The 70,127-nt window shown below is 43.0% G+C and overlaps 6 protein-coding genes across 8 annotated transcripts in view; 4 read left to right on the top strand and 2 right to left on the bottom strand.

Annotated features, from left to right (window-relative positions):
• Positions 1-17,736, top strand: part of ppl (periplakin) — a gene marked incomplete at both ends in the record, with an annotated part of 20,381 nt that extends 2,645 nt beyond the window's left edge. The window contains 21 exons of the mRNA XM_080524850.1: positions 4,164-4,263; positions 4,701-4,855; positions 5,099-5,219; positions 5,654-5,779; positions 5,961-6,002; positions 6,250-6,411; positions 6,548-6,655; positions 6,906-7,001; positions 7,231-7,356; positions 7,719-7,865; positions 11,332-11,483; positions 11,771-11,874; positions 12,305-12,462; positions 12,604-12,782; positions 12,891-13,029; positions 13,175-13,368; positions 13,552-13,702; positions 14,052-14,135; positions 14,247-14,363; positions 14,837-14,929; positions 15,064-17,736. Of these exons, the coding sequence (XP_080380976.1) occupies positions 4,164-4,263; positions 4,701-4,855; positions 5,099-5,219; positions 5,654-5,779; positions 5,961-6,002; positions 6,250-6,411; positions 6,548-6,655; positions 6,906-7,001; positions 7,231-7,356; positions 7,719-7,865; positions 11,332-11,483; positions 11,771-11,874; positions 12,305-12,462; positions 12,604-12,782; positions 12,891-13,029; positions 13,175-13,368; positions 13,552-13,702; positions 14,052-14,135; positions 14,247-14,363; positions 14,837-14,929; positions 15,064-17,736 (5,227 nt within the window). The remainder of the gene's footprint in view (positions 1-4,163; positions 4,264-4,700; positions 4,856-5,098; positions 5,220-5,653; positions 5,780-5,960; positions 6,003-6,249; positions 6,412-6,547; positions 6,656-6,905; positions 7,002-7,230; positions 7,357-7,718; positions 7,866-11,331; positions 11,484-11,770; positions 11,875-12,304; positions 12,463-12,603; positions 12,783-12,890; positions 13,030-13,174; positions 13,369-13,551; positions 13,703-14,051; positions 14,136-14,246; positions 14,364-14,836; positions 14,930-15,063) is intronic.
• Positions 17,737-21,469: 3,733 nt separating this feature from the next.
• glyr1 (glyoxylate reductase 1 homolog (Arabidopsis)) lies at positions 21,470-35,595 on the top strand. 3 transcript variants are annotated; one of them, XM_080524923.1, is made up of 16 exons: positions 21,470-21,529; positions 22,111-22,147; positions 22,297-22,376; positions 22,474-22,612; positions 23,385-23,495; positions 24,523-24,606; positions 25,278-25,331; positions 26,324-26,368; positions 26,653-26,726; positions 26,979-27,078; positions 28,902-29,012; positions 30,194-30,295; positions 32,368-32,530; positions 32,759-32,938; positions 33,163-33,287; positions 33,672-35,595. In XM_080524923.1, the coding sequence occupies exons 1-16, from the start codon at positions 21,492-21,494 to the stop codon at positions 33,744-33,746; spliced, it is 1,518 nt and encodes a 505-aa protein (XP_080381049.1). In that variant the 5' UTR covers positions 21,470-21,491; the 3' UTR covers positions 33,747-35,595. The 3 variants fall into 3 exon arrangements, with proteins under 3 accessions (XP_080381049.1, XP_080381047.1, XP_080381048.1); XM_080524921.1 differs by lacking the exon at positions 25,278-25,331 and having other exon boundaries at positions 21,485-21,529; XM_080524922.1 differs by lacking the exons at positions 24,523-24,606; positions 25,278-25,331 and having other exon boundaries at positions 21,485-21,529.
• A 357-nt stretch (positions 35,596-35,952) lies between these two features.
• On the top strand, positions 35,953-41,890 carry rogdi (rogdi atypical leucine zipper). Its single transcript, XM_080523916.1, has 11 exons — positions 35,953-36,068; positions 36,813-36,884; positions 37,276-37,358; positions 37,762-37,816; positions 37,959-38,039; positions 38,477-38,572; positions 38,918-39,016; positions 39,216-39,329; positions 39,877-39,926; positions 40,208-40,334; positions 41,061-41,890. The coding sequence occupies exons 1-11, from the start codon at positions 35,994-35,996 to the stop codon at positions 41,100-41,102; spliced, it is 894 nt and encodes a 297-aa protein (XP_080380042.1). The 5' UTR covers positions 35,953-35,993; the 3' UTR covers positions 41,103-41,890.
• A 527-nt stretch (positions 41,891-42,417) lies between these two features.
• smim22 (small integral membrane protein 22) lies at positions 42,418-45,191 on the bottom strand. The gene is made up of 4 exons (XM_080524955.1): positions 45,146-45,191; positions 44,545-44,685; positions 43,505-43,578; positions 42,418-43,103 (listed from the first exon to the last, which is right to left on the bottom strand). The coding sequence occupies exons 2-4, from the start codon at positions 44,663-44,665 to the stop codon at positions 43,056-43,058; spliced, it is 243 nt and encodes an 80-aa protein (XP_080381081.1). The 5' UTR covers positions 44,666-44,685; positions 45,146-45,191; the 3' UTR covers positions 42,418-43,055.
• A 534-nt stretch (positions 45,192-45,725) lies between these two features.
• Positions 45,726-55,803, top strand: cog1 (component of oligomeric golgi complex 1; the record flags this gene model as incomplete). The annotated part of the gene is made up of 15 exons (XM_080522540.1): positions 45,726-46,034; positions 47,689-47,933; positions 48,653-48,834; positions 49,150-49,326; positions 49,592-49,748; positions 50,134-50,344; positions 51,750-52,106; positions 52,239-52,724; positions 52,892-53,038; positions 53,129-53,290; positions 53,493-53,617; positions 54,047-54,155; positions 54,319-54,428; positions 54,687-54,768; positions 55,657-55,803. 15 exons carry the CDS (start codon positions 45,726-45,728, stop codon positions 55,792-55,794), a joined length of 2,997 nt encoding a protein of 998 aa, XP_080378666.1. The 3' UTR covers positions 55,795-55,803.
• Positions 55,804-57,122: 1,319 nt separating this feature from the next.
• On the bottom strand, positions 57,123-68,383 carry rgs9a (regulator of G protein signaling 9a; the record flags this gene model as incomplete). Its single annotated transcript, XM_080522422.1, has 17 exons — positions 57,123-57,279; positions 57,578-57,660; positions 57,875-58,013; positions 58,108-58,195; positions 58,627-58,742; positions 59,222-59,335; positions 59,547-59,608; positions 60,235-60,264; positions 62,077-62,139; positions 62,304-62,385; positions 62,631-62,707; positions 62,957-63,015; positions 64,727-64,778; positions 65,049-65,155; positions 65,360-65,410; positions 66,963-67,059; positions 68,318-68,383. The coding sequence occupies 17 exons, from the start codon at positions 68,381-68,383 to the stop codon at positions 57,123-57,125; spliced, it is 1,443 nt and encodes a 480-aa protein (XP_080378548.1).
• Between the last annotated feature and the right edge of the window lie 1,744 nt (positions 68,384-70,127).

Raw genomic sequence — 70,127 nt, 5'->3', positions numbered from 1 at the left:
TGATATAAATGAGTCATCAGGGTATTTCAGGACACACACACACACAAACACAAACACAAACACACCCAAACACACCCAAACACACACACACACACACACACACACACACACAAAAACCTCCCCAAAGGCTGTCGATGTCCTGACTTTTACCTTAATTTTTTTCCAATGCCAGTTTCACAATAATCAAACGGCTGGGCTCACATTCTCTGTTCCCAAGATTCAGACAAAACTTTGCAACCACAGTATGCAACCACATTGACTTTTTGCACAGATTTAGCAACAGCCATGATTCCTCTTATTTCCTATTTACTTTAGATGTGATACAGGGGCATGGAAAGCTGACGATATGGGGCGATGCAGCTGTTCAACTGCTTTGAAGGCGATCATATGAAAAATAGTTTACATGACTGAAGTTATAACAACCCCGTCGGCTATACTATCTCTTGGTTTTACTCAGAGTATGTGGCGCTGTCGCTATCTGTGTGCCTGAAGCTTCACATGACATTCTCGTCAATGTGCTGCAACTGTGAGACGCCATAAGAAGTTAATCATATATATGGTACTGCAGGTAATGAAATGTGAAGGAAACCAGTCAGACCAGTTTGAAAGGGAGTAGAAATACCCTCCTCAAGATGAGGAATATATAATAAGACTCAACTAGTTCCGTCACAGTATCGCCCAAGCATTGTGCAATGACTGATGACCAATAAAGATTGAGTCTGTTCACTTAATCAGAATGTAAACACTTGTTGTACTATATTTGTTTTATAGTCCGCTATTTACATTACATGTTAAAATGGTAATTACTATGATGACCTGGTAATTAAACTGTTTAGGATTAATTAAAGAGAGAGATTGTGCGCTTGTGTGTGTGCGTGTTTGTGTGCATGTGTGAACTAAGAATAGCAGTGAGTTTGCATGTACAATATTTATGATCAGATGGGTCTGTTCTTGTCGAGTGGAGTTTTTTAAAACTGAGCCGAAGGGAGCTATTAAAGAATGGCTTGTGCAGGTCTTTTCACAAAGCAAAAGGGTTAGTGTGATGGCCTGGAAGCTTAGCAGCTGTTCCATTCAAATACAGTAGATGTTTTATGACTTCTGACACATGTTATTTCTAAATGCAAGACAAAATCAACATCATCCAGGGCATACAGTAGATGCCTGTACTGGTCTGTTTCTTCTTTAGCCAAATGAATATTTCTTGGCAAGGCAAAAAAATACAATTTACCCAAGCTGATATTGATATCTCATTTGTTTCTGTTTTGCTGTTTTTATGAAAGTCCTATGAAAGTTTGCCTGTCAATATATTTATTTCACAAATGTACCATATAAACAAAACATAACTAAAATAACTACTTTATTAACACTGCACTAAGCAAGTGTGCTCTATACAGATGGTAGGTGAGACAATGGCGCTACTGTACTGTCTGTACAGTAAAGGCGATGGGCTTGATAAGAACGCCTCCGTTGATACTATCAGCAGTGTCTCTGTTGCCAGTGTTATCTGAACCATGGGGAACCTGCAGGGAACAGGTTGTTTCTTGGTTCGTCGTCGGTTCTGAACCACATAGTGAACTGCACCAACTCAGTCACCGTGGACAAACGGGTCCGGGTCTACCCCAACACGAAGCCATGGATGACTGGGAAGGTCCAAAAACTGATCAACGAGAGGGACAACGCCTTCTTCGCAGGGAAGAGCACACCGCTGTACAGCTCCACCCGGGCCAACCTAAAGCGCGGAATCAAAGCGGCCAAGGCAGACCACAGAGAGAAGATTGAGGAATGCCTCCTGAGCAACGACTCCAGGCGGATGTGGCAGGGGGTTCAGCAGATGACAAACTTCAGAGCCAACAGGCTCACAGCAGCAGAGGACGACCCCCTGCTGGCGGGAAAGCTGAACACCTTCTACGCCCGGTTCGACGAGGGGCGAACGGAGGTAACCGCAACACAAACACCACTCTCTCCAGCTCTCAGCAGCCTCACCCTCACAGAGCATGAAGTGAGACGCGTACTGAAGGCGGTGGACCCCAGGAAAGCCTCGGGGCCGGTTGGCGTCCTGGGACGGGTGCTGAGAGACTGCGCCGACCAGCTGGCCAGGGTTTTCACCAACATCTTTAACCAGTCCCTGTCCCAGGCCACCATCCCACCCTGCCTGAAAACCTCAACTATCATCCCAGTCCCGAAGAAAAGCACGGTGAGCTGCCTAAACGACTACCGCCCGGTGGCACTCACACCAATCATCATGAAGTGCTTCGAGAAACTAGTCCGGGCCCACATACTCACACGCCTCCCGCCCAACCTGGATCCATACCAGTTCGCCTACAGAGCCCACAGGTCCACAGAGGACGCCATCGCGACGACTCTCCACGCCACTCTATCCCACCTGGAGAGGGGAAACAGCTACGCGAGACTGCTCTTCGTGGACTTCAGCTCCGCCTTCAACACCATCCTTCCAGACAGGCTAGTGACCAAACTACTAGACCTGGGTCTATCACACTCTATATGTGCGTGGATCAAGGACTTCCTGACCGACCGCCCCCAGAGGGTGCGGGTGGGCCCCCACACCTCCACAGCCCTAAGCCCCATCCTCTACAACCTCTACACCTATGACTTCACCCCCGTCCACCCCAGCAACTCCATCGTAAAGTTTGCAGACGACACCACCGTGGTGGGATGCATCTCGGGGGGGGACGAGGCGGCGTACAGGGATGAGGTAGAGCAACTGAGCAAGCTGTGCAAGGTTAACAACCTGCTGCTGAACAAGTCAAAGACCCAGGAAATCATCGTAGACTTCAGGAGGAAAAAGTCCGAGATCCAGCCCCTGCTCATCGACGGAGAGAGCGTGGAGAGAGTCTCAAGCCTCCGATTCCTGGGGATGCACATGCGGGATGACCTGACCTGGAAGGACAACACAAAAGGCACCATCAAGAGGGCACAACAGCGGCTATACACCCTGAGAGTCCTCAGGAAGGAACACAGCAAGCAGGAGATACTGGTGACCTTCTACCGCGGCGCAGTGGAGAGCATCCTCACCTACGGCATCTGCAACTGGTTCTCCAGCTGCACAACAGCGGAGAGAAATGCGCTACAGAGAGTCGTGAGAACAGCACAGAAGATCACCGGCGCCCCCCTCCCCTCTCTGGAAGAGCTGTACAACACACGCTGTCTCAGGAAGGCCTCCAAGATCTCCAGGGACCCGACCCACCCTGGGTACGAACACTTTACCAGGCTGCCCTCGAAAAGGCGGTTCAGGACCCTGGCCGCTAAGACAAACAGACTGAAGAACAGCTTCTACCACAGGGCCGTCCAGGCCCTGAACACAGCAAAGACCTAAGTTCTGGGCCCTGGACAGTCTGGACGGATTGTATGGCAGCTGCTGGACTGAAAAAATCAGGTGTAGTGCTGAGGCACAAACATGTACATTTCAAGCCTGCAAACTGTGACACTTTAAATAACGTGAAACAATACTATTGTGCAATATGACAACCCTAGTCGTCTATCTGTACAGTATAGTACAGTGGATAGTGTACATAGCCTTTATTTATGTAAACCAGCTCCTTCCCTTCTTGTGATTTTTTTTTTAAAAAGTTTTTTTTTTTCCCCTTTCCTAACACCAGGGGAGCCACCCCTCCTACATTTCGTTGTTTGGTACCTGTACTGTAGCAATGACAATAAAGTCCATTCATTCATTCATTCAACAGGCAGATGCCCGGAGTGAAGCAGGTGCACTGTAGTCATTCCTCAGATGTTCTCCAATTGATTTATACAGTACCTTCTTGAAGGTGGCTATTTCTTATGTGTTCCCTAGAGAGCTAAGATTGATTGAGCATGTCACTAAGATATCTGGAGCTTTGTTATCTATTTACAGTTAATGTATACTCTGCACTGTTTATCCATCCTTTATTGATGCTAGTCATTTGACTTTTCAAATAGTTTATTTATCCAAAATAGGTTGTGTAGGCCAAAGCCCAAAGGGAGCAAAGGCGACCAGTATTTCTTGTCTTATTTCTCTTATTCTTGCGGCCATATTTAAGTGTACCCAACACAGAAACACAGATGGTCTTTAACATTTCATGGAGAAATGAAACCATAGCCTTTTCACCGACACACATGATCCCTAAAGTTTCTCAGAGAAACTTACCTGTAGTTTTTTTCTCCTCCAGGGATTCCACTTCCGAGTTGTCTGATCTGATTGAGAAGCTGCAGAAGAATGCTGACAAGGTGGAGAAGAACATCTATGAAACGGAGCTGAACCTCAACAAGGTTAGTACAGCACCATAACAACCTGTAGGTAAGTGGAGGCTGATGGAGGTAGAACTGATCAGAGGACGGACTCATTGTAATGCATGGAACGGAATGAGGAATTTGTGTGTGATACCATTCATCATTCCATTTCATGCATTATAATGAGCCCATCCTCTGATTTCTACCTCCACCAACCTCCCCTGCTGTAGAGGCACCACCATGTACCATTATGTACAGTAACTCATGCAAACTATGATTTCATATCACACCAACCATACAATACCACACTAACGTTGTCTAAAGCCATAGAAATCTGCTCCAAATAGAGTTCCCAATAATAATAATTATGTACATATATTAAGGTATTTTGAGGTACAATAAATCTTATTTTATCGATTTTTCTCTAAGGGGGTGAACTATCCCTTTATGTGTTGTCTCTATGCTGTGTTTGGCAGGATGTAGGTAAGATAAATGAAGGGAAGCAGTCCCTGTACCAGGACGAAACCAATAAACGCATCCTCAACTCCCTGGAGCTGCTTACCGGCCTGGACGATGACGCGGTCAACGCCAAGCGCCTGCAGCACCCCCAGGCCGAGATGATCGAGCAGGAGTGAGTGATATACAGTACTACACACTGTAACCACAACACCCTCAGGCTGAGATGTTAAGAACAGAGTGAATCTTAATTCAGTCTCTCAACAGAAGACAGACGTTAATCTTAATGTCTCACAACTGAACACCAAGCTGTGCCCAGAAATATTGGTTTTTGTTTATTGGGTTTTTCACAAAAATCATTGAGAGGCTTTTTTGAGAGACACTTTTGTGATGTGAGTTGTGTTCTGTGTTGTACCAGTATGAGGCAGCTGCGTGAGAGAGTGATGAAGCTCAAAGAGGACCACGATCACATCTACCACCTGACCCGCTCGGAGGGAATGCCCAGTGTCAACTGGGGCAAGATTGTTGATGATAAAGTGGTGAGAGGCGACCCACACACACACACACACACACACACACACACACACATACACACACACACACATACACACACACATTAAAAGGTAAATTATTTAATTTTTTAAATAAGTTTTAATTTTCATGGTGTAATTGCCTCTGCTGCCACCTATGAGTGGAATACTCTAGTCAACATGTCAACAAGTAAAACTGAGTACTGGAATACTTGGAATACACTCTTGTGATGAGGTATAGTAGCACTGCCTGAGATATATAAACTCATGTGTCACTGCTCGGAGCTTGAGGATGTCCTCTTGACTTAATGGTAGATGTTTTCCCACCACGTGGTAGGAGACCCCGGGGTTTGAACAGTATGTACAGTACATACCGATGTACAGTACATACAGTACAGAAGGCCAGATTCCATTCCTTTTCTATGTTTTTTTAAATCTCCCAGGCCAACCTGAACAACAAGGGCTTTGGTCAGGACCTGCCCACCATAGAGAACGAGGTGGAGGAACACAACATCTTCCACAGCGAGGTGGAGGCCCTGGCCCCACACATCTCAGATGGGGAGGACAAGGTGAAACAGATGATTGTGTTACTGTACATGCCAATGGTTGCATTTCACAACAAGCTGTTTGAATGCTTGGCTTCAAATGGAAGCCTAAGTAACATAATTAGAACATAATGGTGCCAAGGAGGGAGTTGCTGTCAATTTAAACTTTATTGGCCTAATCTCTAATCTCTCTCTCTCTCTCTAGGACTATATCAGTGGCCTCCAAGTGAAGTACAACAAGCTCCTGGTAAGAATGACTTCATCCCTCATGTCAAACACATGTCACATTTGTGTCACAAACACCCCTCATGTCACAAACACATTTGTATTTGCGTATGTAAACTGATGATTTGAGGCAGGCTGCAAGCGTGTACAGTGCATGGGAATTGTCAATTATCTTCCTCATCCCTAAACTAAACACTTCAGTGGCTCCAAGTGCCGCAGGACTATATGCATTGTGTGTCTAACAAACCGACTCCTTGTCACCACCCCAGGTTAGCTCCACTGCTCGCCAGCGCCACCTGCTGAGCCTGAGGGACTACATGCAGCATTGCACCAACGAGCTGTACTGGATGGACCAGCAGGCTGAAGAGAGGGTCAACTACGACTGGAGTGACACTAACCTGGACTATCCCGCCCGCCAGAGGCAGTACGAGGTAAGCAAAGACACACACAAACACACACATACACACACACACACACATACACACACACACACACACACACACACACACGCACACACACAAAAAAACACCACACGTCTTAACATTCATTAATTTAATCTTCCAACAGAATTTCATCAGTAAGTGTCTGGAGTCCAAGGAGGCCACCATTACTAAGCTGAATGACGATGGTGAGAAGCTGATAGCTACTAACCACCCTGGGAAGAACGTCATTGAGGTATGTTGACAGCCATGTTTTCAGTTTTCTGTCGTGTTTTGTGCAACCACAAAATAAATCTAAAGCTGACCACTTTTTTTTTTTACCAAGTATCCCTTTAGCAAGTTTATGGGAAGTTATAGACTAGAATAGAATAAACATAGTGTTGAATATATAATAATAATTAATAATAAATATATAATAATAAACATCATAAATATGTTTATAGTCATATTTCGTAGTCAAATCAACATGTTTTACTCTACCGTAGGCCCACATGGAGGCGGTGCATGCTGACTGGAAGGAGTATCTTAACCTGCTCATCTGTGAAGAGAACCACCTCAAACACATGGATGAGTACCACAAGGTGAGTGGCATGCACACACACCACACCACACCACACACACCATTTTTTATGTCAATACTTTTCTTGATGCCTCCACTGCTGTTGTAGTCTTAACTGTCTGTAATTTAATTAATTCTCTCAAAATTCTCTCAAGAAAAAGAAAAGTAAAAAATTCCCCCAAGTATTATGATTTCACCTCAATTTTACAATTTCTTTGCTATTAATTTCCTGACATTTTGTTTTTCTGCAGTACCACAAGGAGGCCAGGGACACCCAGGATCTGCTGAAGAGGCTGGACACAGAGGTCAACCAGAAGTACAACCGTGTTGAGTTCAAAGACATGTACCAGATGGAGGGCCTCATCAGGGACCTGGATGTGAGTAGGGATTTCACTGACATCAACAGTATTCTTTTTTACCCTCTACACTGCTGCCTCTTCGTTTGGCCCCCCTTTACTTCCCTACAGTCTAAATGTGAAAAAATGCTGACGTAGAGTGTAAGACAGTTGACAGAAAAGATAATTTGAACAATGAAGAAGTACACATTTTGAATCCCCTTGTCCTTATTCACTTACTTAGTTTTTTTTGGTTGTACATTGCCTCAAGATGATATGTTTTGCTGTGTTTTGCTGATCTTCACTTTATTGTTATTAAAATGCCAGTCAACGCAGTTCAATAATTGTGTTTGTGTGTGTGTGTGTGTGTGTGTGTGTGTGTGTGTGTGTGTGTGTGTATACAGGACCAGGCTAAGGCCATGGACCACTTTGACGAGCGTGTGAACGCCCTACAGAAGCGTGGCCTGCAGGTTCTTCCTCTCAAGTTCCGCAGAGAAACACCCCAGAAGCTCCTTCCAGTCGAGGCTCTTTGTGAGTTTGACACTGACGAGGTAATACATTTTTTATTTATTTATTTAACCTTTATTTATACAGGTAAAAAACACATTGAGCCCCAAGGGCTAATTTTCAAGTGTGACCTGTTCACAGGCATACAACAACAACATCCACCACAAACAAATACAATACAGAACCTGGCCTATGTAGTCTAAAACTAAACTAAAACTACATAGTCTAAAACTAAAACTAGTCTAAAATAGTCTAAGATAGTCTAAAACTAAACTAAAACTACAAAACCTAAAACTAGACAGCTAAAGAGCTAGGGACAGGGAGGGGTCAGCAATGGGCAAAAGGGAGGGTCAACTCAATTACAAAATAACAGCAAATGCCTTCTCATACAGTATGTTAAGGAACTATTGGTCTGAATGGTCTGAATGGTCTTTATTTATTGTCATTGATATAGTACAGGTACCAAACAACGAAATTTGGGAGGGGGGGCTCCCCTGGTGCTAGGAAAGAAAAAAACACAAAAAAAAACAAGAAGGGAAAGGAGCTGGTTTACATAAATAAAGGCTATGTACACTATCCACTATACTATACTGTACAAATAAAACACTGTGCTGTACTCTATGCTATGCTATACCTAATCTAACATTTCCTATTCTCTGCAACCTTATGTACCCTAGGGTTGTCATATTGCACATAGTGTTATTGCACATTCATTTAAAGCAGTGGTTCTCAACCTTTTTTGGGCCAGCGCCCCCCTGTCCATTATCCAGGTCTCTTACCGCCCCCCATCAAAAAAAATTGCTTTTTTTCTTCCCTGAATATTAATGTTGACTAATATTCTGTGTTATATCATTTAAAAAGCATGTCACTGAATGCCAAATAATGGATTTGATTTAACTGGGCAGTTGGAATATCATTATCATTAGTTTACCAGAGAGCAGAAAAGCCATGTGAATGTGAATAAAAATGCTGTTTATGAGTGTTAAACAAACTCAGACAACATCAGAGAATACAAACAGACTGTTTTATGATGCTAATATTTATAAAAAATTTATTAGACTTTGTTAACACAGTTCCAATGTTCAGAGCACTGCGCTCTGGGAGCGCTCAGAGATGGGTGCTCTGACTGAAAAGACGGTTTTGCCCGAGCGAACTGACCGTTCGTGCATTTACGAACGTACCTACAATAACACTGCTGACAGCTGATCAATCGCAAGCAGACAGAGTAGTGGTTTCCTATAGCAACAAAAGACGCTGACAGCTGTTCGGAGTGCTTATGTGTTAGTTTCCAGGACATCACATGAGGAGCAACATATCACTAAAAAGCGATCGTATATTTTAGTTTGTAAACGTTAAGACGAACACATCGCAATGCTAACCTCAGAATGGCACTAGGGATAACATCCACAACAACACTTAACAGTAATACATTTATGTAATATACTGTGATGAACCTGCGAGGGGAGGGGACATTCGTAGCTGATTTCTCTAGGTTAGATTATTGGTAAGCGACAGAGAACTTTCCGGACTGGTTTATTACAATACGATCGCTTTTTTGAGATAGGTTGTTCCTGCTGTGATGTTCTGGTATGGTGGTATGGTATTAGCACTCATTTTAACTAAATTAAATAAGCTGTATTGAAAGGAAGCGAACGCATAAGCGCAGAGGGTAGTGTGTATACGCGGGGAGGGAGTATTTGGCACGACAGGCTTACGTCACCGGCGGGGACATGGACTGAGTATCAAAACTAACATAAGAAATATTCTCTCTCGCTTATAGCCAACAATTACAATGAGCCTACAAACTGAAACACATGTCACTCAAGCATAGCCTACAAGAAAAACACTCGTAGAAATTAAACAAGACCGTAAATTAAACAACACCTTATCGCTGTTAGATGAGCAACACAAATTAAATAGCCTATTCCTCATAAATCTTCGCCAACTGGCTAAATCCAAAGACAATCAACTATTTACAGTTATATAGCCTATTCCACTCCTATCCGTGTTCATTTGCGGGTGCTATGCAAGAAAAGGATGGCAAGGGTTGAAACATGACATTACAGATGGGATGAACCGGGGTTCTTTCTATCGTAGACTAGCATAGTATTGCAATTTCTGCACACATGAACTGTCAAGATTCTTCTACAATGCAGCTTACCCAGACACATGGGAAACTATCAAAAGCTCTGCCTTTGCTAGCTGAGTTTTTAGCTTCATCTTCTTGTTGACACTCTCACTTTAAAAATAATGTGGGCGCTGCGCTACGTGTGTCTGCATCACAGAGCCCGGCCAAGTTCAGAACACTGCGCTCTGGGAGCGCTCAGAGATGGGTGCTCTGACTGAAAAGACGGTTTGTCCGAGCGAAATGACCGTTCGTGCATTCACGAACGTACCCGTAATAACACTGCTGACAGCTGTTTTTCATGAGAAAAATACTTAATGCCAAAAATGTAAAATGTAAATGTAATGCGCGAACGCCCCCCAAGAACACCTCAACGCCCCCCTTTTAAAAATATCTGTTCCAGCGCCCCCCGATGTTGTCTGAACGCCCCCGTTGAGAAACGATGATTTAAAGTGTCGCAGTTTGCAGGCTTGAAATGTACAGCCAGACTATTCTAGTCTGTCAGATCTGGAAAACGGTGGGGCACGGAGGGTGCTAGGGGCTGATATTTGGGCAGGCCCGCACTGATCTCACAGATCTCTGCCCTTAAACCTCCTGTCAACACTCCGGCTCTTGTCAAACATATCAAACTTCCAACCCCATTCTCCTGCCTCCTCCTGCCTCCATCTTCACCCATGTAATCCTCCACACCTTCCCCTTTCCCTCTCATTTTTCTTTCCTCTCTCATCGCCATCTCCCCTCTCTCTCTCTCTCTCTCTCTCTCGCGCTCTCGCTCTCGCTTCCTCTTCCTCTCTCTCTCTTTTTTCAGTCTCTAACTCTTCTAATCCCTGAGTGTTTACTGCCATCATGACTAAGCACTCCGCAATGCTATGTCGTTTTTTCTCTCCTACTCTCACTCTTTTAATTCCAGTCCTCTAACTTTGGTTTTGTGTCCTAATTTATTTAAATCCCATAAGAAAGCCTGGGCTTGTGCTTAGTATCTTATTTAAGCCTCTAGGGGATCAGAACATACTGTAGGCTGGAAAGTGGATTTTGCTTAAGAGTGAGGGGTGCTTGTAAGTTTAAGGTGACAGATCAGTGGGTTAAAGTCAGTAATGTTATGGTTGCCCCATCACTAATATGGGGGAGTAGGTTGATGCTATTCGTAACCCACTGACAGGGTCAGATTTTTGGTTCATGTCAGAACTGTGGGTAGGGTAATGAAAGTGATTCTAGATCTCAGTTCAATTCAATTCAAAATACATTATTGATCCCAAGGGTCAATTATTTAGGCAGGGGTGCAGGTACATAACATAACAATTAACAAAGGACATCTCATTAACAAGTTTTACCTCAATCAGATCAGTATGTGAAACTCTGTGTTGTGTTTTGGTTGTCCCATGCAGGGTCAGATCTTGCGTGGGGAGAGGTACACCCTGTTGAGGAACAACGGGACCAAGTGGGATGTGAAAGACTCAGCCGGGCGTCAACTCACCGCCCCGGCGGTCTGCTTTCTGATCCCCCCCACTGACCCTGAGGCTGTCTCTGTTGCTGAAAAGTGAGTGTGTGTGTGTGTGTGTGTGTGTGTGTGTGTGTGTGTGTGTGTGTGTGTGTGTGTGTGTGTGTGTGTGTGTGTGTGTGTGTGTGTGTGCGCGCGTGTGTGCGTGTGTGCGTGCAGGTGCATGTGCGTGCAGGTGCATGTGCATGTGCATCTGCTCACACACTCAAATTCATGTGCATGTTACACATCAAACACCCTCAGACTCATGGGTCTAAACATGAGTTCACCGTATGATTGCAGTATATTTGTACAGTGTACATACAACAGTATGTCTGTCTTGTCAGTCTGGCCAACCAGCAGAAGGGCATCAAGCAGAAGGTTTCTGCCAGTAAGGGAACCCTGCAGGAACGCCTGGGGGAGCTGCAGAAGCAGACCACCAGTGGCAGTGGTATGTACTGAAATGTAACTGAATTCAAACATTGCTCAAACTCACTGAAAAAACTAACCTCCCGATACTTATATACTTACAACATTTCATTAAACAACCTAACCTTGTGGTACAAGAAGCTCTAATACATTTGTGACAGCAGCTGGTGAAACCAGGAACAAGTCGCCAACCAATCAAAATGACTTTTATTGGGAAAAATGTAAATAAATGTCATTGTGTGTCATTGATTTTCAACAACGCAGAAATTTGTTTTAATTTTTCTGAATAAATGTCTGAACGGTCCATCACTTGTTCCTGGTTTTACCAGCTGCTGTCATATTTATCAATTAGCCCACATGAGAATACTATAGTTTCAATCAGTATTATTACTCACTCTTTACCCATGTGTTCTCACCACCATATATACTTGTGACTCTGTGTGTGACCTCAGACAATCAGGAGCAGCAGTGTCGCCAGCTGATGGCTGGTCTTGACAAGGTGACCAGTGATCTGGACAAGCAACAGAAAGCCATCTATACTCGAGTGCGCCCCCCTCTGGAGCAGACCAGGCCACTGCAGGACAGTGCAGATCGCCTGCAGGATATGAAAGTAACTCATCATCCTAATCTCTCTCTCTTATCTATCTGCATACTTACCTATTACTAGTCGTTGTCAGTCTATGAAATAAAAATAAATATTGTCAGGAAGTGGTGGATTAGTCTAAATGCTCATCCCATATTCTCCCAATAGGACACTGAGGCTGCAGTTCGGAAGATCGAACCGGAGAAGTCCTCCAAAGTGAAGGAAGCGGAGACATTCCTGACCTCAAACCCCAAATGTGCTAGTGCCCCTCAGCTCTACGCCAAAGTTGACGAGGCCAACAACAAATACGACAAGATCAACCTGTTGCTGAAGTGCTCAGAGGACAAGTATGTATCTTTTCATTGAATGGGCTTCAGAAAGGTGCGGGAGAAGTAGGACAAACCTGCACATATGTGTCACATGAATCTTATGTCATACGATCTGTTTCTTTACAGACTTCAGAATTCCAATCGCTTGGAGAACTCTCTTCAAAATGGGAAAACTTTATTGTCCACTTACGAAAACAAACTGGCTAGGGAGGAGGTTGCCCCGGCAGACATGGCTTCACTGGAGAAGACACAGCGTGACCTGGCTGTAAGATGCAAGCACTTATCACACAAGTCAGAAGTTTGATTAAAAGCTCATAGATGTACAAAAAATATAGCAGATCTCCTGTTGACATCAATGACTCATTAAGCATGACTTACCCATGATTCAACACACCTTCCTGCCCTGACAGGATACTGCAGCAGAGCTGAAAGCCAAGAAATCGGCCATCACAGAGACTGAGCAGAACCTGCGCGCAGCCAAAGGCAGCTGTGACAACATGGTCACCAAGCTGCAGGAGCACTGCCCTGACATTGAGAGGCAGGAGGCCGAGGTCCAGAAACTCACCAAGCGATACGACAACCTCAACAGGCAGATTGATACAAGGTGAGAGGATTTTTTTCACTTTGAGCACCTGCCCATCCAAATATTTGCACATCCCATACACACTATTAATGCTCCGAAGTGAATTTGTGTACATAGAGACGACCAATCTTTTGACTTTGCAGATTGTGCTGACATTTAAATTACTTACTGTAATGAGTCTTATGAAATTGTGTTATGTTACAGATCTCAGAGCTTGCAGAGAGCCAAGACGTCATACGGCAACTATCGCAACGACTACGATAACCTGAACAGCTGGCTCTCACGTGTGCCGAACTATGAACCTCGTGAAACCGATGATGTCAGACAAGTGGAGACCAAGCAGAAGAACCAGAGAGTAAGTGTTTTCAGTGTGTGTGTTTTTTTTTTTTTTTTTGTGATCAAGATTTTTTATTGCTTTTATCAACACATAACAATGACAATACAGAACAAGAAGGGAGGGGAGGGAAAAAAGAAAGAAAACAAAAAAGAAAAGGGGTAGTGTAGCAGACAAGTCACAGCCAAATAGTAGAAATACAACACAATCCGGATTGGGGTAAATGGAAAATCAAATCATAGAGCAGTCAGGTTAGTCAAGTTCAATGAAGTCAGTGTGTTTTTTTAAATATACATATATATGTATACTATACTGTATAAATTGTGTGAATTATTATAAAACATGTTTGTTGCTCTTCTCTTTTCCACAGAACCTGCTCTCTGATATTGCAAGAAAGGAGTCCGACTTGAACAATGTGTCGAAAAACGCACACCTTTACCAAGAGGCTATCAAGGTAGAGAAATTAACACTAATAAAACCCCTTTTTGATACTACTACTAGGAGTAAGTATTTTATTTATTTAACTTCACATAGTTTATTTGACCTATACTGTGTCTCTTTCAAGAACTACGAGAATGAGACTGAGAAGTTCAAGTCTATGCTTGACCTTGAGGACGGACTAGTCCCCCAGACATACAAGAGGAGCAGACTAGAATCACCTGCACTGAAGGTCAAGGGAGAGGTAAGGAGGAATATAATGTGATTTTATTTGATTTTATTAATTCATCTGAAAAACTGCAGAACTTACATGACAAGAGATAATTCATACATGACAAAAAATATTAGCAGCGTACACAACAATTTTAAGGTAAAAAATATTTCAAGGGGGCAAAGCAAGGGCAGGTAGCAGTCATGGTAGCCATGCTGTGTTTTTTTGTGGGTCTAGATACTGTCATTGTACAGCCTAACTGCAGTATGAATGTGTATTTGGAAATGGGCCTAATTGTATCAGAATTTTATATTCAAATTAAAATGGTTAAATTACATTGTTTATAAACAATGGAGTAAAAAAAGCTTTTGGGTTCTGATAGGGTAAGACAGTTAAACTATACTCATGAGACATGTATAGGCTATATATACATACAGTATATATATAGGCAAGTTATAGTCTTCTAGCTATTTCTAGCTACTAGCTATTTTTTTTATTGTTTACAGGAATCTGCCATTGAGGCTAAATTCACAGAAGTGAATGCAGTTAATAAGCAAAGGCTTATGAATCTGGAGTTTGCCCAAAGTCTTCTGAATCAGGTGAGATATTCTTGGACTTTTTCGTCACATGATAATCATTCTTCAAATTAACTGTAATAAATCTAAATCATTTTTGAATGCATGTCCTTACCATTTTCTTTTAATAACAACATAATTCTCGCCCTCTGTTCCAGCAACCAGAGATCCCTATGATCCAGGCAAGGAATGTCCAATCCGTGAACTCTGCCCCACCAGGAGAGGAGCCTTGGAGGATCAAAAAGCAACTGGAGGATGAGATCCAGAGGAGGGAGCAGCTGGAGAAAGAACTGGAGACCATCCAGACCGACATCTACGTATTAGAGGGCCAGAAGCCCCAGGACACCATTGTCAAGAAAGAGCTCATCAAGAAGGTCCCAGACCCTCAGCTTGACGAGGAGGTCCACAAGGCCCAGCAGAAGCTGTCAGAAGAGCGCCGGACCACCCGCGTTCTAGAGAACGACCTCGAGGCCCTGACACTGAAGCTGCATGGAATTGAGACTGAAGTCAAGGAGGGGGCGCAGCAGTACACCGTGAAGGAAGTCCTGCGCATCGAAAGGGATCGCGGGCAAGAGGAGGAGTTGCGCAAGCTCCGGGAGGAGCTGGAAGAGCTGAGGAGGCAGAAGACTATCAAAGACAATGAGGTGATCAATATCCAGAGGCAGGTGACGCTCTTGGCCCAGGAGAAGTCCAAGGAGCAGGAGGTGATCACAGAGGAGGAGGTGATCAAGGTCCAGAATGACCCACAGCTGGAGAGCGAGTACCGGGTGCTCCTGGACAGGAAGCAGAAGGAGACAGAAGGCAGGAAGGAGCTGGAGGATGAGCTGCGCTTCCTGCAGGAGAAGCTCCGCAGGCTGGAGAAAGAGAAAGCCATGGCAGAGGAGAAGATCTCCATCAAGGAGGTCCTGAAGGTGGAGAAGGATATTGTCTTTGAGAGGGAGGTGGAGAACCTGAGGAGGCAGCATGAGGATGAGAAGGCCAAACGCAGGTCGTCCCAGAGAGAGAAGACAGACCTTCAGAGGAAGATCACCAGTATGGAGGAGGAAAAATCAAAGGTTATAGTTCAGGAGAAGGTGCGAGAGATTGTCAGACCCGACCCGAAGGCCGAGAATGAGGTAGCCAACCTTCGTATGGACCTTGTGGAGCAGCAGAGACGATACAGGGACACAGAGCAACAGCTGAAGACTAACCAAGATGAGCTGAAGATGCTGAGAAACAGAGGCCCGCAGGTGGAGATCAAGGAAATCATCAAAGAAGTCATCAAGTACAAGACTGACCCGCAGACTGAGAGCGAGCTGGAGAAACTCCGCAACGAGATTGTGGACAAAACCCACCAGACAGAGAAGTCAGAGATGGAGATCAGGCAGCTCAGGGATGAGATACAGAGGTGGAAGGACACCAAACCCCAGGTGCAGACCAAAGAGGTGGTCAATGAGGTGCTGCAGTATAGAGAGGACCCCAAGACCAAGGAGGAGATTGAGACCCTCAAAAGGAAGCTGTCGGATGAACAAAAGAAACGCCTGGACCTGGAAAGAGAGAGGTCGACCACTGAGGAGAAGATCAGGGTGAGGAAGATTGACCTCTCCCAGATCAGGGAAAAGGTTGTCCAGCAGGAAGTGGTCAAGATGGAGGAGGACCCCTTGCTAAAGTCTGAGTGTGCCACCTTCACTCAGAACATCAACAATGAGCAGAAGCAGAAAGAGAGCCTCAAAGAGGAGCTCTACCGGCTCCAGAGACAGAAGGCTGACCTGGACCTACAGCTGGAGGAGTTGGAGAGTGAACGCAGGGCCAGACGAGATGCCGAACTGGAGATTCAAAGATTGAAGGTCAGGCTTAATGAGATGGAGATCCGAGACAAGGAGAACCGAGAGAAGGTGACTGTGAAACAGAAGGTGGTACTGCAGCAGGATCCTCAGCAAGAGAAGGAGCACTCCATTCTCAGACTGCAGGTGGAGGAGGAGAAGCACAAGCGCACACTGCTGGAGAAGGAGCTCAACGTCCTGATCCAGCAGCAGCACACCCTGGAGAAGATTGAGGTGAAGGAGAAGGTGGTGCGTACAGAGAAGGTGCAAGTGGAGAAGGACCCAGAAGCAGAACTGGAAATACAGAGGCTGGGAAGGACCCTGGAGGAGGAGAAGAGGAGGAGACAAGAGCTGGACAAAGAGTTGGCCACCATCACTTCCCGCCTCTCTGATATGGAGTTTACCAACACCAAGTCCTCCAAGGAGCTGGACTACATCCGTGATGAGAGCAGCCGGCTGCAGCTGGAGAACCAGCGCCTGCAGAACGACATCCGTAGGCTCCAATCCGAGATTCAGATCACATCCAAAGAAACCCGGCACATTACAGAGTCTGCACCCGTTGAGAATGGAAAGAACCTGGAGTTGAGGCTGGAATCGCTACAGAAGGAGCTGAAAGAGCTGAGAGGAATCACAGGTGAGAAGGATGAGGAGATCGAAAAACTTCACAAGAGCTTGTCGGCCATAAAGATCAAGAGGGAGCAGAGGGAAAGCCACCTCCGCAGGTCCATCGTGGTCATCGACCCAGACACAGGGAAGGAAATGCGGCCGGAGGAGGCTTATAAGTTGGGGCTCATCGACTGGAAGATGTTTGTCAACTTGCAGAGCCAGGAATGCGACTGGGAGGAGATTTCTGTCAAGGGGCCCAAGGGAGAGTCCTCTGTTCTTCATGACAGGAAATCGGGAAAGAAGTTCTCCATCGAGGATGCCCTCAGGGCTGGGAACATCACAAACCGCCAGCTGCTGCAATACCAAAACAAAGAGATCACTATCCAGGAGTTTGGTGTCATGGTGTCTGGCAAGAACATGTGAATGAGGGAAATCTGACAAATCTATTTTTGTATCTCATGAGTTTTAAATGTGTGTTAATCTCTGTCTTGATTTAATATTTTACTAATATTTTAATTCTGACATTCATCTATGTTGAATTTACATTATTTTCTGTCTTTACAATGCACTGTAATATTTATTTTCTAAACACCATATAAATGCTCAAACTGGTGGTTCTGGTTTTTAATGAGGTCTGTTGTGGCTATGGTTATGACCAATTTAATACATTTTAAATGGTTGGAAATTTGGGTTCTATCCCTAAAATGAGCTTGAATATCTTACACTGGGTACAGAGCATAGAGGTCATATGTGTCATGTCTCTCTTGTTTTGCTGTGGGAATATGAACAAACACAAGGATGTTGATTAAACATCAGCCTTTCTTTGTGTTATGCTACTATAAACATTCTCAGCTGTCTGTTTTACATATCTGGCATCCTAAATAAAGAAGTAAAAAGTTAATGGGAAAATGTGTTGTGTGTTTAGTACAATTTCAAAGACGGACATATATTATTTTTATTTATGTCTTAATGTCAAACGCATCTCGTGAATTATAAAATACATCGGAATCCAGTTTCCTGTTGACATCAAGAGTAGCCCTGATCAACCAAGCCTTTTTTTATTTTGAGTGTACAATTGATAAGATAGAGAGAAAAAGTCCTGCCAGCAAAAGCTGGCAAAACCCTACACATTTTTGCCATATGCTGTACACTAGTACATTAGCTCCACAGCAAGGTCAAAATTATCAAATCAATTCAGCCTGAAGGTCTCTACAGACCCCACAGGGCTTAGGTAGGAAATACACCAAAATGAAATTACAACAATTAATCCCAGGATTTTTACAAAATTACAAAATCCTGCTTGGACAGAGAATCTAATCTTATGTTATGTAAGAATAAAAATGATTCATATGGCTATAATCTTTGCACCTTGACTTTTCCCTAAAACATTCAACCTCCAAGACATCACTATCCTGTCTTTCTAAATGAGAAATATCTGAAATCTGTCAGAATTAGAATCTGCATTATTATTATTATTATTATTATTGCTTGGATAAAGCTGGGTTAAGTATGAGGAAATTATGTTTATCACTATGTTGATGTGATCTCGTAAAACAAGCAAAGCAACGATATAGCTAGTGTGTCTTTGAATGTAGAAACAGTGCTAGGCCTATCCCTGTCAAGCCCGTGGTGATGTGAAGAAGGTTGACACGGTGTCTATGGCTGCGTTCGTAAATTTGCTCTAAGAGCGCCGGAGCGCACACTGGGTCCAACGTCATAACGGGACTAAGACATTTGATTGGATAAGAGGCATTCCACGAGTGCTGATCAGATTCCAGAGCGAATTTACGAACACAGCCTATATTCCCATTTGTTTCAGTGCGCGAGAGCTTCATGCAACCCGCGCGCTTTCTGTTTAAAGACACAAGATAACTGACGACGTTCACCGCCGTTATCGTAAGTGGGAGTTATGTTTTATACAAATAAATAAATAAGGAGCTACTTTATTAAACGCCTGATATGTCAAGCTCACATAATGTGGTTTCAATTTCAATACATTTTAGTAAGTCAGCTTGTCAAGTTTGAAACCTAGTTACCGGTAACTGTAGCTAGCTAGCTAGCTGTGTCCACCGCGAATAACTCGACGTCCCCTTCGTATGATGGCTATGTTAGCTATGAGTTTCTCCCCCTTTACCTCTGGTGGTTACTCGCTGGGTTTTGGCCCCTTATGGGGGACCAGGTCTTGAACTCATCTCGGTGTTTGTAGATGGGAGATTCTCCGTCAGCCGGCGAGCAGCGGGACTACTTTGCTGAGGAGATGATGGAGTTGGACAAGGATTTAGAGAGAATGATTGAAGACCTGGAAATGATGTCAGGTAACGGTGACATACATTCTGAGTTCTGTGTGCAGAATGTGTGATGATGTCCCTAGGAAAACACTAGCAAAGTAGGCCTATTTTTGCACCTATTATTATAGCAAGTAGTAATTTCTCCACCCTATAGAAAATCCCCTGTTGAAAATGGTGGTGTGTTGGCTGAAGTGGCCCTATGTTATGATTGAATGTATAAAGATTCTATTTTTCAGGTCATACCAAACTTTGACTGTGCACACTGATAACCCACCCGCCTCTTGCCTGTCTCCCTGCCTGTCTATAGTGCAGTTGACCTGGATGGCATATGACACGGTGGTGCAGAGGACCAACCCCGAGCTGGGGGAGTCTCTCATGAGGCTGGAGAAAGAATACCTCCACTGCAAGGCTGCGATCTCCCCTGGGGAACAAGGGCAGGAGAAGGAGATCAAGGAGTGTCCCGAGCCTGTGGATGTGCCTGTGGATGAGCCTGTTGATGAGCCTGTGGATGAGCCTGTGGATGTGCCTGTGGATGAGCCTGTGGATGAGCCTGTGGATGAGCCTGTGGATGTGCCTGTGGATGAGCCTGTGGATGAGCCTGTGGATGATCCCACCTCAACCCCTCTGACTTAGACATAATTTTTCCTGTTAAGGAATTTACGTACTTTCTCAAGTACTGTTACTGATTGAATCTATGAAAGGCAGTTGTATGAAGCTGCTGTGTAAAGTGGAGACAGGGTCCTATTTGGCAGGTCTGAGCTAAGCGATACATGTTTTGGGGGGTGTTGTGTGCAGGTAATGGACTGATAGTGTCCCACAACTGATCGGTTCTCAAAGTAGGCCTACTTTTTGTGTTTGTTATTGTTTCAAGTTGTACTTGTGGTTTGGCCATATTCTAAATAAAAAAAAACTGTAATAACAATATTGTTTGACTGTTTGCCTATTTTGCACAAACCAGTCGTGTGATGTTGATCTCCTCACAGCCCAACCCATGATTATAATTGTCCAATGGCATTAATACCAGTCCAGTCTATGATTAGTGATCACATGGTTACCAATGGTGAGTTGAATGAGAATGTGAGTTGTCACAGTTTGGTGATAATTGTATAATTTTAATTAAACATGGATGTTTGCACTGCGTGCATGGTAGACCAAGTCCAAGAATCGTTACCACAAACTAACATTCAGAATTCACAAGGTAATCAGACACAAAAGAGGACATTCGATTTGCATCACCTGCAATGCAGTGCAGGAGAAGGTGCCCAACAATAATATATCACCTTTCAGGTTCCAACAACAGACTACAGTAACTATGAATTCATGTTGGCTATCATTCCTGACTCAGAGATCACTCTTACGATGGTCTCAATGGAAGTACATGAGTTAACTTAATGCTTTAATGAGTAAATGTGCAATAATACTATGTGCAATATGACAAGACAACCCTCGGGTACATAAGGTTCAGAGATAGGAAATGTTAGGATATTTATAGCATAGCATAGAGTACAGCACAGTGTTTTATTTGTATAGTATAGTATAGTGGATAGTGTACATAGCCTTTATTTATGTAAACCAGCTCTTTTTCCCTTCTTGTTTTTAGTAAAAAAAAAATCTTCTTTTTTTCCTAGCACCAGGGGAGCCCCCCCTCCCAAATTTCGTTGTATGCTACCTGTACTATATAAATGACAATAAAGACCATTCATTCATTCATTCATTCATTCAAATACTTAGACGTATTTCACAAAAACAATCGAGGAGTGAAGGACATTCACAACCGGATGTTGTCTGTTTGGGGTTTTGGGGGTCGTGACCGTCATGATGACGCATGTGACTTCTTGTGGGTGTGTCTCTCTCCCTGGATTCAGTGCGACGTTTCAGTAAAGTTGGAAGATGGCGACCGTACATCTGAGAATCGGCGATCTGGTTTGGTGAGATATGCATTTTAACACGGTTATAATCATTCCATTTCAGTCGAATTCAGTCGCTCGTTGTGAAGCTGTCTCGTCAGGTGTTTCCTATGTTTTTTTTATCGAACTACCTCGGATAGGACGTATTGAAATATTCGCATAATAGTTGGATGCCTGATCTAACCCAAACAAATGCAGCGAACCCCCGAGTCAGCGCATAATACAGCTAGCTGCACATTAGCTCGAGAGAAAATACATGATGCCGCACCCAGAAGTGAAACCGGACGCGACATGATTTTCAATATTGAATATATATAGTACGTATTATCCGGACCTGTAACCGTGTCTCTTTTAATGCACACTTAATAAGGATAGTTTGGTGTTCGGGAAACCCACTCCGTTGTTGTCGCTAGCCAGATGGATAGCTACCTAGATATTAGACTAGTTCTCCATCTGGTCCGACAGCCTCAGGCGTCCTTGTTTGTTGTTTCACTGCAAAGTGAGAGTTTGGCCAGATCCGATGGATTGCACGAGTATTCATCAGATCGAAGTTGGTGAAAAATGCCAAACGTTTAATGTTCTTGTTACATTCCCATTTACAGGGGAAAGCTGGGACGCTACCCGCCTTGGCCAGGAAAGGTAAGTTTAGTCGATTGCGTCATTTGTTTTTTAGGCGGTCATCAGCGATATGTAGCATTGAAATCATTAACATTGTCTCACTACAAGTACAAGTGACGTGGTTCATCCTGCAATCAACATGAACCATATTTCGCATATTTGTTTTCCAGGTCGTCAGTCCTCCAAAGGACCTGAAAAAACCAAGAGGCAAAAAATGCCATTTCGTCAAATTCTTTGGAACTGAAGACCAGTAAGTGAAAACGCTACACTACCTATCATTACTCCCCACCCACTCAAGAATGGTATTCCCAACACTCATGTCTGCCTTTGTTTGTGTGACTTTCCAGCGCATGGATAAAGGTGGAACAGCTGAAGCCCTACCACCCCCACAAAGAGGAGATGATCAAGATAAACAAGGGCAAGCGCTTCCAACAGGCTGTTGATGCAGTGGAGGATTTCCTGAAGAAGGCCAAGGGGAAGGAACAGGTGATGTGTTTTACTCCATAAGCAAACAGGGCAGACAGGTGATGATTGCCTCCAGGCGAATGGGATTTGACATCATGTTGACCTCGGGTAAACAGGAGTCTAGTCTTGACTGTTATAGACCCAGTGTCGACTGCCAGGCAGCTTGAAAGAGAGGATACCCATGGCTTCTCTTGCCAACATGTTAGCTTGATTACCAGCTTGTAACTTCAACATAAAGAAATGCACTCACTGAGCACTTTATTAGGAACACCTGTACACCTTCTCATTCATTCAGGTGGTTGCACACTTTGGGCCCGTTAATACCAATCAGTCATTGCTTGAATTCCACAGCCTATTTGAATATTGTTGCTCACCCTGCGCATCCCTTTATGGCCACAATGTACCCATCTTCTAATGGCTACTTTTTACTTTTTTTACCAGCATGATAATACACCGTGTCACAAAGCAAAAGTCATCTCAAACTGGTTTCATGAGCATGACAATGAGTTCAGTGGCCTTCTCAGTCACCGGATTTGAATCCCATAGAACACCTTTGGGATGTGGGAGCGCAACGGGAGCACCTGTAAAATCTGCAGGAATTGCAAAATGCAATCATGTCAGTATGGATGGGAATCTCAAAGGATGTTGTTTGTGAGAGCAAAGGGAGGCCCTACCCAGTATTAGTATAGTGTTCCTAATAATGTGTTCGGTGAGTTGTTTTTGAAAATGTCCCATGGGAAGTTACTAATGCTTAATCTTAATCTCGGTTATTCCCTTGATAATCTTTGAACAGAATGCTGATGCTAAGGGGGACTCAAAGGGAAAGAAGACTCCAACCAAGCCCCTGAAAATCCTAGAGGAGGATGATGAGGATCTCAGTGCCCTGAGGGATCCCTCTGAGAAGGTCAGTAGTGCACTAAAGTGTAGTGAGCACTCAGAAGTACACAAGTGTCTGAAGGGTCAGGCCTCAGTTAGGATATTGTACGTCACTGAACGGTTGGCCTTCTGGAAGGGATTTAACCACACGTTCAGAAGCAGTGTTGTACATGCCCACTGGTTTTGTAGTCCCAGTTGTGACCACTGTTTTAAGGTCAGCTCTATGTTTTGTGTTCTATTGTTGTGATAGCGTGGTAGCTCAATATGGTATATTATCCACTCCCAAGAGTAGTGTTGAATGTTTAAGTTTAAGTTACTCACTGGGATGGTGTGTTCATGAATGTTCAGAGAGATGAACAGCTCACTCTGTCTAAACAATTGTTGAATTGTTTTGGCTCTATAAACTACAGTTCTATCTGCAGTGTTAATTATTGCAAACCTTTGAACTCCTGAATACGCCTCTTGTATACAGCATCTGTGAATTGGCTTATGATTGTTAAAATGCATTCTTCAAGCATTGAAGACCTTCACATATATCATTTGAGGACCACATGCAAGTATAGAGTATGCAATAGTCTTCCAGACAATGCTGTTTTAGAGAAGAAAAGGAGATCCAGGGCCATTTGTAACTAACACCTGCTGCGGCATCAGGTTACACTCAAGTTTTGGTCCCAGTCTGAGCTGTTGTCTACCACCTTCAGTCCCATGAACACTAGAAGAGACTTCCTGGTGGTGTGTGTGTGTGTGTGGGGGGGGGGGGGTGGGTGGATGGGTGGTTTGGTCCAAGTCTCCATGCACAGCTATACCTCAACCCAGAAACTCAGACACCTTCTCTACCCTTGAGTTGTCCTGACTGTGAATAGGCCGTAGCAGGTTTCAACTCCTCCATCCATCGAACGGAAACCCCTCCCTCCCTGTGATCTACACAGTGACGCCCGCCCCTGTGTCCCACTGAATTAAACGTCTTCACTCCCTCCAATAGATGTAGCTTGCTTAGCTAGTCTACAAAGTCACACTCTGAACCCAAAGGTGAATGTGTCTCTCTTTCCCCGAAGGACTTAACTGACTCTGACCCCGAGCCGTCCACTGTTGAGAGGCTGGGGGCTGGAACCGGCTCAGGATTCAAATGGGAGAGCAGTGTAGGTGAAACACTTCCCACGGCCTGCCTTGTCTTGCTTCTTTTTCTTTTTTTACCTTACCTTCTGTTTTATCTGCACGTCACTATAGTGTACTACTACTACTTTTTAACTTCAAAACTACGGTATAGTTATTTTGTAAGGGGCTTGATGCTTCAGCAGTGGTCAGCAACTCTCATCCTTGATAGCTGCAGTTCTGCAGCTGGCTTCTGCTCTTGACCAGCACTGAAAGCTTGTCTTTAATCAAAGTGCCAATTGTTGGGTACTTGATTGAATCGGGTGTGAGAGTGCTGGGCTAGAACAAAAGCATGCACACCCTGTGGCTCTCCAGGACCAGGGTGTGGTGACCACTTTGTGAGAGAGAGATGCACTATGACACAGATTGTTGACTGTGAGTGCTCTTGAATATGATTAAGAAGAAAACAATGGCAAAAAAAAGATAGTTTTGAGGAAAGCTGTTTTATTTCATTGACCTCCCTACTTTAGATTACCATACAATTATACACAATACATACATAATACATACATAATACATACATTTCAAGCCGTTTTTCTAAAGCAGTGCACATCATTGTCGCAAAGTATTTTTTGAATCTAGCTTCATATTAGCAGTCTATTATTAGGTCAGTGACTCTTCAGAGAATAGTTTCCAATTGAACTCTCTTCCATTGTAGCCAGTAAAGGATGACCCACATTTCCACCACTTTCTGCTCAGCCAGACTGAGAAGGTAAGAGGGAACGTTTGCTGAACGTTTGCTTGAACGTTTGCTTTGGGTTTTTGCAACTGCACACTGTGCTTTTTAGGCGGGAGCGTAGCTGGTGAGCTATATATACGGTATAAGTCTTTTTGCTTGAAATGTTTTTCATATGGATTAACCTCTCTTTTCCCCCTTCCTTCCCTTTTATATATGGTTAGGCCAGATGTCTTGCTTTTTAGTTTAGTCAACCTAAATGTTCAGCCGTATCATATTCAGTGGTTGAGAATCTCTAATCTCTAGTTTTATTTTAGTTTTAGTTTACATTAATCATATGTTTACCCAGAAGTACAATGTTGTCTCATTTCCCTCCTTCCTCCCTATTCTGCCTTTCTCGCATGCATTGCCCCATAGTCCTTTGCTGTATTTGCTCAGTGTGCATTAGCTCACTGTAAGACGGTTATTTCAACCTAATTGTGAAAGATGAGAAAACAGAACTGAATTTCCATGACACTGAACACCCTTTAACTCATAACTTTATAACTGCTTGTCTTAATTTAGACACTCTCCCCAAACACACACACACCACCCTCAAGTGTAAGCATAACCGTTAAACTGTAACAGAATATGGTTAGACTGATAACTCCTTTCTGCTTCCGACCAGACCACTTATCAGCCTATAGCCTGCACAGTTAACTTGTACAATACAACCAGATTCTGGATTCTGGACCTGTCATAACACAGCTCTATGAGCAAGATAGCGATTCACTGTATTTTTAATTGAATAACTCTACTATTTTATTTTATTACGTTTCCTCCCAGAATTTATGATTTTCAACTCAACACTGTTCACATTCAGTGATTTGCCAAAACATGCCAAGCATGCTACATACACACACTTGCTAGTCTAGCCTATGTCTCAACTAAAGAATGGTTTTGTGCTCCCTGGTCAGTCTTGGTTTAGGGGGATGGTCAGTCTCTTGTTTGTGTGTAAACTGAAGGTGTAAACACTTTTCTCTCCACAGCCTGCCTCATCGTTGGAGCCCATTAGCAAACGCCTGAAGATTGAGGTAAAGCAGGCATGCGGTCAAAAACCAGTGACCTTTCGATTAATCTCCCTTAAGTGCAATTATCCATTTGTTTGTCGCAGGAAAGAGTGGCTTGATGCAGCAAAGCATCTACTGTGTCTTTCATTGGGGAAGGGGGTTATTATAAAGTTTACACTTGGGTACTTACATAGATTTATTTATTTTGCATGCCGTTATCACTTTCATATGTTTGTGTTCTCTTGTGTTTTTGAACTTTTTGTGATTGTGTAAAAATGCTGATTGATGCTGTTTGTGGTTTTGTAAAGGACACAGGGTCGACATCTATCCAAGCAGCAGACAGCACAGCCATCACTGGCAGCATCACACCCACAGACAAACGGTAGGAGTATTTATCTGTTGAGACGTTTTAATGTAGTGACACATTCTTGTGTTTTCCATTCTGTGACATTCTTGTAAACATTTCATTTTAAAACCCAAGAGATCCCTTTAAAAAGAGGAGACAGGTGATATTGCCATGTTGTAGTCTTGTTGTAACATGTGTGTGTTAAAGAGATTGTGTTTTATTAACACCTATCTTTTTTCTTTAGATGGACTTGTTTCAATTGTGTTTTTCTTTTCTTTTCACATACAGAATAGGGTTCCTTGGGCTGGGGCTCATGGGTAGCGGAATAGTATCCAATCTGTTGAAGATGGGCCATGTCGTTACAGTATGGAATCGCACAGCAGAAAAGGTACCACAAGAAGACACACAAAGTTACCGGCAAGAGAATGTGCTCTCTACCTTAAAACCAAATGCAGTTTGCTCTGATAACATTGACATCTATCCCTCTGCAATGTTTACCATATACCGTGTGTGTGTGTATATACAGTGGGGAGAACAAGTATTTGATACACTGCTGATTTTGCACGTTTTCCCACTTAGAAAGAATGTAGAGGTCTGTAATTTTTATCATAGGTACACTTCAACTGTGAGACAGAATCTATAAAAAAAATCCGGAAAATCAAATTGTATGATTTTAAAGTAATTAATGTACATTTTATTGCATGAAATAAGTATTTGATACATCAGAAAAACATAACTTAATATTTGGTAAAGAAACCTTTGTTTGCAATTACAGAGATCAGACGTTTCCTGTAGTTCTTGACCAGGTTTGCACACACTGCAGCAGGGATTTGGGCCCACTCCTCCATACAGATCTTCTCCAGATCCTTCAGGTTTCGGGGCTGTCGCTGGGCAACACAGACTTTCAGCTCCCTCCAAAGATTTTCTATTGGGTTCAGGTCTGGAGACTGGCTAGGCCACTCCAGGACCTTGAGATGCTTCTTACGGAGCCACTCCTTAGTTGCCCTGGCTGTGTGTTTCGGGTCGTTGTCATGCTGGAAGACCCAGCCACGACCCATCTTCAATGCTCTTACTGAGGGAAGGAGATTATTGGCCAAGATCTCGCGATACTTGGCCCCATCCATCCTCCCCTCAATACGGTGCATTCGTCCTGTCCCCTTTGCAGAAAAGCATCCCCAAATGATGTTTCCACCTCCATGCTTCACGGTTGGGATGGTGTTCTTGGGGTTGTACTCATCCTTCTTCTTCCTCCAAACACGGCGAGTGGAGTTTATGCCAAAAAGCTCTATTTTGGTCTCATCAGACCACATGACCTTCTCCCATTCCTCCTCTGGATCATCCAGATGATCATTGGCAAACCTCAGACGGGCCTGGACATGCGCTGGCTTGAGCAGGGGGACCTTGCGTGCGCTACAGGATTTTAATCCCTGACGGCGTAGTGTGTTACTGATAGTTTTCTTTGAGACTGTGGTCCCAGCTCTCTTCAGGTCATTGACCAGGTCCTGCCGTGTAGTTCTGGGCTGATCCCTCACCTTTCTTATGATCATTGATGCCCCACGAGGTGAGATCTTGCATGGAGCCCCAGACCGAGGGAGATTGACCGTCATCTTAAATTTCTTCCATTTTCTAATAATTGCGCCCACAGTTGTTGCCTTCTCACCAAGCTGCTTCCCTATTGTCCTGTAGCCCATCCCAGCCTTGTGCAGGTCTACAATTTTGTCCCTGATGTCCTTAGAAAGCTCTTTGGTCTTGCCCATTGTGGAGAGGTTGGGGTCTGATTGATTGAGTGTGTGGAGAGGTGTCTTTTATAAAGGTAACGAGTTCAAACAGGTGCAGTTAATACAGGTAATGAGTGGAGAATAGGAGGGCTTCTTAAAGAAAAACTAACAGGTCTGTGAGAGCCGGAATTATTACTGGTTGGTAGGTGATCAAATACTTATTTCATACAATAAAATGCAAATTAATTATTTAAAAGTCATACAATGTGATTTTCTGGATTTTTGTTTTAGATTCTGTCTCACAGTTGAAGTGTACCTATGATAAAAATTACAGACCTCTACATTCTTTCTAAGTGGGAAAACCTGCAAAATCAGCAGTGTATCAAATACTTGTTCTCCCCACTGTATATAAGATTATACATGATGAAGCTTTAGTTCAAATATGACACATTTCCAGTTGTCATTGACCTCCCCTCCTGTTGTCTTGTGGCAGTGTGACCTCTTTGTCCAGGAGGGAGCCAGGTTAGGGCGGACCCCTGCAGAAGTGGTCTCCCTGTGTGACATCACTTTCTCCTGCGTGTCAGACCCCAAGGCCGCGAGGGATGTAAGTACTAATTCACGTCTCACTGATGAAACCTGATATATGGACTAATCTCAATGTGTTGGAACAAACAGAAAAAAACAAATAGCGATGCCACAGTAGGAAAGTAGAATAGGCCGATACGCATATGGGAACTTTTCACAAATGGGCAGTAATTGTTGGGAGAATGGATTATTAGATATGTTTATTAAGTACTTCATCAGTTTCAAACTTTTTCTTAGGCCCAATCCCATTTCTTATTTTTACCCCTACCCCTCCTTTTTGAGTGCCCCTCAGAACAGAGTTACAAGGGGTAGTGGTTGAAATCTTCCCCTATGAAACGGGACAACCCTCCAAGACCCTTATACTTTATCAGTAGTATCATAGAAAAGCATGGATGCTTGCGATTCATTCACAACTTAACTTTCACGCTACCAATCGATCAAATAAAAAAGAGCAATGCCTCATTACCAGGCCAGTTCATGACAGAATAGCAGTGCTCTGTAGGCTAGCAAGTGCTCCTACCCTGCCAGTCTGCACTGATATTAGAGAAGCGGTAATAAGTGCCACAACTTCACTACTGGACTTAACATTTTATTTTAATAATGCCATCAAAGGGGGGAAATGCGGCATGGAAATATGTCAAAATGCGCTACTATCAGGCACAAATCAGCCATAAAACAATGTTATGTTAGCTAGCTAGCTAGAGACATCAGCATACTAGTGTTTGTTTTTTTTGTTTGTTTTTTAAATGTACTTGTTATAAAGTTTTTTTTATCTTAATTAACAAAGAAAATAATTACATTTGTGGTTTTCTTTTGTTGGTTGTGCGTTCGCCACTATCTTGCCGATGATTCGCAAGGTATTCTGGGAGATTTCGCATAACACTCGATTTGGAGTGTGACACTTCGCCCTACCCCTTTATCCCAACAAGAATCGGGACACCCTACGCGTGGACGTGCAAAACGGAGGGGTCAGGCTAAATTGTAGGGGCAAGGGGTGTAATGGGATTGGGCCATAATTGAGCATCTATAGCTATAATGTTAAGGTCATATAACACTCATGTCGTTGATGTCTCTGAACAGAGGTGGTATTTGTTCTAGGCTTTTGAGTCTCACATGTTTGGCAGTGTGGCAGTCTAACACCTTCTCTCTTCCCTCCTATCTGGGAATATTTCATTCTCTGCTCTCTTCTCTCTCTCTCAGCTGGTGCTGGGTCCCAGTGGTGTACTTCAGGGGATCAGGCCAGGAAAATGCTATGTGGAGATGTCCACCGTGGACCCAGAGACCATCACAGAGCTCTCACAGGTAAACACACACCTGTAACATCTCATCACCGGATCTTAGCTCGTTTCTCATCTGCTATTGTTGTGAGGTCATCATGTTGCTGAATGGCTCCTCTCTAATAACGTTGCTGTCTGACATTTTGACTTCAATACCAGCAAGTATCACAATTTAGATTCTTAAATGATACCATGGAAACTAGAAAAACATCAGGCAAAGTAAAATAATATCCTATTAAATAAAGGGGGGGTTAAATCTAAATCAGTTCAAGAAGAATAATAATACATTAACATGTACAAGCATGGAACATCAGGCAAAGGCACATGATCACATTTCACCAGTTGTAACACTTGTTTTGTTTTTAAACTCACTCGCTTCCTTGACTGAATATTTCAGGACATGCTGGACTTAATTTCTATCTCTCAATGTGTTATGTTTTCGAATCATGTACCTAAACATATCATTAGCTATCAGACCTATTCGCTCATCTGTTGTGATTTGAACTTCTTGAAGAGTTCGGGATACCTACCAGAAAGATGCTTGGCTAAATCTGACGTGTTGCCTCCCTTTAACTGCATGCCCTTGTAATGTCTTTTGTAAATAGGCTTTGTGATGTTGGTCAGCTTGCCATCATCATTGGCTCTATAAGCAAAGTAATGCCAGATTTCACTTTAGGGCTGCCACAAACGATTATTTTCATAGTCGACTAGTCACCGATTATTTTAACGATTAGTCGACTAATCGGATCATAAATTACAGCTTATCGCACAATTACTCAATCGCTCTTATTTAGCTATCATCTTCTAAATCAGCTTCTAAATTTAGCTTGAAGTTGTTAGTTCTTGTTGTAGGCATGTGCTAACTAAAAATAAAGACAATTAAAATGATTGTTCACTCAAAAATAGATATTTTAATGAACTTTGCAGATTTATTTCTGGCATCACTTGCATGTAATGTAATGTAAAGAGTAGTAGAGGGTGCAAACTGCTGAGTAAAATGAGGTAGGCTAGGCACTAGGCAACCAAAAGAATACAAAAACAAAAATAAATACTTGTACAGAGTACAAAAGTTTTGCTTTGCTTCACTCATCTCATAGTAGAACGCGCCTTCTTAGCACTGTAACGTTAAGACAACATTTTTAGCTATTTGAGTATCGCTTTGATGACAACGTAAAATAATGTAAGAAGGCTTTTAACGTAACGATATCGTTAGCCAATAACAAGCTAACTAGCTTACCGAGACGAGCCATCGTCTTCCTCGTCATCTGCCACAACGTGCTTCCTTTTTAGATGCTCGCGCATCATAGACGTGCTGCCATGATAAGCGAGTTCAGCTTTGCAAATTTTACATTTTACATTCTTTTTTTCAACGTTGTGGTTGAAATGCTCCCACACTTTAGAGGTACGAGGACAGGAAGACATTTCTCTGTTTGTTTTTCCGGGGAAGTCACGTGTGCCCCGGATGACCGACACTGCGCATGTACATCAAAGACACTGGGAGACGCTAGCCAGTGGCAGCTGCAGGGAAGAAAAACGAATGCTTATCGAATGAAATGAATGGTCTTTATTGTCATTGATATAGTACAGGTACCAAACAACGAAATTTGGGAGGGGGGGCTCCCCTGGTGCTAGGCAAAAAAAAAACAAAAAAACGCTTATTTCAGCTCCAAAAAAACATGCGACTACGGCGATTACCAAATATGTCGGCGACGATTTTGGTAGTCGACGTCGTCGTGACTAGTCGACTAATCGTGGCAGCCTTATTTCACTTCTGGCATCCTTTTTATCAACAAGCTGGCGGCGGCCAGCATTGACACTTGAAGCTTCCATCCTTCTCGTTCCTCCATGTCAACTCTGTGTGTGATTGTTTAGCCTGGTCTTTCCCAGCCACACATGCCCACAATGCATTCAGAGCGCACGGCATAAAGACAAATTATACTTCTGAGATGATATTCCGCACATCTCAAAGTAAATACTGGCTAGAAGGGAAAAAATCGAAATGTTCTTAGTATAGAACCATTTTCAAAGCAGGGTATTGTGGTACTTTTGTAGAAGCTGGTACATCATACAAAACTACTCCTCTCCGTCCATGTTTAGGTCATCACATCACGAGGTGGGCGTTTCCTGGAGGCCCCGGTGGCAGGCAGTCAACAGGTGTCCAACGATGGGATGCTGGTCATTGTCGCAGCTGGAGACCGGACGGTATATGAAGACTGTAGCAGCTGCTTTCAGGCCATGGGCAAGACCTCCTTCTTCCTTGGTAGGTGGTCTCTCACTGTCATTTGATTAAGTGTATCCGTCTATAGAGGTCTGTGTGAAAGTAGACTGCCGAGAATATGCTTACTAGTGTATGTGACTAATTGTGATCAGTGTTCTGAAAAATTAACACGTCTTGCTGATGCATACACGTGTGATATGATTAATAAGGAAATATGTCCTACGTAATACCAACCATGTTTGCTGTGTGTGTCGATGTGTACGTTGTCAGGTGAGGCCGGCCATGCAGCAAGGATGATGCTGATCCTTAACATGGTTCAGGGCAGCTTCATGGCAACCATCGCCGAGGGGCTCACCCTGGCCCAGGCCACCGGCCAATCACAGCAGACCTTCTTGGACATCCTATGCCAGGGGCAAATGGCAAGCACATTTGTGGACCAGAAATGCCAAAGTGAGTCTAAAAAAAAAAGTGGAGGTTTACTTTACGATCTATTTTGTAAAAATATAGGATGTGACGTTGTGAGGGGTGGAGGGGGCAAGTGGCCATTATGTTGTTGAGTTGGTTTTCATGTTAAAGAAACATGCCCTGCATTGATGATTGAAAAACGTTTACTTGTTACTTGTGCATTTTCTTTGTCCAATATACAAGTTAATTAAAATGTCTGTTCCTCGTAGATATTTTACAGGGCAATTTCAAACCAGACTACTATTTGAAACACATTCAGAAAGATCTGAGGCTAGCCATTTCCATGGGTGACACTGCCCATCACCCAACTCCAATGGCTGCAGCTGCCAATGAGGTAAGCCTTCTCAATCACACACTTGAATGCTGCTGTGAGATTGTTGGAGGAATTTGCTCTTTCTCCCAACAGCACCTGCTCCAGGGCCACTGTTTATAGTAGTGGCTTTACTGTGGACTGGTAGTATGGAGAGTTGATCTTATGTACATTTTACACCACTTTAAATAATTTCCATCAAAAATAAATTAAAATGCACAATAGTACGACAATGCTGTATGAATTCCAAAAATAAATGTACAGTAGGCATGGGTGGTTTCCAATCTTTTATACTGATAAACCGTCCCCGAATAAAACTCAGATTTTCGGTTAAACCTGAGTAAATAACCTGTATCTGTCCTTTAAAAAAAAAAAAAAAATCTGTATTGACAATCTATCTTTTTCTAGGTCTACAAGAGGGCAAAAGCGCTGGACCAGTCAGATAATGACATGTCGGCAGTCTACAGAGCCTACATTCACTAAACATGAAGACCATCTGACCTATACTCTGGACCACACACTCTTTTAGCCCTTTTTACTTTCCCCTTTTTTTCTGCCGCGCACCAATGTTGTTCCTTCCCTATACATAATGGGAACTCTTTTTAAGTAGCCAACCTTGAGCATTGCACTGACTTTGTTTTTTGTTTTTTTTATGCTATAAGAATGCTCAACAGGAGGTTGTTCAATACCTCTCGGTTTGTTGTGAAAAGTGATCAGGTTTCTGATGGTAAAGTAATGCAGGGTGTTCTCTACCCATTGCTTACCCATTGCTTACGGTGCAGTCTATTGGATTTTGATGGTGCGCAGGTTACAGGTTAATTTATCACTCACTTCTCCTAAGCATATTAGGTTATTTAATTCTACATGTGAAAATTATCTTCTTTTTTTTTATGTCCAGAACTTTATAGCTGTTGATATATTGTCTAAACAAACAAAAAAGGCTAGAGAAGCACCAAGAAAATGCCACTGCATTGCCTTAATATTGTAACCCTTGAATCTTTGAACGATAGTTGTATTTATTTATTTCAGTGCTCTAGATCTCTATCCTTTGTTGCCGTTTGGTCACGCATTGTTTCCATAGTTCTCAGAACGGTCTTTGTTTTGTTGGTGGGGGCAGGATCTCTAACAGTTTAAGGATATTATGGATATTTTGAGGCCTTTAAATGCAGTAATTACTTATTTGTTCTAACTGGGACATGAGGTCATGTTTAAAACTGTGCAACCGTGAAAACATTGTAACAGTCACGTAGTTCTCATTTCTTTGACATGCTTTTAATTTGGAACCACAAGAAGTTATTGTGATTATTTTTTAACCTTCTTAGTAGGGAGAGCATACTAATAGCAGAACTCAAGATACAGAACAGTCAAATTAAGGAGTGTTAATGTTAGTCACCACACCCAACGATGCAGGGCTGAAGTTGCATTTGCAACCATTTTATGTACCTTGCCTTAAAGGGCATTTTGGTGTGAAAATGAAGGGCAGAGCCAATGGTTACATGACCGGCAATGGGTGAATTTGGCAACATTAAGTCAGTGTAACAAACTGCATTACTTTGACGGGAATAAAAGGCACCATTGAAGGACCTCATACTTTACATTGGGGTGGGTTATTTCTTGGCAAAAGAAAAGAATGGCATACTTTCAGTAATGTTTTTAGGACCTGTTGGTAGTTTTTTACATTGTTAACCTATTTAATTTTTGGTTTAACAACATGGAACATATGTCGCCTCTGTTTCGATTCTGGTTGAATATTGTTTCGTATGTTCAAAGGTCATCCTTACTCATCCCATTTTAAAAAGGATTTATTCTTTGCCAAACGGATACGAATGAAGTTTTAGGTTTATAGACGTTACTACGCAGTATAGTGTAAAGAAGTATGTTTTTAGGAAAACGTTCAAACAAATGACATGTAAATAGCCCAGTTGGTTGAGTGGGGTTTCTTTATAAATACATAAGGGGTAATATAAAAAATACTTTTTGTTAGTCTCTACTGACTGAATCATCTAGGGCCAGTTTCACAGACAAGGCTTAAGCCTAATCCTGGACTAAAAAGCATCTTCAATGGAGATTTTACATTGAAAGTGTGATTTAGTCCTGGACTAGGCTTAAGCCTTGTCTGTGAAACCGGCCCCTAGTGTCTTAATACTGTAGATTGTTCTGTTCAGTGTAACTGGTTTATTAATATGTGGCTTATACAAACTGGCTTATAACAGTGTTGAAATGACAATGACTTGATCCCATTTTGTGCAGAGAGGGTAAAACTATTGATTTGGGATATTTATGATTTCGTGTACATGTGAAAATGTCATGGCTTTTTGTGCAGTTTATTAAAACCTCTCCTGATTAATGTGATGTGTACGTGTGCTCCTGTAGTTCTCACACACACACACAAATGATCTAGTTTATCACGACAACAATTGACATTTAGGTAGAGATGCTAGACAGTTCACTGTACCTTTGGGTTGGATTGGTGTAAATGCTAGCACAAAAATGTAATTATTCTGGATGCATGGTTGGATACACAATTATTACAGGAGTCTCAGCGGAATGTTTTGGTATGACGCAAGCCGGAAGTGTATTCCCAAATAAGGATTAGTGGGAAGGAGCAGGATTAATTGTGAATGTGTGACCCGATTGCCTCGAAGCTGACTACATCCATACGTGTAAACCCGACAGCGTGAGAAAAGGTTTGAAGAGCTACGCATAATTTGGAGCTGTGTGGCAGCGATCATGCTCAATCCGCAGAGGTCTTTATCTGAACTACCGAAGATGTCAGCGGCGAGTCAGGCCGAGAGAGCTGTTCTGGTAAGATCCACTGCAGACAATATCAATCAATGGGATTGCTTAGCTAGCCATCTAGCGGTTGACATCCAACAACAGTACAGTAGCTAGCTTATATAGTCGGAAAGGTGCAACGAATTCATTCTTTTTGCTAGCCACGTAGAGACAGTTTAATAGCTAGCCACTTAGGCTACTGCTTGGGGGTATCAATATGTGTTATTCTCACAAGTTTAGACCGTGACCGCATAAGTCAATCATGCATTATAAGTTAGCTAGAGCAATGAATCTGCAGGTGCCATTCCCATTTGAATGAATGTGCTGGCATGCATTTATTGTTTGTGGACATGATTTGTTGGCCGTCAATGACATGATGATGTCATTGTTATGCATGTGTGATGGTGGTAACACATTGGAAGGTCATCATCCCATTCAATTCCTACCCAGCCCATATATACTGTAGTCATGTACGCAGCTCTACTATAGCTATAGGTGTCATTCTCAAGGGTGTGCTTTAATAATTCCCACCAGGCTTTAATGAGAAAGCCATAGGCTATGCAGTTATCTTGCATTCTATTTGTCATGCACACCAGTGTTGCTGTTCCTGTTAGTTACAAGGCCTCAGGGGACTCCAAGCTTGACAAATACATAGCCTCTCAGAATAGCAAAGATTGAAATGGGAATATGATCAGTCAATGTATTATGTAAATGTGGAAGAAACCTAGCCATCTCTCTGCTGACTGCAGTGTCTTTATTTATGTGGCTACTCAGGAGGAGGAGTTCAACTGGCTTCTCAAGGAGGAGGTCCATGCGGTCCTAAAGCAGCTCCAGGATATTCTCAAGGTAAATAGCCTCGAGCCCCCCTTTTCTCTTAGCCTATAGCCCCCCTTTTCTCTCTCTTTCTGGCTGTTTTTCTCTCTAGTCCCACACCCCGTTATTACCCTCTCTCCTTCCCCCTCTATCCCTCCCCTCTCTATCCCTCCCCTCTCTCTTATGGTTGACTCTGAGATTAAGTTCTAACAGTACAATGATTGTTCCTTGTAATGCTTTTGTTTTGGATGTTAGTCATGGATCAAAAGCATGTGGACATTTTTTGTTCCTAGGCATTCACCTTCTCACATGGGCAATGTTTCCCATGTGTTTAATTGATATGCAGTTCGATGTCAGAATTACCCTGTATGAGTTGAAATGATTATCTCCTTGTTTGTGAAAAGGTATATTGTGTTGTCCACAGGAAGCATCTAGACGTTTCTCAATGCCGACACCTGGACTAGAGAGCCAACTCAAGCAGGAGAACTTCATCCTCGGCAGCTCAACGTAAGAGTTGCACGTCAAGACTGATTAGCTTGTTATGGAATCACTTTGTTTTACAATGTCATTGGAAATAGTAGTTGATGTATGTGGTGCTTTTACGATGCTCGCGGTGCAACAGAAGGAGAGGTTCAAGCTCATTTCAAATGAGCCATATACTATAAATGACCCCAAGCATTATGCCAGTCTTGCTCTCTGTACAATAAATGGTTCAATGCTGCTTGGACAAGGACCCTGGTCTGAGGCAAGATCTGCTGTAGTTTGGCAGTTTGTTTGAACAGTGGGTGGGCCACTTCCTTTATTATGTAATCTTTGAGGTCTGAAATGACCCATGTCTCCATCAGTAGGTCTTCCTGATTTAGATACAGATTCAATCATAGTGCCTTTTCCTAATCCTTTTGTTTTTCAGCATGGACCAGGTGAAAGGGGTGCTGACTCTACAGGGGGAAGCCTTGACTCAAGCTGTGAGTGTGTCCCTCTGTGATGTTCTCTTCAAACATCCATACAGAATCAGAGTGGTTTGGTTTGCTCTTGTTTGAATGGAATTTGTGTGTCTTTGCAACATCAGGCTTCTGTGTTAAACTGTATACCTCTTGTTGTTTGCAGGACATTAATCTGAAAGTTGCCAAAAGCAGCCAAGCACTGCACTTCACATTCAGGGATGATAAGCAATGGAAATTGCAACAGGTGCGTGCGTGTGTGTGTGTGTGCGCGTGCGTGCGTGCTTGTGCACACAGGGCTGTAACTACTATTGAGGACACAGTCATGACCTCTGTATTTTTTTGTAATATTCATAGCATACATATTCCCTATGTAGGCTATATTGTATATCTATATTCCCTTATTTCATATGTGAATTACATCATGGGTCATACATAATACACTGAAAGTCCATACTCAGAGTAGGAGTTAGGAGATTTGTTCATTTAATGTTTACCTGGCAAACTTAACCTTGGCGCGAATCAGTCCACAGAATTGGGACCTTAACTGTTAATTATCTACCAGTCCAGCCTTCATGATACAGGACTTCCATAGCATATTGAAATGGCCCTATATTTTTGGTTTTTGTTTTTTGTTTTAATGTATTATATTATTTTAATAAAATACCCCTGTCTTTCTCTCAGATCCAGGATGCGAGGAACCACGTGAACCAGGCTCTGCAGCTCCTGGGCAGCAGAGATGAAAGCTACCACTTTAAAACCGGTGCAGAAGTTAACAAGGTCTGTCGCCACTGGGAACAAATCCCATGTCTGATAATTACTGCCAGAAATAAACTACTTTCTGCAAGAGAAGGAATTCTGTGGGGAGCTAATTTTCCAGCCCGAGCATAAATAACTTTCCTCTACACATTTGGTCCCTCGGTTGTTCTCCCTACAGTGTATGTTGTTTAGAATAAGTTCATTGCAGTATTTTTTGCAAAAGATCAAATAACTTAGGGAACAGTAAAAGAATGGTTAGTGAATTGAAGGTATACCGTATAGACTAACTTGGGCTCCTTTGTGGTTATACCTATGGGAAGCCTGCAATGATGATTGACTAAATTGTCATTGTTGTTGTTTTTGCAGTTGATGGATGCGGTGATGCTCCAGTTGACTCGGGCACGTAACCGGCTCACCACTCCAGCCACCCTGACCCTGCCTGAGCTGGCCACCAGCGGCCTCATGGTGAGTGTGCCTTGGGGTCGTCAAACACACTGGACCGGCTGCACTATATAGGGAGCTATTCATGTAAGAAGTTATGTAAACTCTTTCTCTCTTTCCCTCCCCCTTCTCTCTGCCTCACTCCCTTTCACTACTCCTTTCTTCTCTCCTCGCTCTCTTTTCCTCTCTCTCTGCGCCCCTAATCCTATTTCCCCCTCTTCAGAAAATGTTTACCCCTCCGATGCCAGGGGATGTGATTGTGAACTTCTACATCAACTTGAGCAAGCTGTGTCTGACAGTGTACCAGCTCCATGTGCTGCAGCCCAACACCACCAAGGCAAGAACTCCCTCCGAGCCCAAACACACTTATGGATATGCACTCACAGGCCCAGTACAATAAAACAACTGCTTCAAAAAGATGCACAGAGAATCAGTACAATACAACCTAAAATCTGTCCTGTGATTTTTACCTCCCCCAACCTCATATCTTTTATGAAGTTCTGTATTGAACACTGAGATTAATGTGCAACAGAAGGAGAAAGTGAAACAGTCATTTACATTTACATTTTTGGCATTTAGCAGACGCCTTATTCCAAAGCGACTTACAATCAATACATTTGAATACTAAGCATGTGAATCATCAGTCCACCATTCGTAGCAGGAAGAGTAATCCAGCTCAGGCCCGGGGCCATTGATAGAAGGAAAAACCTTCTCCCACCACCTTCTTCTAAAACAGTTAAGTGAAGAAGTTGGTGTGAGCGTCATGGCGTTTACTGCAAGTTAGGTGTGGTATTCTGGGATGCATCAATGAGTTTATGAGTTTTATTATGATGTTTTGGGATGCAGTGAGTTTATTTCTGCCTTTTTTATTTTATTTTCCACAGAATTTCAAGCCAGCTGGAAGCTCAGTGTTGCACAACCCTGGGGCCATGTTGTAAGTTCTGCTTTATTTGGTTTAACATCACACTGTTTGTTGTGAATACAAATAATCTTTTGATTCCTCTCAATGTATTTGTATTATTTGTTTGTACTAACATGTCCTTGTAACCAAAGTAACACTTAAAGGGGAAGTCTGCCACAAAATGTTATTTTCACATTTCAAGAACAACAATAATTAGTTTGTTTATTGGATGAACTCTCCCACGTTTGGGTCATTTATGGGACACACAACACAGAGATACCTTTTCAACACTTTCCCTCTGGTCTCCCCCCTAGTGAGCTCAACAATGCTAAGTTTGAGGTGAGCCATGTGCATAAGGTGGAGTGTGTGGTTCCCTGGCTGAATGACACGCTGGTCTTCTTCACCATCTCCCTGCAGCTCTGCCAACAGCTGAAGGATAAGGTACGTGCCCCGGCGCAGTGTTGCATGGTGTGTGTATAGCAGTACGGCATGCATAATATATGGACTGCACTTATATAGCGCCATATTCCAAAGCGCTTTACAATGGCCTCTCATTCACCCATTCACACACACACCGGCCCACTCATTTAGAGCAATTTGGGGTTCAGTGTCTTGCCCAAGGACACTTCGGTGCGTGGCCAGACAGGGATTGAACCGCCAACCGTGCGATCATTAGACGCCAACTCTACCTCCTGAGCCACAGCCGCCAATAATACAGTGACAATGAATGGTAAAAGATTACATTTAGAACGTTTCAAATCTATTTATATTTCGTGGGATTAACCCAACCCATCCACCACCAAAAGTATAGGCATCTGAGTGATTTTGTGCTAAAATGCTCTCCGCACATGGGCTATCATGGTAGAGAGATGCAAACCATGTGCCTGTTATTTTTTCCTCCTGTCATTCTTTTGGTCTTGAGGTGAAAGGAGTGAAATCTAGCAAATCAGTTTGGCTGTGTGGAATGCATGAGAACACAATACACACCCCATTGCAGTTAACCTTTCCCAGTCAAAAATTACATACGTGAGTTCATACTCAGGATGTTGTGAATGAGTAATTGCTCAGGTTTGGCCAGTTGTTAGATGTAGATTATTAACTTTCTTCAAGTATGCCTATACCTCAAGGAATGTAACACTAAACAGGATTTTATTTGTCTTTTCTTAGATTTCCGTGTTCTCCAGTTTCTGGAACTACAGACCGTTCTAACCAACTACCAACCAGAAGAATAACAAGGCATTTGTGCAAAAAACCCCAAACCAACTCCTGTCATGAAATTATTGACCGATTTACGAACTTCAATATTTTTGTCTGTATTTAATTGTAAGATGTATGATTTAAAGGAGAAGCCGGATCCATATCCATTCATCAGTGTTGCCCATCCCGGGTTAAGGGACTATCCATGTGTTAGCTGTTTCTGATAAACCTTGGTTGTATTTTATTGTATCGTACTTACATGACCTCAAATCAATGAAGAAAGTTTTCTTGTTTGTTGTTTAGCGTCTAAACTTTGCTTGTTACTAAACACATATTTTTCCACTCTATACTAAGGCACTAATTTATCATTGACTGGTAGACAAGACTCTTAAGTATGTGTACTCAGGGGAAGTATACAATCATGGGTTTGTGATGTAACATTTCATAGTGACTCTAAGATACAGGTTTCAGACTTCATACTTTTCTGAAAGTATCCTTCCAAGTAATATAAAGCAAGACTTTACATTCCTTGCTATGAACAGAAAACGGTCATGCCTCAATACTAAGCTATTTGTTGTTTTATTCATATAATAATTGTATGAGTTCATTCCTATGTTTCTTTTTTCCAAAAAAGGAAAGTTTTGTCTGCTATGCATTTTTATTTATTTATTTATTGAATTTGACTGCACTTTGTGATTTCATGTGAACAGGAATATTCATTCCAATGTTGTACAAATTAAGAATTATTCCAGTAAGTGTTAATATAAACTATTTTGTGAAGCGTATATATATCCTATATGAACCACATAATCCATTGTCTGTGCAATAAATGTTATATACCCCATGACCTCGTTGACCTGCTCAGTGAGTTGCCTTTCATTTAGAAAGCACACCAGTCCATACTGAACCATCCTCCACATTGCACAATGCTATTTGGAACATGCTAACCGGTCCTACTACTCCCCATTCATACTGTGCATTCCATAATGTTAATGCTGAACTGATGCTTAGTAATTACATTTACATTGCATTTTTGGCATTTAGCAGACACCTTATTCCAATGCAACTTACAGTCAAACATTTGACTATGTAAGTGAATCATCTATCCACTAGTCATAGCAGGAAAAAGTAATCTATGCTCAGGCCAGGGGCCATTTGTGCTAGAGGAAGTTTATTTTTATTTTTTTAAATCAAACCCAAATCTTATGTTGCTGACAATCGGCTTCCATTTATTACTTCCCAGATATTCATTACGTTTGGGTGAGCTATCCATTTAAACAAAGTAAATTACACATGTTTTTTTATCACTCTATGATGAAGTCTCTTCATTTATTAATTTTCCCCAGGTACAACAGTATTTTTACAACTTTATTGAATAAGCAAAATAACTATTGTAAAACTACAATCTATATGTTGCAGTAAATTCTAAGTTAATAATAAATCATTCATTAAAAGCGAGTGAATCAATACTGCTAAACTAAATGTATATATAATAGGTACAAAGAGTTATAACTACATTACCAAAATACTCATCTTTGGCTTTGTGAACTCACTTTGATTACACAGAGAGAATGGAGGTGAAAGTCATGCTTGGTTTCCCATAAACCATCTGTAAAAGCACTGTCATTCTGTTTCACCCACCTCACTGGTATCCTAGCAACCATCTTGGCAGCAGAACAGTGCACTATACAAGTAAACAAACAGTCAAATCACCTCCTTAGATTTTTCCACCATTAGGCAGCAAATGTGGGTTAGAGAGAGTGCAACATTTTCCACCAGTAAAAATTATTTGTTGTATGCTTTAAAAATACGATATTAAGATAAGAAAAGAAAAAATCATCTTGATTAAAATCATCTTAAATCTAGATGTAGATCTATCTAGGTAAAAATAATTTTAAAAAGAAAGTACTACTAGTCGATTATGATGGTAGTTTCTCTGGAATCTTCAACTCCGCAAAGTTGCTTTTAGGGATCCAATGCCATGTTTTCAATGCCCACTTTCCGTCTTCTGATCTATTAGAAAGACAGCAGAGAACATTTTTATAATACATGACAACACTTCTATTCAGATATTTCACTGTTGTCTCACAAAGCATACAGCCTCTCAGATACAAACAAGCTGAGTCTGTGGTCACATGAACGGACCCTCAGTTGTAACTTGTGAGACATGAATGCCACAAAGTGATAACATGTATGTTGATGAAGACAAGCCTGTGACATGTGAATGACACTACTTGTTTCTAGGTTGTGAAGCCAGCCGCTGCTTAGGATTGTTTGGGAGTCTACTGAAAAAATGTATCTGAATTACACCAAAAATCTCTTTAGTTTTCTCTCACTGCAATGTAAGTTGCTTTGGATAAAAGCATCACCTAAATGGCATATATTATTATTATTATTATTATTATTATTATTACCTTCTTCTCATCATCACAGCAGCAACAACAGCAGCAGCGGATGAGTACCAGAAGAACAAGCAAAAGAACCATTCCTTGGGGAAAGAGAGATGGATAAGGCTACTGCATATAGGATTATTGAGTGCCAAAAATGAAGTGTGTGTGTGTGTGTGTGTGTGTGTGTGTGTGTGTGTGTGTGTGTGTGTGTGTGTGTGTGTGTGTGTGTGTGTGTGTGTGTGTGTGTGTGTGTGTGTGTGTGTGTGTGTGTGTGTGTGTGTGTGTGTGTGTGTGTGTGTGTGTGTGTGTGTGTGTGTGTGTGTGTGTGTGTGTGTGTGTGTGTGTGTGTGTGTGTGTGTGTGTGTGTGTGTGTGTGTGTGTGTGTGTGTGTGTGTGTGTGTGTGTGTGTGTGTGTGTGTGTGTGTGTGTGTGTGTGTGTGTGTGTGTGTGTGTGTGTGTGTGTGTGTGTGTGTGTGTGTGTGTGTGTGTGTGTGTGTGTGTGTGTGTGTGTGTGTGTGTGTGTGTGTGTGTGTGTGTGTGTGTGTGTGTGTGTGTGTGTGTGTGTGTGTGTGTGTGTGTGTGTGTGTGTGTGTGTGTGTGTGTGTGTGTGTGTGTGTGTGTGTGTGTGTGTGTGTGTGTGTGTGTGTGTGTGTGTGTGTGTGTGTGTGTGTGTGTGTGTGTGTGTGTGTGTGTGTGTGTGTGTGTGTGTGTGTGTGTGTGTGTGTGTGTGTGTGTGTGTGTGTGTGTGTGTGTGTGTGTGTGTGTGTGTGTGTGTGTGTGTGTGTGTGTGTGTGTGTGTGTGTGTGTGTGTGTGTGTGTGTGTGTGTGTGTGTGTGTGTGTGTGTGTGTGTGTGTGTGTGTGTGTGTGTGTGTGTGTGTGTGTGTGTGTGTGTGTGTGTGTGTGTGTGTGTGTGTGTGTGTGTGTGTGTGTGTGTGTGTGTGTGTGTGTGTGTGTGTGTGTGTGTGTGTGTGTGTGTGTGTGTGTGTGTGTGTGTGTGTGTGTGTGTGTGTGTGTGTGTGTGTGTGTGTGTGTGACCTGTCATACCACCTGTGTCTTTCCTTACCAATGAAAATGAAAAACACAGCAAAGGATGCTATGTCCCAGTCTGACTGGAAGAGCTGTTTGGATTGCAGTCTGCTGACGACATCATCAAACTGCTCCTTGAGTTCCTCCTCAGTGATCATCGCTGTAACTTTGCCTTAGGCTTATACAGGCATACGGGGAAGGAAAAAAGCATGAAATCATATATATATATATGTGTGTGTGTGTGTGTGTGTGTGTGTGTGTGGTGTGTAATCATAAGATCTAACACCTCTCAAATCACTCTCAATCACTCTTTTGTTACGATAAGACAATGTTTGACTGGTCAATATTATCATAGACACGCCACAAGAACTAATAAACAAATTAATTACTTGACTTATAATACAGCTACAGTCGGCCATACATTTTTTCGCACACGATAATTTTGTTTCTCCCTTAAATAATGAGTTATGACCAACAGGAGGAACATATTTGTGTGTTAGGGCTCGTTATAACGAAGCTATAAGTTTCAGCTTTCAATGTGACACTATCTTATTTATTCACAAAACATTTCTTATTAACACATGTTTCCATTTAAAGAAATTAAAGCCATTTATTGATGTTTTTAGAGGTTAATGTACCTGTCACTTGAGCCCGCTGTTTACTCGGTTCTTCCGGGTAGCCTACTTTCGACACACCTGTCGAGAGGGTGGCACTGATTTGCATGGGACAAAGGTAAGTCCATAAAATTAATTTCATTTCCTCAAAACAAATCCAGGTTGAAACAAAATGTCTATGCGCACGTATTGGCACACATATATAAGAATTCATATCCACCTCACATTTTTTAGGAAGCCTAAAAAATAATATAATAATACGTTTCCTCTTCAGAAGTCATAAACAACTCTGTGCATGCCATGATATTATAACATATAGTTTACAATCATGACTGTGGTGAAATCATAAACACTATTATTAAATGTTCTGTTCTATTTGCTGCGTAATGTAATGACTTGTGTGTTAGATTTGGCACGACGGTGAAAGAAGTGCGCATCTAATCTTTGCCTGTAGTAGCCTTTTATGTCCGTAGAGGGCGCTATACATTTTAGTGCTCTTTTAAAAAAAATCCCCTGACCTCTGACTCTTTGTTTACGTGGAAGGGTGTCTCTTCCTTTTTCCGGGTTGTAGTTTTCCAGTTGGCAACTCAGTTTTGGAGTCGCGATGGCAGTGGTTCCAGCACAATCTCTCCGGGTTTCGGAGATCAGAGACCCCGCGGTCCTGTTCGAGCGCTACAACACCGAAGAGATCCGAGGGATCGAGCGGAAGGTCCGCGGAGAGATCGAGCAGAAGAAGGAGGAACTCCGGCAGATGGTGGGCGAGCGCTACCGGGACCTGATCGACGCCGCCGACACCATCGGAGAGATGAGGCAGTGCTCCGAAAGTGTCGTTCATTCCATCCAGGACATGCACCAGTACTGTCACAAATTGAAACAGGGGAAAATCAATGTCCAAACGAACACCAAAGAAGAGGTAAGACACACTGACAGGCCTAGATCTGCTCCTGGATGCTTAACGCTACGTGTAAATTCCAAGTATAATAGGTTAATAGGCACTTGACGAGTCCTATCTAGTATGTGAATAAAGCGTGTGTTTGTTTATTTGAGCTTGTGTGTGTGTCGATGCATGTATTTGGGTTTGATGTCAGATATCATATTTGTATCTGTCTCTGCCTCTAACCCAAGGAAATTGTTCTCCACATTTTCCACAATCCGCAACCCACATCCCCCCCTCCTCCCTCCTCCCTCATCCCTCCTCCCTGTCTGCGGCTGACTGTCACCTAATTTGAAGAGAAGGTTGATGGCATTAGCAGTTCCTTCTCTCCACCTCTTGCCAACACTGCTACCACCTCTCCCAAACCCACTGTGCTTACACCCAGTCTCTGGCTTCCCCCCACTCCCCTGATGATAGTCTAAAAGTGATCACATCTAAGCGGGCAACGACTTGCCCTCTCGATCCTACCCCTCTTCTCCAATCCATTTCCAAAGACCTCCTTCCTTTCATTACAACTGTAATCAACTCCTCTTTATCGACAGGATCTGTCCTGGCTGCCTTTAAGACAGCCAGAGTCAAGCCTCTTCTCAACAAACCAACTCTTGACCTGTCTGCTGTCCACAACTATACTGCTTCTCTCCTTTTTATCTACCTCACCAATCTGGCTTTAAGGCTGGGCACTCTACTGAGACTGCTCTCCTTGCTGTCACCGAGGCCCTCTTCCACTCTGCTCAAGCTTCCTCTCCTCTGTTCTCATTCTCATTCTCCTGGACCTGTCTGCTGCCTTTGACACAGTTAACCACCCGATCCTTCTCTCCACCCTCTCAGAACTGGGCATCTCTGGCTCTGCACTCTCCTGGTTTGCATCCTACCTGGCTGAACGCTCTTACCAGGATCACTGTCCTCCCCACAAGCCCTCACCACTGGGGCTCAGTCATTTCCTCACATAGTTACTCCTACCACCTATCACTGCTACGCAGACGACACTCAACTCTTCCTGTCTTTCCCTCATAACTCACTGGTGGCATCACGTGTCTCTGCGTGTCTTTCTGCTTGGATGTCATCCCACCACTCAACCTTAACAAGACAGACAGCCAAGAACCTTTGACTGATCCTCGACAGCCACTTATCCTGTGCAGCGAATATCACAGCGACAGCATGCTCCTGCAGATTCTTCTTCTACAACATCAGAAGGATACGTCCATTCCTCACTAGAGAAGCAGCTCAACTATTGGTCCAGACACTGATCATCTCACGCCTTGCGCCCCGCTGGTGGAATGAGCTTCCCACTCCGGTCATAACTGCAGAGTCACTCCCTATCTTCTGCCATAGACTGAAGACCCATCTCTTCAGGCTACACATTAACTGTCCCTCCTGAAACCTCCCCCACCCCTCTACCCCCCTGTAGAGTTTCTCTACTGTAAATAATAATAACAAATATATATATAAAAATAAAGAATTCTTCTCGCATTTTTCACTGCCAATGGCCTCTGGCCCGAGCATAGATTACTTTTTCTTGACTGATGGATAGATGATTCACTTACTTAGATTAATGTATTTGTTGTAAGTCGCTTTGGATAAAGACGTCTGCTAAATGGCAAAAATGTAAATGTGTTTCTGAATCCACCTTTAGACCCAGAGGCAGTCCCAGGAGAAGTTCTACACCATGGCGTCTCAGATCAAGTTGCTGCTGGAGATCCCAGAGCGCATCTGGAGCTCCATGGAGGCCTCCCAATACCTGCAGGCCACCCAGCTCTATCTGCTCTGCTGCCACCTTCACAGCCAGCTCCACCTAGAGGCCAGAGGACCACAATACAGCCCTGTACTTGCCCGCTTCCCCATCTTGGTCAGGCAGGTGGCTGCTGCTGGACACTTCAGGTACACAATGGGGAAATGCAGGAGAAAATTAAGCAACTCTCTCCATCCATTGTCTCTGGTTGTTCATGACCGCTGAAATGACTGTACATGCTTTCTGTTCAAGGTCCGCAATATTGCCGGTACATTCGAAGGGAAACCATGAAACCCCAGGGACTAGGGCTGGGCAAACGATCAAAAATTATTTTTCGATAATCGCAAGAATTAACGATCAATTATCGATTAATTGATAAGCTTTTTTTTCATATATATATATATATATATATAAAAAAAATAAAAAAAAATAGGGCAGAAATAACAAGCATGTTTTCCTTGGGGAAAAAACGTTATTTGTGTTGCTATTGCACACATTCATTCATTCACATTCAAACTAGACACTACAGTCAGATAACAATCCTCTTAAACAAGGCAGTGAGTAGCCTAAATTGTTTAACTTAAAAACACATTTTACGTTATAAATAGAGAGACGAACGCAATCTGGTGACAGTTAGGCCAGCCTAACTAATTTCCATTATTATTATTATTTTAAAAAATCCAATTTATTAATGATTATCGATCAAAATATTTTGTGATCGACCAAGATCCTTATCGATCAATTATCGATCGTCGATCATTGATGCCCACCCCTACCAGGGACCTACATTAACTAAAAGAGCATAATAGGTTTCCTTTAATGTCATTTATAAAATATAAATATCCTACATCTTGTCATGTCCCTTTAGGTCCACCATCTTATTGGACAGTAAATCTCTGCTGCGGGGCAGGGCGGTGTCAGATCAGGCTATTGCTGAGGCCCTAGTGTCCACCATGTTGCTTGAGGACAGCTCCCCTCGCCAGGCCCTGGCTGACTTCCTCCTGGCCAGGAAGGCCTCCATCCAGCAGCTGCTCAACCAGCCACAGCATGGTACTACCATCTACAAACAAACACCACATACAGCAGAACTCAATAAACAGCACAATACGATACAACGCCTCATCATGCACAAAACAATACCAGTACCATCCCAGACACAACACAAGACCCTACACAATACATACAGAGATATAATTGTCACAGGGATTGTAACAATATCCAATTTACTTTCACTTCATACTGTATGAAGACAAATGTCAAGAGACAGTTCAGCTATTGAGCAGTGTTGAGATATCATGAAATAACCTGATATCTTATGGTCTTCTTTGATTGTCTCATGTCAAACCCCTTGTGTCTGTGCACCAGGTGCTGGTATCAAGGCCCAGGTGTGTTCCCTGGTGGAGCTGCTGGTGACTACCCTCTACCAGGCCTACGCTGTGTTCTACGTGCCCCCAGAAGGGAGCCCCAGGCTGGGGGAGGGAGCGCTGAGTTCCGGCCTGCTCTTCACCACCCTGGAGAATGTAACCTCCACCACACCTGCAGGTAATTGGATATTTTATGTAAATTTTCTTTCTTCATTTTATGTATCAAATACTGAGAATTGGGTATAGTGTAGAGATCCTATGCTGATCCTGTTTCTCCGAGGATAAGAAGTGGTACATTCCAAATGGTACATGCAGTGTGACTGCCATTAAAATGTCTTGTCATTTCAATTATATACTGTGCTCAGTCACTATGATTTCACAGCGCAGGGCCTCATTCTGATCTGGTTGTGATGTGCTGATCTTTTGTCTCAAATGTCTCCCAGGTAAAGGCAGAAGGGTCTTGCAGGAAGAGGTGAGTACAGGAAGCTGGTTCAAGTACCTGCCCTCCTCCATCGCAGAGTTCCAGCCTGCCCTCCGCACCCTGGCCCAGCCAATCCAGAGAGAGCAGCTCAGAGATACGCTGCAGCAGTGGATCGACACGTAAGCTTCAGCATTATTAGACAAAACATATCTTAAGCCATTTTTCACCTTCACCTTCATAATTATGACAAATAATATATGCTGTATATTATAATAATAATTTAATCAATTAAATTAAATTCACAAAATGTTTATCGAAAATGATTAGCAATTGTCAGTTTTTACTTCTGAATTGGATTTCTTTTCATCCCATGAAAATATTCTCATTTATTCATAGACCCAGAATGAGCCTTACAGATCACATGACCATTCAAACTGTTCTCCCACCTCCACCACTATTCCCCAGGTGTAAGAGGGACATTAAGGTGTTAGCAAATGAGTACAACAGACTGGTATACTTCAGCACATTCAAAATGTCTGTTTCCTCTTGGGCTCCTCGCTGTAGTTGTAAGGAGGACATCTGCAATGGCGTGAGCAGCCTGCTGGTCTACGTAAAGAGTCTGAAGGGTCTGGCGGCCATCAGAGACGCTGTGTGGGACCTCCTCTCCACTGACTCCATTAGCCAGCACTGGAGCACCATCTGCCACAGACTGCTAGAGCGCCCCCTACCCCTCTGGGAGGACTTCCTGCAGCAGCTGTTCCTGCAGCGCTTGCAGGTAGGGACTATGGATGTACCCGAATATGAATACGTTATTCAGGAAAGCACAAATAATGAGATGGAAACAAATACAGATTCTACCCAAAGTTGCTCATTATTATTTGTTAAAAAAGCCATGATTGACAAGTCAATTGACACGTCAGCCATTATGGTTCTTCAAAACGATTTGATTGATTGATTGAAAACTTTATTAGAAGATTTGCAGAATTAGGTACATGAAAGTACATATTACATACAAGGTCAACTAACAGGATAAAAACCCAAGAAAGCCACTGGCTTATTTCAATTGGGGTCCTTGATTCATGTCATTGTGGATGGCCACAAGATAAAAATGCCCATTCAGTTTGCAACATAGGACTTTGATTTCACTAACTAGTCGTTTCATTTACTACACGTTATTGAAAAGTGATCGCTTTTGTAGTCGCCCCCACTGAGTCAGCGCAAAGCTGCCTCGATGTGAAACTCTCATATTGCAAGTAGTAATTCACTAGCAAACTGCAGTAACGTTAACACATCAGGAAATGCAAACGGAATTTGGAATTTAAAATGATTCCCTTCAATTGAAGGATATTCTTCTGTAAATAGTTTCTATTTCCAATACAAAGCGGAATGTTTAGATTTATAAAAAAAAAAAAAAAAGTTTCTCTCCCCCAGTTAAAGGGGTGGTGGTGGTGGGGTTCAGACACTTCATAAGACTTAAAAAAGAGAGAGAGAGAGAGATAAACAGTGTGATGAGGATGTGGAAATATATTTAATAATTAATGATATGCCAATATATTTCAGTTTGATGCTTTGAAGGCACAAAAATTGCATTACCAATGAATATTTGGTTAGAAAATACAACATTTGCCTGATTTAACGTGACCTCCGGTATAAACCACGCCCATTTCTGGTCTATCCAAATACCAAATATCCAAAATACAAATTTTGTTAGTTGAACAGATACAGATAATAACATCTCTGTACACCTCTAGTAGGGACCTTAAGTGGTTAAAAGGGAGGGAGAATATCCACACAGTTCAGATGTTCTTAGATGTTTGATATTATACCCACGGTTAAACCAGTTGTTGTTTTTCTGGCTTCTGTTGCTATATTAAACCTGAAAGAAACCACTGAAATCGTTCAAACTTTGTTCCACTGAAATAACAACAGCAACAACATGATGCTCTATTTACCCAACACCTGTGAATGTTTGAGGTGTGTGTGTGTACTAAACGACCTTCGACTGTTCTCATTCAATTGTTAGTCTACACAAGTGGGGAAACAGGTTTGACCTGCATACTAACTCTCTCTCTCCCTCCCTCTTTTTCCCTTTACTCTCTTTCTCTCTCTCTCCCTCCCTCTTTCTCTTCACTCTCTCTCCATCCCTCTCTTTCCCTTTACTCTCTCTCTCTCTTTTTCAGGCAATCACCCAGGAGGGTACTGAGACCATCTCCAGTAGCTCCAGACAGCTCCTCTCCTCTGCCCTGCGTGAGCTGGAGGGACAGCCTACCCCAACCCCAGGCTCCAGCCTCAGCACCGCCCCTGGCGCTGGCTCCAGCCGCGGGGCCCAGTACGAGGCGGATGTGGCCTCCTTCCTGTGGTCAGAGTCCCAGGGGGATCTGTTGAGCGACGCTGCCTGGGTGAGCGTGGCCCAGCGCGGGCAGCAGCAGCAGCGGGGCGGCCTGGCCATGAAGACCCAGGCCCTGACGCCCTGCGTGCAGAGCTTCTGCTCCTCGCTTGATGCCAAGCTGCGGGCACGCCTAGATGACCTGCAGCACGTAAGGAAGTGGATGAGACATGCCTTATGCACAACATAAATCACGAACATGGCTGCTTCTCAAATGACGACGCTGGAGCACATAGTTGATGACTATTGATTCCAGTCGGCCATCTTTATTTAGAAATATTCCCTCTCTCCCTCAGCCAAAGCCCCCGAGTCTCTCACAGCACCTTCTAAGAGCTCTGGGACAGGTACCAGTACGGTGTCGTCGTTCAACCGTTTCACGGACGCGGCGGCCGTAGAGGAGACCCTACGAGAACGCTGCCTGGAGTGCGTACGTGACATCCTATCGTGTGTCCGCTCGGAACTGGCCGCGGCTTCGTCTGGCTCTGACCCCGCCCCCAGCCCTGCCCGTCTCAGCTCGGTCCTCTTCATGGCCAGGCTGTGCCAATCCATGAGCGAGCTCTGCCCCAACCTCAGGCAGTGCATCCTGGGTAAAGGCGGGGCCGGGGTTGACCCCGTTGCGAGGGGAACGCCTCGGCAGGGAAGGAAGTTGGGGAAGACCAAAGTGGCGGCGGAGGTTAGCCCCGCCCAAGCCAAGTGGGCATTGTTGAAGGAGGAGCTTCTGGCCTGCAACATGGAGGCATACTGTATTTGGAGCTCCGCGCTCTCTAAGGTGAGGGATTGTTTTTTCTTTTTCTTTGATACCTGATTTTTTAACTGTAGCCTATAGCATGTTTTTGAATTTGATGTATGTAGCTGTTGGTGTATGTAAAGCAGTCCGCCTTGACCTGTAATGCCAAATGGAAAGATGATATTTGACTTTGCTTTATTGTCTCCCAGGTGCTTATGGGTAGGTTTGCGGCAGCACTGCATGCAGAGTCCGCCGGTGCTATCCTAGCAACAACCACCAACTGGGAGGAGCTGGAGATCCAGGAAGAGGCGGAGTCAGGGAGCAGTGTCACATCCAAAATTCGACTTCCGGTCCAGGTGAGAGTAATGAAAACACTAACAAAATAATAATAATAATAATTCCATTAATCCCAAAACCACCAACCCCCCACTCTCTCTTCTCTTTAGCCATCATGGTTTGTCCAGTCTTTTCTCTTCCACCTGTGTCTGGAGGTGAACCGGGTGGGGGGCCACGCCCTTCCCAAGCCCACCCTGCAGGGGCTGCTAAAGGGCTGTCTGGACCAGGTGCTCCAGGAGTACCAGACCCTTACCTTCCATGCCCAGGACAAGGTAAATACTGCAGTATTTTAGACAACAGTCGCTTGATAGTTGTTGATGAGGCAAATTAATTACCACTATGTTGTCTTTACGTTAAAGTAAGTCCAAGGGTTGTTTTAAGTAATTGTACTAAATGATCTGTAAGCATCAGGAAGTCTTACACTCTGTTCTGTCCAATATCTTTATTTCTCTCTTTCTCCCCCTCCCTCCCCAGGACTGCCCCTTCCCTATGACTCAGAACAGGGCCCTGCAGCTGCTGTTTGACCTGCGCTATCTTAGTGCGACACTGGGAACCAGACCAGAGGAGGGCAAGAGCTCTCGCTCACACCAAGACCCGAGGTACACATACTCTGGGAACTAGGGAGGAGTGGAATAAAGCTCCAGTCCACATAGCAACTACACACACACACAGTCACACACACACATACAAACACACTTGGAATCAGAATCAGAATCGCTTTTACATCTCACTGTACAAGTACACAAGAGTAAAATTCTTTGGCCTCAACATTGGCATTGCAGCATTCAGATACAAAAACACAATAATAAGTCATGTAAATAAGTACAATAAGTAACCCTACATTACTAAAGTGATGATTTTACAGTCGCTTCAATGGTGCAAAAATGCTGTGCAAAGTACGATGATGCAATGATGAAATGCAATATAGTACAGAACGGTAGTTAAGTAGTCCAGTGGTATACAAGCAATCCAGTAGTGTGCAAGTAGTACTGGCTGTTGATCAAACCCTTCCTATCCCTCTATTCCAGGATCCAGCAGGTCTGTGATTCGCTGGAGAGCTACATTGACCCCTTCGACCTGGATGTGTTCACGCCACCACTCAACAGCAATCTCAACCGCCTATCACAGCGCACCTCTGTACGATAAGCCCGCCTACTAGGACTAGTAACATTTGAATGAACACAGTTCAGTTAAAAACCAAGATAATCTGTGAATAGTCTACTGTTCACCAGGTATTTCACCAACCTTTTCCAGTAGTGTGCATAGTGTAGCTTGCTAATGTTGTGATGTCTTGGTCCAGGTGCTCTTGGGACTGTTGACAGGCACAGAGAAGCAGTTTGTCTCCCGGGGGAACAGTGTGAACTCCCAGGAGCCCTACAACATCCTGCCCCTGGCCAGCAGTCAGATCAGGTAAGGGGGGAATGGAACACGATTCCACTTTCAATTCTAATGGAAAACAATGCTTTATTACATGACATTTCAACTTCAGTCATTTAGCAGAAGCTCCAGACTCAGCAATACACTGTAGATGCTAAAACAAACACAGAATGAGAAGAGTTTGAAAAAAGAAATCCTCTTGAAAATGTAGTAGTCTGTTTAGTTTAGTAGTTCAGTCCTCTGTGATGATGGGAGACTGAAAGGTTTGATTGATGGGCTTCTCTTGTCCAGGTTTGGGTTGTTGCCACTGAGCATGTCCAACTCCCGCAAGGCCAAGTCCTCCATGAGAGGCGCTGACATCACACGCCCACTGGTGAGTGACCGGGGAGGTGGCTATATGTGTATACTATATCACAATTATCCAATATCCACAATCCACACCATTTTGGTCGAAAAATAGCCATTCGCATGTAGCTACTACTGTATGTATCAGTGTCAACACTTCATGTGGATTCCATCAATATCTGTCATTTGATCTGTGATTTTTAATGATGTCACAATGTCTGCATTTCCAGCTGTTTTGAGTGCAAGGGACCCCTGGAATTCAGCAGTAGGTTATGACTGCAGTGCGTTTGTGTGTGGTGTGTGGTATTTTGAGTCTGTTGTGTTTGCAATAGGCTTGCTACTACTCTGCTGTGGTTGAAATTGTGACGTTTGGTTTGGTTGTTGGCTCCAATCAATCACTAATGGAGATGTTGGATTATGGTGATAGCTAACCCTGGTTATGCTCTGTCTGTAATAATAATGGTTCCGGATTAGTCTGTGACACTTAAGGCCAATGCACACGGCGTGCGATTTTGTCGCACGACAACATTCGATTCTCAATTCACACCACCGAAGTGAGTGGGTGTGAATGGAGAATCGAATGTTGTCGCACGCCGTGTGCATTCTCTCATTCAAAACAATGGAATCGAATTCGCGGTGCGACAAAATCTCACGCCGTGTGCATTGGGCTTTAGTTCCAAACCAGCTTGTAGTGCGCTACACAGCAGAGTTGTGTCTTAGAAAGTGTCTTGGGCATAGTAGCCAAATCCTGACATGAGATGCATTTGCTTAAGTCTCATATTGATGACAGATTAATGGAAGAATGTAAGTCCCAAGTTAGGATTCGGCCCAAAGCGGGCAGCACAGCACAGCACATCAACAAACTTCTCAAAGTACTTGCTTTTACATTCTGTAACTCCTTACCTTGCCCCCTCAGGCACCTCCCACCTCCACACCTTCTCTTGACAACACCTTCCGCCCCGGCAACCTGTTCAGGCAGCTGGCTAATCAGGAGGAAGAACCGGCTGCTCCCTCACTGTTCAAACTAGGCTGGCTGTCTGGGATGGCTAAATAAGGAGTTTTACTGTCCAAAGCTTTTTAACGACGTGTTCAGAGACTGTGTAAAAATAATAATATATGTACAATTACAATTTTGAACGAAGAGTGTGCTGTGTGAGATTTATTTTAGAGTTCAGTATATTATGAAGGCTTACTGACAACTGGACACACTATCAAAGATCTGAAGCATATTATTATTCTGTTATTAGGTATTATACCTGGTATTGGGTAAGATACCAGATTTGCATAATGAAAATAACAGATGTAGATAAAACACTTATGCTTTTGTACATATTACACGTGATGTGATGCTGACCGTTAAAGATCCCTACCATGGGTGTGAATCCCTGCATCGATGCAGTGGAACAGGTGTTTCTTAAATCCAGCACATGCATTTACAGTTCTGATATATCTAACCTTGAAAACAAATAATTTCAAAATGCTGACATCAACAAACAAACTCCTAAAATGTGGCAATAGGACTTGCACACCACAAATGAATGAATGAATGAATTAATGGTCTTTATTGTCATTGCTATAGTACAGGTACCAAACAACGAAATTTAGGAGGGGAGGCTCCCCTGGTGTTAGGAAAGAAAAAACAAACAAACAAAAAAACAAGAAGTAATGTACCATAACCTCTTCATACTTGAATACCTTTGACTCTATGTATTTATATAGAGGTACACTTATACAGTCACAGTGATGGTAAGTAGATTACCCTAATCTGTGCATTCTCTTTGATGTGCATATTCATGTAGTTCTCCCCTGCAGCCATATTATTGCACATGATCAGATGGATCTTAGTTCTGCCTGAACTCCTATTCCCTTCCCTCAGAAATAAAAGCAGTTCAGTTTGATAATGCCAGTTAATCACCTAGTTATCCAATGAACATTTAGTAGCTGGCTTTAATCCAACACAGACTCATGCATTTATAGAATAGCCCTTATTTACTAGATTTACTGTATTACCGTAGTGTGAACCGTCCCATATTACTCTTGTACAAACAATGCTTCCACCACCATTGAAACAAAATATTAAATAGATATAGTGCCTAATTCTAATTCAATCCCAATCCCCTATGCCCTAGAGAGGATTAGATGGGTATGACCAAATAGGGCAACCATTCCACCTGACCTATAAGCCGTTGCGTACACCTATTCAAGCTTCTTAGATCTTAGCATCAAGGGTACATTTGGGATCAGGGTGTAACTCTGACTGTTTGAAATCCCATACTATTTATTTATTTTAATCTCTTATATGAAATATGATGTATATATTTATGCAATTGGTATTTAGTATGTAGTACCCAGCTTCAAACACAGCCTTTGTCCCTCTCTCCTCTACTTCTTTCTGTCTAGTTTGCTCATCATTTCTTTGATGTTGATGGGGGCGTTGGCGGTCGCGATCCTGGCTTTCTCCTCCTCCTCCTGCTGCCATGTGACGATGGGGCTAATGCCCGGGTTACGGTTCCTGGCATTGTTCTCCAACTGGGCATCACTGGGGGGGAGAGGGGTGAAGAGAAGAGAGAGGGAGGAGAGAAGTGGGGGGAGGAGAGGAGGGGGAGGGCAGAACAGAGGAAGGGTACATGAGGGAGGAAAGGGGCGGAGAGAGAAACAACAAAATGAGGAGAGGCATAGGTAACCAAACCAATGTACATTGGTTTAAGAAATGTTGTTCTGAGAGGAACTTGTGATTTGCTACAAAACAAATACACAGTAAACCACCCTTTGTGGTATGTGCTACAGAGCCAGGCCACATGGATATTGTGGGTGTAGGATCTCTTTTAGACACTTACTTGAAGTTGTGAAACTCAGGGTTCACTGTCTTTTTCTGCATCTCCTTGTAGACGGGAGACTTCAAGTAGCGGAAGAAGGTGTCCTGTGAAAGCGAAACAACAGGGAAACAACTATTATAATATAATAGTATATTATAATCATGTTTCATGTCATCAAATGTGATAACTATCTTTATCTGAACTCTACTGAGGGGAGTCATTGAAAGTCATTTTATTGACACCTGACACAAAGACCACACGGGTAGTGCAGGGCGGCAGGTTATATTACCAGTGCTGTTTACATTTTCAGTAACACACCTTTTTCATGAGCATGAAGACGTGTGTCTGGGCTGCATCCAGGACACAGCGGTGAGGACATTCCAGTCCCTTCACTGTCAGACCCATGGTACGGCCATCAATGTTGATCCAGCGGGGAGCACCAGGGGCCAGGAAAGTCCTACACAACAACACACACATATTTTTGACAACACTCCTGACATTTTTGTCCCCCACCTGCAACCCCCCCACCCCCCCCCCACAGTATAACTCACTTGAAGATGATCTGAGATGTTGCCGTCATAGCGGATGCTTCTCCCCACCTCATCTCCTCAGCTGCCTCCCAGAATGCCAAGTTCTCCCCTATGTCACAGGTAGCAGATATAACATACTATGCACACGGGCTAGTTAGCTAAACTGCGTTCTGGGGTGCATTGCCTTACACCCTGAGCGCACACAAATGCAGCTTGTGTTAGTTCAGGTGGGACACTTTAAGTCAAACGGGGCATGTGATACAAACACGTATACAAACATCATCACATCAGGGGGAGGCTTAAAAGCAGCTGTTACTCACATTCCACCATAGTTAAACTGTGTAACGCCACTTGCTATCAGAGTTATGCTTATGGGTTGTCCCACCCACCGCCCCCAGGCCTGACTGAACTTCATAACATTGAAAGGACTCATGAACACACTCTGTTTTCCACTGACTCCAGTGTGTGCAAACCCCTTTCAACATCCTAGCCTCCACCCCCCAACAACACATTAACTATACATGTCTGATGAACACTGACCACTGAACTCCTTCTTGAGAAAGACCTTGAAGTCGTCACGTCCTCGCAGGTCACTCAGCAGCTCGAAGAAGCTGAAGGACCAGCGCTCCACACGCAGCTTAGTGGGGACATCCACTCTAGGGAGAGAGAGAGAGAGAGAGCGAGAGAGAGACAGACAGACAAAGTCCTCATCAGTTACTCCATGCCCATCCCCATGACCACCAGCAGCAACACTTTTGATTGTGTGTGTGTGAGAGAGAGAGAGAGAGAGAGAGAGAGAGAGAGAGAGAGAGAGAGAGAGAGAGAGAGAGAGAGAGAGAGAGAAAGAGAGAGCGAGCTCATTGCTCATATACTGTATGTATGAGAGAGGAGGACAGGTCTCACTCAACACAGGGACCTGCTAGAGGGTGAGCAGGTTTGGGTTCCAGCCCTGATTCACCTCATGATAAATGTAGTGGTGTGTTGTCAATATCAATAAGAACTGTTAGTCTGTTACCTTCAAAGGTCAATCCTTTAGTTAGTTAGTTTTACAACTGTAATCATCATGTCATTCAGAGGATTATTTTCTATGCTATGTAAAGGAACCTAAACATCAACAAAATGTAAACATGCTCACGATCGTGTGTTGATTTGCCAGAAGGTGTCGTCGTCAGTCTGCCAGGGGTTGCTAGGGGCACAGGGTGCTAGGAAAGGGTCGTGGTTCTTGAGGTTTGTCATGTACTTGACTATGCTACGGAGACACAGCAGGGACGAAACATGATTACTTTTTCATACAGGGCTAGGTCAAAGAACTTCCAACTCTCACACAAAACGTGTTTGTTTCATTCACATCTTAAAACATCAACATTTGACATGAATAAGTACGGTACATAAAGCAATAACTAATTCTAAACAGAACAAGAACTTTTTTTAACTTAGCCACTGATCCAAGAGGGACTTACGCTGCGAGGGACACTGTAGATTTGACCTTTGACCTCATGATGGCTTGCTGAAGGAAGATGCTCTGAAAGGAGGAAGGAGGTGTCAGTACTGTGAGTAGTTTGCTGATTTTCAAACCGGCCCCTAGCCCCTACAACCTAGCTGCTGATGATCTGATATAAAGGTATAAAATGGTACTTGTTTCACCTTGGCCTATGATTGGCTGGGTGGATTCTTTGCCATATTTCTTCCACTAATTCAATGTTTTCCGCTCTACAGCAGTGGCTAAGGGGTAGAGTCAAGAGGCCAGAATTCCCTTTCTTATTCTAAAACACCTATGTCTAGATCACATTTTTAAATGATGAATTTAGGCTTCAACACACATCCTACAGAGGTGATTGTTGATGTCATTACAGTACCGGTACATTCAGTATCTTATAGGGGCAGCTGTGGCTCAGCCGGTAGAGCCGGCATCTAATGATCGCAAGGTTGGCAAACCCTGGCTGGCCACTTGTCGAAGTGTCCTTGAGCGAGGCACTGAACCCGTAATTGCTCCAGGGTTGCCTTCTATGGCTCTGACCCCTGGCCTAGAGCATAACATACATTTCGTTGTACTCTGTGCAATGACAAAGGTTGAATCTTCTTCTTCTTCTTCTTCTTCTTCTTCTTATAGCAATTAAGAAATGATAGTGCAAAATCATAAATACTTACTGTTCTTCTGTACTGGTCAAAGGACAAGTTCTGAAAAGTGACAAGACAAAACACGTGAGCTTGTTTCTGCAGGCTTATGTTCCCATTCACATTCTACTCACTGTACATTAGCAACATGGCATAGGTAACATCATAAACACAGACACAAGGGTTGAATCCTATCTTGAGATATATTCGCTACTGTATTGCACAGTACCTTACATTTTGATACAGATTTCCCATTGACATCAATGCATGGTTTACTTTCATGCAGCATCTCAAGTTTGGTTTCGACCTCTAGTACATACAGTATCTAACTCAACATCTCAAATCAAAGAGAGACTGAGACAGGTCCACAAAACAAGGGGGAAAAGACAGCTATGTCAACTGCAAGTATAGTACATGTGTAGAAGGCTTCCTAGTGAGAGAGAAGGTGTTTATCACAGTGGTAGAGAGTGTGTGTGTGTGTGTGTGTGTGTGTGTGTGTGTGTGTGTGTGTGTGCTTGTGTGTGTGCTTGTGGTAAACCCTCCCATCCTTGTAAAGGGCAGAATGACATGGAAAAGAATCTGCATGGGAAGAGATAAAAAAACAAGAACAAAAGTGGTCAAGTGAGAGATAAAGAAAGGGTTTTAACCAGACCACATGGGGTTTCAAATGTAAAAGGATACGAAATATCCAAACTGAGAGGCAGATATACAGTAGATTCAAAACCATCACTTGGTAGAATTCACAAATGAATCAGGTATGAAAACTAGTTTCCGAGAAGCAAGTTTTAGCCATCCGTGCTGATAAACACAGTTGTACTCATGGAGGCTTGTGGCTGGATCCTCCCCAACAGTATTAAGAGGAGATTGCAGTCCCAACACGGGGTAGAGAGTCATTTTCTTAATCTCTGTATACAACTCAGATTTTCAGCACACACCCACACAAACAAACACACGCGCATCCTCCGTCTCAAATATGACCAGAATCTGATTAACCTCTGAAGACTCAGCAATTCATTTTTGTCCTCTGTGGGGGACATGAGTTTACAGATATGTAAACTGTTAACTGCTGCCATTTTTCATTTTCAATGATGGAAGCAAAAAACGAAATAATAAAAAATAAACAATTGGAAGACAAGAATAATCTGTTTCATGATAATGAGTAGACCAGGTGGGGAAAGGGTGGGGGGGGGGCCTAACCCAATTGGAGTCTTAGCACAGCCAACACTCTTGACAGGAATAGTGGTAATAATAGAGGGAGGGATGGAGTGGGGGGGGGTTGAACTTCCAGGGTAAGACCATCGGTTCAAGATCCTCTTAACGGAGTAAGCAGATGGGAGAGAGGGAGGGAAGATGTTGAGATAGAGAGAGAGGGCGAGGGGGTAAAACAGAGCTTGTCTTAAGGAGAGAGATAGGCAGTCAGTGTTGTTACAGACACTCTGCTAAGCTCTTGAGGCCCGGCACAGTACAGCAGGTGGTCGTGACCTTACAGGTACTCTGTCAGTCACTAACACGGACACAGCAGGACAGCTCATTCAAATGCTGCACTTTTTCTCAACCATGCTAATGCTAATGGTTGATGGTTGTATTGTAGTTACGTAAACTAAACAAGTTCAAATCATGAGTCAATGTCACCAGGCCTTTAGGTTACTAATATAAAGATACATCGAATTATGCAATCATTATTAATTAAGTGTTCCTTTAAAATGAGGGACCTGCTTGGAACTCACCTGCTATCTGTCAATAATGATTGTGGAAAAGCTACTGTACCAATTTAGGGGGACAGTTTCCCTGCTAACAATATCCCTATTCAATCACTGTCAATTCCCACTGTTGAATGGTGTAAATGGCAGGTTCTCACTGCAGCTCACCTGTTACCTCCTCTGCATTTGGGTCAATGAGACGATCCAATCCGCAGTCCATGGCACTGTGGGTCCGACGCTACAGAATGATAACAGGCATATTTTCATTCAACACCTAATAGTGACTCTAGACACTATGATATTATAAAGCATGCACGCACGCACACACACACACACATACACACACACACACACACACACACACACACACACACACATACACACACACACACAGACACTCACAGGTGGCCTGTTCACAATCCAGTAGGCCCGTTCCTGGCAGTCAAACACCACTCGGTCTGGCTTCTTCCTCTCCTTCCCAGCCCTGACATGAAGCAAGACACAAAGAAGACACAGAGATACGGGAGATACACATAGGAGACACAGAATGAGACAGGGAATTCTCCATAGGGCGTCAAATACACCATAGACATCTGCTTTACTCTGGCTGTCATGTGAAGTCTCTATCAAGTGAGGTGTGCCCAAAGACGTTTGAGTGAGATACAAATTACACATAATTTTGAATTGTAGGTTAGTGGCTTAACAACCCGAGAACAGGAAGTCACGTACTTGTACTGTTCTGTTGCCTGCAGCACGATAAAGTCCCACTTGTGGTTCATCCATTTATTAAGGTTGTTGTAGTGTTCCTGATTAAATAAAGCAGAACAGATGCTTTAGATGGTGAACCCCAATGATGTTTATACACATAGTCTATGGACACTCAAATCATGTGAACGTTCTTGTGAAGTTAAAATCTAGTGTAAAAAATTCAGACAAATTCAGATTGTATCCATGCAGACTACTTCTACTGGGACTATAAAGTGGAGCTCTATTAGCTGAACAGGATCTTACTGAGACCTGAGTCTCTTTTACAGAAGAGCTCTTTACCACTGTACCTGTTCATAGGGTTCCAACATGCCCTTCTTACGGATGTTCTTCTTGGCCAGGTAGATGGCTTTGGGAAGAGAGTGGGGGGGGGGGAAGTCATTCATCATTCAACACATCACCACTGAGTGATTTTATGATCTTTTGTGAATTATTTCACAATTTAGGCATATTTGGTTATCGCACCATCCCAACACCTGTGACTCAGATACTAGAAAGTGAAAAAAGAGTAGCCGTCGGCCAACTCCATCAGCACATGTCCAACCATGAGCTCTATGAGCCCCTCCAATCTGGCTTCAGAATACACCACAGCACGGAGACCGCCCTCATCAAGATCATCAACGATCTCCTCATCGCTGCTGACTCTGGCCACATCAGCATCCTCATCCTCCTGGACCTCTCTGCAGCTTTTGACACTGTCTCCCACACCGTCCTCCTCAACCGCCTATCCGACCTTCTAGGTGTCATCAGTACAACCCTCTTCTGGTTCCAATCCTACCTCTCCAACAGGGAACAGTTTGTTACCATCAATGGCTCAAGTTCTTCCACAGCCCCAATCAAGGCGTGCCTCAAGGTTCTGTACTTGGACCCCTCCTCTTCACCATCTACATGCTCCCCCTCGGCTAGATCATCATTGACTCCACCTTTTCCTTCCAATCCCACATCAAGTCCGTCACCAAATCCGCCTTCTTCCACCTAAGGAACATTGCCAGACTCCGACCGTCACTCTCGGAGTCTGTTGCTGAAACCCTGGCCCATGCGTTTGTCACCTCCCGTCTGGATTACTGCAATGGTGTACTGTTTGGAGTACCCAACAAAATCCAGTATGTCCAAAACTCCGCTGCCAGGGTTCTCACCCACACAAAGCCGTGGCAGCACATCACCCCCACCCTCATCCACTTCCACTGGCTTCCGGTCAAGTCCTGCATCTCCTACAAAATCCTCCTCCTCGCCTACAAGTCCCTCCATGCCCGTGCCTCCCAGTACTTATCTGACCTCCTCCACCCACATGCCCCTCCCCAGAACCTCTCTTCAGACACCCAACCTGCGAACCTTCGGGGACAGAGCTTTCAGTGTGGCAGCCCCCACCCTCTGGAACTCTCTCCCTGCGGTGATGCGCAACATCCCCACCCTGAACGCCTTTAAAACGGCCCTCAAGTCCCACCTGTTTGCCAAGGCCTTCAGCCCCTAGTTCTGTTGTTGTTTTTGTTTGCCTGTCTGTTTTGGTTATTTTCTTGTTTCTCTGTAAAGCGACCTTGAGTCGCCTGAAAGGCACTATATACATTTAAGTTATTATTATTAATATTATTATTATAATTCAGTGAGCGGTGAAAGGTAATATGATATGAGCAACAGTAGAGGGAGACTAAAACATGTTACATAACATTTGTATATCACTTTGCATGACACTCAAAGACACGTTACGATACGTGAATATCATTTTATAACTCTTTCATATAAATGAAAATGAGCGTTGATACAACAATACTGTATATTTTTTGGCTCAATAAAAAACATTTGTAACAAAAAAAGACACTTTTTACATACCTCCATACATAATGCTTGTTATAATAAGGGTAACATTATTAGTTCATGCAATGACTTGTGATTATATATTATAAATGTGATTATTTTTTATTGCAAATTAAATTAAAGGAGTTTAAATTACAGATACATGAGATATACCAAGATATGACTCCACCCACACAATTACACCCACTTACTCCTTACTACTACAGGTTCACAAGTTACAATATCCACAACTACTGTAATGTACCTACCATAATCAGAATCCTCCGCTACCCACTTCTGTGCAGGCCAGAAATAAGGGGTCTGGGAAGATTGGGATTAAAGAAGGGAAGATCAGCCATGGCAAAAAAAAATAGCTGTACTATTTGTTGTGTGTGGTGACGACGATGATAATTTGATGTTTTATGTAACCGGTGATGCCGGAGACAGATTTTCCCCCTGGACGGACAATAAAGCTGTATCCAATCAGATGAAAAGATCTGGAAGCTTTAGTTACAGTTACAACACTCCAGCTTAGGGTTAAGTTTACTTGGCATGAACCAGGTGCTAACAGGGGTTGGCAGTTGACTTTACCTGGAAGCGGTAGAGGCTGTTGTCATTGCAGAGGACAAGCTTTCTGTGGTTCTGCAGAGGGTAGATGTAGCCAAAGGCCACCAGCATGGTGCCAAATGCATGGGCCTCTGATGGAAGAGAGGAAGACGGGTAGGGGGCAGATAAGCATAATAGATGTAGAGAATATCACAGCATTATTAAAGGCTTTATGTTACAATCCGCTATTCACCTGGCATTCAATGATGCAATAATAATTACATGGAAATGACAGGCTAACAACAACAACTTAGTTTTGTTGCCACAATCTATTCAGAATGTCGGTGACATCTTACCTTCAGTGGTAACCTTCATTTTATTGACAATCCATGCCACAACATCCTGACCTGTGTGGAAAGAAGCAGATATTGGAACACATAGATTTAATGTGACAGTACGTTCTGATAGGTGAGTTGAGTTTCAGTTTGCTTACATACTAAAGAGGCCAAGAACAAGAGCCAGGACACAATGTGAAATACATTACCCTACATCTGCCCTACACAATCATTTACTCTTGTGTTATTGTAAGAGCTCTTAAAGGAGTAGGTTTGTAGGAAATCTGGCAACTCTGGCCACCGCAGCGGAAGAGAAGAAGAACATCCTCCCTAATAATAGTATAACCCCCAGAAATGGACTTGCAATGTCAGACATTGTGACAACACATGTCATGAGACAGAAAAGCGAAAATCGGTGTGTCCACTCCCTTAGAACACCCCTGGCAGTAACAACATGTTTATATGCAAACCAAGTGTTTGGTTTAGAAAGCCCCTTTTCCAGAAAAGAACAACCTTCCTAAATGAAATATTTATTTGAAATATTTGAAATATTTATTTCAAGGCATCTCATTTCCTGACCACTACTGATTAAACATAGTCATTACAACCATTAGGAAGCTTTTAGAAAGCTTGAATATTACATACTGGACCTCTTAAGAGCCACAATCTTACTAACTCAGCTGTATGATTCTACGCTATTCCAATTGATTTAATTAATTACATCTGCAAGCCCAACTGAAGCAGGAAGTGGCAGGACTATTATGACCATTTCCTGTCTATCACATGGGCTAATCAGAAGCCACTTTCCAGCCTGATCTGCTGATCCCTCCCCTGGTTTTAGCTCAGATTAGAGATTAGAGGACAACTTTGGTTCACAAAGCACAGCACAGATGTCATCCAATTAAAGTCTGCCTTATATAGCCCCTGTCCAAAGCTTACCAGCCACTGCTTGTTAGTACAGTCTAATAACTGTTCAGTACCTCTTCAGTACACACTTATGTCTCTTAAATTCAGCCTATGCTGTAGTGCAATATTGGTGACAATATCACCAATATTACGAATAATTCTTATTATGCCAGATGATTCGATTCTTACAATCAATGTACTGGTAACCATTCTGATATGCACTGGAAAAACAACTCTTTGGATTCACTTAGCTCGAACGTTTTAATTTAAAAGCGCCTTTCTCAAACTCAAGGACACTGTACAGAAAACAGAGAGAAGCAGGACAACAACAAAAACAGAACAAAGACACAAGATAAAATCGTATTCAAAAAAGACAAATGGTGTAAGAGCTCAGGCAGCTATGGGGGGGGGTCTTGAGTCTGGTCTTAAATGTATTGAGAGTATAAAAGCATCGGATGGCTGGTGGAAGGGTGTTCCACAGCTTGGGTGCAACAACAGAAAAGGCACGGTTGCCAAGTGTGCGTCGCCTAGTGCAGGGTATGAGTGGTCGGGGTGTAGGAGTGGTAGGTCACTAGGTCAGACCAGAGTCAGACCAGAGTACCACCGGAACTACCACAAAGTGCTACCAGAGTACCACCAGTTTGTCTCTTTGGATAAAAATGTCTGCTCTTATCATTATTATGGCTGCCATGTTGTGTTATAGTGTGGAAGCCCTCACCAGTGATGACATGGGGGATGGTGGTGACGTTCAGCTTCTGCTCCGACCCTTTCACCCCGCTCTTAGGGTCCTGCATCTCCACCACAAAGGTTTCCACCTGGGCACAGTAGGGGCAGAGGACGAACACTCAATAAGTGGCTGGATCATAAAAAGAACTCTTTCCTCGATTCCACTCTCACCTCGCCTCCTTCTCAAAGCACATTAGAGGAGAAGGTCTGAGGTTCCTCCACTTGGATCATCTACAATAATATTGATAATATCATTGTAATGCATGGAATTAAATGAGAAATTGTATAATAAACCTCCACCAGCCCCCACTGCAGTACACTACATGGTGGTGAATTCATATTAAACTACTCTCCTATGTATCATATTACTACTGTCCAAAGGGATGTTGGTGGTGCCAAATTAACAAAAAATAGTTTAGTTCTGTCACTTCAGATGAGTATAGGCAAGGGTAGGGGCCTGATGCACAGATGTACAGATGCAAAATGAAACTGGCTATCCTCTCTTGACCCCTCTTCATTGCTGATGTATATCCTATTGAATTGTCTCTGGTGCTCCTAAAAAGATTTCTTGAATGCACAGGAGCTCCCTAGTGATTACAGGTAGATGCTGAAGACATGAAGATTGGGTTTCCCCCTGTAGAGTTTGATTTCCCAGTGGTGTGGATGCCACTGAAGACCTCTTATGTCTGAGATGTGGGAGTGGTTCCGAGCTATAGACACAAGCTGTCAAAATAGCACTGAAGCAAAGCGGTTTGATTTTGAAGTATTAGTTTGGATCTCTTTAAACTCTACAATCTCTCAGCTGTAAATGAAGTGGCCTACACATACTGTACATACATAGCCCACGAAACAATATTGTGAGGTACAGTAGTGTCTTTTTATGAAGCTTTTGATAACAAACTGAAAGCCCTCACAACTATATTATATATTATATATATATTATTATTATATATATATATTATAATTATTATATTAATAATATTAATTATTATTAATATTATTATTAATAATATAATATTATAATTATAATATATATATATAATATATATATTATATATATATATTATATTAAATGATCTGTCAAGGCAGTTGGCAGGTAACAGGATTAGGAGTGGGCATGACAGAAGAAGACCTTTTCCACACTCTATGGATTTTTACTTTTGTACCACAAAAATGCAATGCCTAGGTCTATAGACTATATTTTATATTTAAAAAATCATCGGAGGTAAGACTTCAACTGAACAAATAATTCAGATTTCATAATAAAATGTCACTGAAGTTCTTCAACCTTTTCTCAGCATTCATATCAACACCTAAAACATTGGAACATCAGGTAAACCTACGTACCTTTTTTTGACATGCCATTCGCGGCCGGTAATGCTGCCCATGATCTCGGAGTATCCTTATTGTCATCTTTGCGAATAGCTGTTGTCAGATATAGTCTTAAAGAAAAAAATGTCCACTTATGAAGTTATAGTTCTAACAGTTATTATACCGTTTTAGAATGCAAAACGGTGCTGGGGCCGTTAAGTTCACCGCACAGGTCCCGCACTGAGAGACTGCGAAAAAAGAGGGGAGCGCGCGGATGGATTTGTCAACCAATGACAGCTCGGCTAAGCTTCCCTCTCACAAGCTGCTCTAGGCAGATTGTGACGTTAGAATTATAAGGTTCTATCTCCATTTTTAAAAAAAAATAGTTTTTTACATAATCTGATCCATTAGGTGTTTATTAATGCCTGTGTGGTGTTATTTTAAAAATGTTGAAATTTTTTAATTAGTAATTCATAAAATACAAAGGTTCCATCTCACAAAACATATTGTAATGTAAAAACTTTGACGCTCAATATCTCTGAACTACCCTAAACGGAGATAGAACCTTATAATTCTAAGCTCACGAGATGACAGCTACGATAGGCTACGATAGTCCCTACATCATTATCGGAGTGACATTCAACAACATGATTGCATTGCCTTCATGAACTTGAAGTCAGTTATAATAACAGCCTAATGTTTTTGCATGGGAAATAGTCTATTTAAGGTCATATAAAATAGAGTACACAACAAAGCCTTTGAAGACGAACATGGTTGAAGTGAGTAAACCGACATTGGCCTATTGAAGTTTAGGGTGATTAAATAGACCCAAACGTCATCCATACACTCAGCCAACACTTTATTAGGAAAACATGTACACCTTCTCATTCATTCAGGTGGTGTAATGGTGTGGGAATGTATTTTTGCACACTTTGGGCCCATTGATACCAATCAATCATCGCTTGAATGCCACAGCACAGCCCAGTTGAGTAAATGGACTGCACTTCCATAGGAGTAGGCGGCCCAGGGGCGGACTGGGATCCAAAAACAGCCCTGCCATTTGCGACACAACAGCCCTATTTCCAAACGCAACACGCAACACGGATTGTTAACATATAAAGCTTGAGATAACCAGACTGACTAGAATCCAATGTAGACATTTGGAACACATAACACACGCAACTGACACACACTACAATCGCTGATGAATCCAGAGTGCCGACAACAATCCACAGTGACTGACTTAACCTGAACTGTGGCATCTATCTTAGCCAAAAGGACCTTGAGGTCCAGTTAAGCCTAATAGCTTACGTTAATATAGACTCGGTGTAGCTAAATGAAGCTGCTCTGACACGGAATACAATAACGTTAGCAAAAGAAAGCTACAGTTACATGAACCATCACATGTAGGCCTATGAGCCTAAACAATACACCAGCCACAGTGCATATTACATTTAGCTTCACCAAAGCTTCACTCTATGCTGGACTTCCTGATAAGACCATCTACCGCCTGCAGCTAGTCCAAAATGCCGCTGCCAGGCTGGTGTCAGGCACTAAAATGAGGGACCACATCTCCCCTGTCCTCATCTCCCTTCACTGGCTCCCAGTAAAGAAGAGAGTGAAGTTCAAGATCTGCACCTTTGTCTACAAAGCTCTCAACAGTCTCGCCCCACCCTACATCAAGGACCTCCTGGACCTGTCTTCCACCTCAAGGCCCAGGCTCAGGTCCGACGCCCAACTCAGCCTGAGGGTCCCCCGCACCAACCTCAAGAGGAAGGGTGACCGTGCCTTTGCGGTGATAGCACCGACCCTGTGGAACGCGCTCCCTTCCGCCATCAAGTCTGCC

This window comes from Nansenia antarctica (genome assembly GCF_963989245.1).
Source record: "Nansenia antarctica genome assembly, chromosome: 2".
NCBI lineage: Eukaryota > Metazoa > Chordata > Actinopteri > Argentiniformes > Microstomatidae > Nansenia > Nansenia antarctica.
This window is presented reverse-complemented; position numbering and strand designations above follow the sequence as displayed.

What these genes read in the sequence shown, in the direction of transcription:
- glyr1 (XM_080524923.1), top strand. Translation starts at nt 21,492, where the DNA reads ATGGCGACCGTACATCTGAGAATCGGCGATCTGGTTTG. An exon ending in TGAGGGATCCCTCTGAGAAG is followed by an intron (nt 23,496 to 24,522) that starts GTCAGTAGTGCA and finishes CTTTCCCCGAAG; the next exon opens with GACTTAACTGACTCTGACCC. An exon ending in ACCCCAAGGCCGCGAGGGAT is followed by an intron (nt 29,013 to 30,193) that starts GTAAGTACTAAT and finishes TCTCTCTCTCAG; the next exon opens with CTGGTGCTGGGTCCCAGTGG.
- rogdi (XM_080523916.1), top strand. Translation starts at nt 35,994, where the DNA reads ATGCTCAATCCGCAGAGGTCTTTATCTGAACTACCGAAGATGTCAGCG. An exon ending in AGCAATGGAAATTGCAACAG is followed by an intron (nt 38,040 to 38,476) that starts GTGCGTGCGTGT and finishes TCTTTCTCTCAG; the next exon opens with ATCCAGGATGCGAGGAACCA. An exon ending in TGGCCACCAGCGGCCTCATG is followed by an intron (nt 39,017 to 39,215) that starts GTGAGTGTGCCT and finishes CCCCCTCTTCAG; the next exon opens with AAAATGTTTACCCCTCCGAT.
- smim22 (XM_080524955.1), bottom strand. Translation starts at nt 44,665, where the DNA reads ATGATCACTGAGGAGGAACTCAAGGAGCAGTTTGATGATGTCGTCAGC. An exon ending in TGTGTTTTTCATTTTCATTG is followed by an intron (nt 43,579 to 44,544) that starts GTAAGGAAAGAC and finishes TCTTTCCCCAAG; the next exon opens with GAATGGTTCTTTTGCTTGTT. An exon ending in GCTGTGATGATGAGAAGAAG is followed by an intron (nt 43,104 to 43,504) that starts GTAATAATAATA and finishes TCTTTCTAATAG; the next exon opens with ATCAGAAGACGGAAAGTGGG.